Source organism: Mus caroli, unplaced genomic scaffold, assembly GCF_978045245.1.
Source record: "Mus caroli unplaced genomic scaffold, Mus_caroli_1 scaffold_6, whole genome shotgun sequence".
Taxonomy (NCBI): Eukaryota; Metazoa; Chordata; class Mammalia; order Rodentia; family Muridae; genus Mus; species Mus caroli.
In genome coordinates, this window is record NW_028227261.1 from 32,648,327 (window position 1) to 32,718,766 (window position 70,440).

Genomic DNA, 70,440 nt, shown 5'->3' on the forward strand with positions numbered 1-70,440 from the left:
CCATGTGGGTGCTGGAGATTGAATCAGGGTCCTGGGGGAGAGCTCTGATTCATCCTCTCTCCAGCTTTTCCCCCTGCCCCGTTTTAATGACCGAGTCCCAATTTGAGGTGCCCATATACTTAGAGGTGTGAGATCATCCATTGGAATATGATCAACCTACCAGGGCCCACACCTTAAAGCTGACTCTTCTCCCACAGGAGTCACCCACTGTTGATAGCTTCTTAGCTAGGGATAGAGGCTTGGGCACCTCTCTCTCCTACATGCTGCAAAGATGACTGGCTTGATCTTAGGCCAGTCTTTTGTAAGCAGCTACAGCTGCTGGGCTCCTGAATACAGCAGCCCTGTCCATGTGGAGAAGGCACTGCTCACCTCATTCCTCCCCGACCCCTGGCTCTGGCCATCTGAAATGGCCCCTAAGTCTTAGGGTGGTGGTCATGGTAAACATGTCGCCTTTGTGGCTCAGCATCCTTAGCTTTTTTTTTTTTTTTTTTTTTTTTTTCGAGACAGGGTTTCTCTGTGTAGCCCTGGCTGTCCTGGAACTCACTTTGTAGACCAGGCTGGCCTTGACCTCAGAAATCCACCTGCCTCTGCCTCCCAAGTGCTGGGATTAAAGGCGTGCACTACCATGCCCAGCCATCCTTAGCTTTTTAAATATATATATATATATCCTTTCTTCAGACTTTTTCTTTTCTGTTTTGTCTGCAAGTGTCTGTACCATGGTACCAGTGGAAGCCAGAGAGAGAGCTGGAGTCACAGTTGTCGGCCAGCATGTCGGGGCTGGGAATGCAACCTGTGTCTCCTGCCAGCGTAGCCATTGCTCCAGCCCCTCTTTAATATAACATGGTGGAGAACGTGGATTGACTTTCAGATGTAGCGGCTTTGAATGTCAGGAATAAATTTCTTGGCCATCTTGTTTCTTTTTGTGCATTGCTGAATTCAGTGGACACCTCTCTATACATGCTTCTCTTCCTCCTTTTCCTGGGTTGTACTTTCTAACACTTACTTGCGTTCAGTGCTTAGCACGCCCGGGCACAGGTGTGAAGGACTGGCCAATTTGCAGGGGTCAATTGGTTCCTTCTACCAGCTGGGTTCTGTCGATTACACGCCTCCGGCTTCATTCACAGTGAGTGCTTTACCTGCCAATCCGTCGCACCTGACCTCCTTGGCAGTTTTCCTTATTTTAAATATTTATTAACTTTCATGTGTATGGGTGTTTTGCCTACATATATGTCTGTACACATGCTCCTCTGGGACTGAGTTAGAGGTTTTGAATTTTTTTTTCAAGATTTATTTGTTGATTTTATGTATGTATATACACTGTCTTCAGACACACCAGATGAGGGCATCGGATCCCATTAAGATGGTTGTGAGCCACCTTGTGGTTGCTGGGAATTGAACTTAGGACCTCTGGAAGAAGTCAGTGTTCTGAACTGCTGAGCCCGAGGTTTTAAGTTTTTACAGTTTGATTCTCAGCAGCAGGGCAGAAAACTGAAAACCACAGATGGCGCCTTTGAGAGGTAGGTTAGAAGTTAAAGAGAACTGGCTGCTCTTCCAGGGGACTCAGGTTCAATTCTCAGGACCCACACAGTGACTCACAATTTTGTGTCACTACAGGGCAGGGGACCCGACTCCCTCTCTAGCCTCCCAGGGTGCCAGGGATACATGAGATGCAGACAGATATGCAGGCAAAACACCCAAACACCCAAAATTAACCTTTTTAATTAAAAAGAACACGGAAAGAGGGTTCATCAGTTAAAAATGCTTGTGCTTCTTACAGAGGAACTGCATTAAATTGCCAGCCACCCACATGCTGGTTCACGAAGTGTCTCTAACCAGTGTGTCCAGCATCGTAGTCTGGTCTCACAGGTACCAGGCTTACACAGGATATACAGATACACCTGGGGATAAAACACACACATACGTGTTGTGTGACTTCCACTGGTTTGTGCCTCAGCTCTCTCATTTGCAAAAGTCAAATCCTGCTTAGCTGGGCATAGGGAGTTGTGGTATAAGGAGTACATGTTTAAAGCACTTCGAATTTTATTTTCTTAGAAAGTGCTTGTGATGGTTTCTATACGTTTGACCCAGAGAATGGCACTATTAGGAGGTGTGGCCTTGTTGGAATAGGTGTGTCACTGTGAGCATGGACTTAAGACCCTCATCCTCGCTGCCTGGAAATCAGTCTTCCACTAGCAGCCTTCAGATGAAGATGTAGAACTCTCAGCTCTGCCTGCACCATGCCTGTGTAGATGCAGCCATGCTCCCACCTTGATGATTATGGACTGAACCTCTGAACCTGTAAGCCAGCCCCAATTAAATGTTGTTTTTATAAGACTTGCCTTGGTCATGGTGTCTGTTCATAGCAGTAAAACCCGAACTAAGACAGAAGTTGTTACTGGGAGTGGGGTATTGCTGTGATAGGCCTGACCATGCTTTTATTTGGAAGAATGTGGATTTGGGGACTTGGGATTGGGAAAGCAGTGGAATGCTTTAAATGGGGCTTAATGGGCCATCCTAGTAGGAATATGGAAGACTTTGTTACTGAGAGTGATTTGAATTATTTGGACCTGGTCCAAGAGGTTTCAGTGGAGAATTTCAATATGGGGCCTAGAGCCTGCTTTTTGTGGTATTTAAGAATGTGGCAGCCGGGCATGGTGGCGCATGCCTTTAATCCCAGCAGAGGCAGGTGGATTTCTGAGTTCGAGGCCAGCCAGGTCTACAAAGTGAGTTCCAGGACAGAGAAACCCTGTCTCGAAAAACCAAAAAAAAAAAAAAAAAAAAAGAATGTAGCTACTTTTTGCCCTTGTCTGAAGAGTCTGCCTGAGGCTGAGGTGAAGAGATTCAGATTAGTCGCATTGACAAAGGAAGTCTCATAAAAGCCCAGCAGAGACTTTGCTCTCTGGCTAAGCCTCATGAAGAGGGAGAGATGGCTCAGCGGTTAAGAGCACTGATTGCTCTTCCAAAGGTCCTGGGTTCAATTCCCAGCAACCACATGGTGGCTCACAGCCATCTGTAATAAGATCTGCTGCCCCCTTCTGGTGTGTCTGAAGACAACTACAGTGTACTCACATAAATAAAATAAAGTAGATTTTTTTTTCTCATGAAGAGCATTTTCGATAAGCCTAGCAAGCTTAGAAAGGAAAAACATAAAATATGTGGTTTGAGTATTAAAGGGGCACTAGGAAGTGAAATAGAACTGAATTCTGTGTTGAAGGATATTAAATTGAATTCAAGGGAGTAGTGCCCTTGGGGCAAGATTCATCCAGCAAAATTTAGATCCAGGCACCAGAGTACAAGCCTTAATCCCAGGAGGTAAAGACAAGCAAATATCTGAGTTCAAGACCAGCCAGCCTAGAACAGAGCAAGTTCTAGGTGAAGAAAATTGGAATCCAAGATTGGTGGACAACACCTTTAATCCCAGTGTTTAGGAGCCAGGCATGCAGATCTCTGAGTTCAAAGTCAGTCTACAGAGCAAGTTCCAGGACAGCTAAAGTGTCTATAACCAGTGTAGTGAAGGAGTTGGAAAACAGAAAGCTGGTGATAATGTACTAGAACAAGGGGGCCATGTTCAGCCTCAGCAGAACTTGGCAGCTTTGGCCACATGGCTCTGGCTTTAGAGTCCAGAATAAAAAGTGTTACTGGGACAATTGATACTGGTTAGTGGTGATTAAGAAGCGATCAGCATCGGTGAGGTGAAATCTTCTGGGAAGTGTTTTCTGAGAGCACAAAGAAACTATGTTCCAGAGATAGCCACCTCATGCTGTAGCTGTACTGGGTAATTTTTAAGAGTCACCCAGGTGGTACTGGTTTTGTAGACACATGAAGAGGTCATCAAGAACAACTGAGCCTTGGCACTGTGAGAAACCATGGTAGGCCATTAGTGAAGGTGAAGCCTCAATTGCAGTTGATAGCCTAGGACCGAATGGGTCATGCAAAGGATTTGAGACTTGGCACCATGAAGAGAGCCTATGAAAAAGGCTATTGGTGAAGCCTAGTAGCAGTGGAAGACCCCAGCGTATTGGATATGCCAGTACCATGGGATGATCACCAAGAACAGCAAAGGCAGTGACATCAACCTCAGCTTAGAGTGCTACAGAGGACAGAGCTGGAGAAGTGACGCCAGCCCTTTGGAGGAGTCCAGATGATCATGGGTGGATCCCAGACATTGAAACAAGAAGCTGTAATATTGAAGTTGCCTTGGAGACCCCAAGATGTTCAAGATGCCAGAGCCGTGGATTATCTACTGAGGAAAGCTGCTAACAGAGAGTGGAACCAGTCCAGGAGAAAGCAGTTTGTTGCAATCAACAAAGATGAAAAAGGAGTTGGAGATCTGAAGACTGCTTTGACATCAGATCTTTTACATCATGGAGATGCAGAGTTTGGAGTTTGTCCAGCTGGTTTCCTGTCTTGCTTTGGGGATTACAGTTAAGTGATTGAATGAATTTCAGAAGAGACTCTAAACTTTGAACTTTTAACACTGTTGAGACTGCTATGAGGTCTTTTGTAAGTTGGACTAAATGTACTTTTTTATTACGCTATGCCTAGATATGGCCTCCATAGACTCATGTGTTTGAACAGGCCTATGGGGGCCAGGGAGTGGAATGTGATGGTTTTTATATGCTTGGCCCAGGGAGTGGCACTATTAGGAGGTGTGTCTTTGTTAGAGTAGGTGTGTCACTGTGGGCATGGGCCTAAGACCCTCATCCTAGCTGCCTGGAAATCAGTCTTCCACTAGCAGCCATTGGATGAAGATGTAGAACTCTCAGCTCCTCCTGCACCAAGCCTGCCTAGATGCTGCCATGCTCCCTCCCACCTTGATGATAATGGACTGAATCTCTAAACCTGTAAGACAGCCCCAATTAAATGCTGTCCTTGTAAGAGTTTCCTTGGAGCCGGAGAGATGGCTCAGTGGTTAAGAGCACTGACTGCTCTTCTGGAGTTCCTGAGTTCAAATCCCAGCAACCACATGGTGGCTCACATCCATCTGTAATGAGATTTGATGCCCTCTTCTGGTGCGTCTGAAGACAGCGACAGTGTACTTACATAAATAAATGTCTTTTAAAAAAAAGTGGCCTTGGTGATGGTGTCGTTCACAGCAGTAAAGCAAGCACTGTACTGTTACCTTATTGTACTATCTATCTATCTATATCTATCTATCTATATCTATTTTTTTTTTTTTTGGTTTTTCTTTTTTTTTTTTTTTTGGTTTTTCGAGACAGGGTTTCTCTGTGTAGCCCTGGCTGTCCTGGAACTCACTCTGTAGACCAGGCTGGCCTCGAACTCAGAAATCCGCCTGCCTCTGCCTCCCGAGTGCTGGGATTAAAGGCGTGCGCCACCAACGCCCGGCTTTTTTTGGTTTTTCAAGAGAGGGTTTCTCTGTGTATCCCTGGCTGTCCTGAAACCCAGGCTGAACTGAAGAAATCAGAACTCAGAACTCTGCCTGCCTCTGCCTTCCAAGTGCTGTGATTAAAGGTGTGCGCCACCACTGTCCGGCTGTACTACTATATTATTGAGACAAGGGTTTGCCTGAGCCTGTCTTTGTCCCACCCACTAAGATTTCTGACTCTCATGACTCAAGTCTTTTGCCTCCTCCACTCTGTCATGCTCTGCAGGTGACTGTGTGACCTCATTGCCACTCAGCACTATGGGACTTCAGAGCATAGTCTATAATATAGCCTCTGCAACCCCACTGCTTCCTCAATTGTCCCAACTGGTCCAGGGCCCTCTCCTACAGTTCAAAGTCCATCTCTGCTCCTCAGAGGTCACCCATCATTCCTGGAACATCTGCAGAGTGTGGCTGTGTCCTGACTCACAGGGATAAAACAAATACTGTGCTGTGTTCAACTGAGAGTCACTCTAGCTTTTCAGTAAGTGGCCTCAACTCTCACTTTCTTTTTTTTTTTTTTTTTTTTTTTTTTTGGTTTTTTTCGAGACAGGGTTTCTCTTTATAGCTCTGGTTGTCCTGGAGCTCACTTTGTAGACCAGGCTGGCCTCGAACTCAGAAATCCGCCTGCCTCTGCCTCCCGAGTGCTGGGATTAAAAGCGTGCGCCACCACGCCCGACTGTTAACTCTCACTTTCTAAACTATATTTTTTTTGAAATTTTTATTTCAGACAGGGTCTTTACTCTGTAGCCCTGGCTAGCTTTAAACTCCTTGTGTAGACCAAACTGCTCTCCTCAGTCACAAATTGGCCTGCCTCTGCCACTCGAGTACTACTAATAAAGACATGAGTAGGACACCCAGCTGTCTTCCCGCCATTTTCTTCTACAAGTCTTCAGTGCTAGAAACTGCACGTAAGCCAGGCAAGCACTCTACTGCTAAACTATCAGCCATTTTCAATCACCCTTGCACAAGGGAGGGGCTGTTCAATGGGCTCAGGACAAAATCAAACTTTCTAAGGACCGGCCATAGAAAAAGGTGGCATTGCCAGGCGTGGTGGCGCACACCTTTAATCCCAGCACTTGGGAGGCAGAGGCAGGAGAATTTCTGAGTTCGAGGCCAGCCAGGGCTACACAGAGAAACCCTGTCTGGAAAAACCAAAAAATAAATTAATTAAAAAATAAAAAGGTGGCATATAGTCAGGACTGCTGGGGGAGAATGTTTCCAGGACCCTCAGATGGAGGTGGAGGCCTTAGCCCAGGAGACATGGAGTTGGATACTCCCTGGGAAGCAAGGGGCGAACCCCAACAGACTGGCAGTGTATCCCTAGCAGCTGCAGATGGAATCCCGGGGCAGGCAGAAAGACCCCTGGGGCATGAGAGTAGACTTCAAAAGCAAGTAGGGTGTACTGGAGCCTGGGAGTGAATCCCTGCTGATGAGAGGGGGTACACATCTGGGGCTGGTGGGTAGACTCCTGCATTTGATGGGGGGGATCTCTGGTACTGCGAGGTGGACCTGGGAGTGACAGCATTTGGGGAGGCTCGGGGGGTAAGAGAAGATGCAGAAAGGGCAGGAAAAGGCTACTGGACAGGGTGGGATGGGGGTTTGAGAACAAGGCAACCAGTAGTTCATAAACAGTGGGGAGTGCTTGACATGGGTGGAGAAGGATGGAGCGTCTCCACCTGTAGGTCAAACTGGAAAACAAACTGCTTAGTCTTGAAGTCTGCAGTGGGTTTAGGACTTGTTTTCAGCCTTGCCAATCTCCTGGCCAAACTGTGGTCTCTTAGGGCTTGGCTCTATGGTCTGCCGTCCTTTCTCTGCTCCTAGGTGAACATGAAGCAGTTGTGGGACATGTTCTCTGTGGTCTCAGGATAGCTGACCCAGAACAGCAAACTCTGCTGATCCATTTCCACATCCCTTTGCCTAATCACATTGTAGCCCTATTGGTCAATCTTTCTAAATATCACCTCCACCTAGGGTTCAAACCTCCTTGACAACCGGCAGGACCAAGTTGGTCAGTATTCTTCCTTGGGTATGGGCCAGGTAGCTGTCATTGTGCAGCAGCAAGCAGTGCTGGCATTCATAGGATCCCAGGTGTTTGGGCATAAAGTGCAGGACCTGGTTAACGATGATGGTTTTTAGGGCCAACTACTCTGGGTGCTCAGATTGATGCTGGAAGACCACAGTGAAGACCTGAGGATGTTAGGGGACAGGCAGAAACTTGCTGAGACAGGACAACCAGTAGTTTGAGTATAGACTGGACCACAAGATGAATTCCAGACCGATCTCCCTACAGTACGGTTTCAGATACCACTATCTCAGCTCATTTTCCTCTTGTCCACACAGCCCCCAAACACAATACAAGTATCTGGGATGGCCATCAGCATTTGCATCCAGTGAGCTATCTGTGATGTCAGAATAGGAAACAACGGAGGTGAGAGGACCAGGGAGGACTTTCACACAATTTATCTTGCGTGCCCACCCAGATGTGGAGGTCTGAGGACAGCTTGTGGGAGTTGATTTGTCCTTACACCATGAGGGTTTTGGGGGATCAAATGCAGGTCACTGGGGCTGATGACAAGCACCTCTACTAGCTGAGCCATCTCTTTGGCCCACATCTGCAGAACTTGGGAGCACAAGAAGTTGGTGTGGATGCTCAGCGGCAGAGAGCTGTTTCACACACAGCTGTACGTCAGGTGGAGAAAGACAGTTAAGACCTTGCAAATAGTTAAGATGAACAAGTCTCTAAGAAAAGACATCTTGCATGACTTAACATGAAGCTCTTAACCTGGGATGCCAGCACTCCACTAAGGCAAATGTTTGCTATCAGAACAATTGGGACATTTCCGTTGAGATTAAAGTTTTCCTAGGTAGACCAGGCTGTCTCACATTTCACACGCCCTAACATCTGCACCAATCCTCTTGCAGAATTCAGCCTCTCCAATCTCATGGTTATAGGCATGAGTCGCCACTTCTGGTTCCTGGAACCTCTTTACAAAAAAATGTAGGTAAAGTGGTCACCTTGCACAGTGCTCATTGAGAAAGCAAATCCACAAACTATCCCTGGGAAAGAAGGCACTGAAGTAGGGTAGCAGGTTATTGTGGATTCTCGGGCAGAAAATGGTGTCTGAATTGAGAAAAATATCCAAGATACACTGTGCTTTTCTTCCTAACACATTCCTGAGCTGACCCTGCACACCATAGGGACTGTGTCTCTTCCTAACACGTTCCTGAGCTGACCTTCCTGCGTTAGCCAGCCTCTAGCCCTGAGAACAAGTGAGACCTTGACTGTACAAACAAGACAGTCTACTCCACAGCATCCTAAATCCCAGCCCAGGAGGAAGTTAAGAGCAGCCCAGGACGAGTGCCATCATCTCTACCCGGGGACAGAGTGGTCACCAAATGCAGAGCACTGACACAAATCCTTCCCTGACAGCTCATGCCCCACGCCCTCCTTGCTGAGATAAGCCATTTCTGTCCTCAGTACTTCAGGCCTCTCCCTATAATTCTCTACACACACACACACTACTTTTACCTCAAAACAGTTTACAAAGATCCCGTTAGAAGCAAACACACCTATGAACAAGACATTTATGTGAGAAAAGTAATACCCTCTAAAATGAGGCTATATTTACAAATTTTATTTTTTTAATCTCAAAAATACATATAAATGAAAACCTGCTCTCCAAATGCAGACAGGCCTTTGCCTATCATGTGGTATTATTTATATCACAAAACACTGACATATGAAACCCAGCACATAGCTCTGAAGCACACAGACTGTCAGTAAGGAGTATCTTTCTACTCACAGACCCCAGGTGAGAAGTTCAGACACTAGGCTGTCTCTTACTTTCCACCCGTGGGAGGAAAATATGAACACATGGTCAAAGATGAAGTGGAAGTGTGGAAGCTACACAACCTCCTTTAGACACATACACACGTCCCTAGGCCACAGCAAGGCCCCTCCTACAAAGTCAGTGTGGTGTGTTTCTCAAAGGGAGAAGAGAGGTAACATTTGAATAAAAATTCAAAGCTAAAGAAAAAGACCAGATATCAAACTATGATGTCTGCTTCATGAAGAAATCAGGAATCCTCAGGGTGCAGATCTACAGCCCAGTGCACGGTATGACAGCAGCTCCTGTTGGTAGAAGCCACGACCTCCCTACACAGTCTTGTCACACAGACATCGCACAGTGTCTGTTTATCGAAGACAGCCAATAGAGAAGTCACATGGTAAACTGTCACCCCCAAAACGAAGTGCAAAATCAACTTCTATGACTCAAGAGCTGAATCGGGTCAAAGCTTTGGTATAGGCTGGAGGCTGTTTTGGTAACAACCAAAGCTGACTAAGATTCTCTACTCTAGGATTTGTCCCCAAAACAAAACTCCTGGTCCACAAAGCTCAACAGCTATATAAATAGGAAACTGTACAAAGAGAAGAAGCCACCATCCCCTTTCCAAGGGCAGTCTGCTATGCAGCAGTTCTGAAGGTGCCCACCACAGCCACACGCTTTGACCAGGCTCGACACGCTGTAATTGGTGAGACTGTTCAGAAAACAAGGGCCCACAGGCAGGCAGCTGCTGTGCCAAGTTCAAGAAAACATGAAGTGACAGTTCTCATACTGCAACATAGGCTGGGCAGCAACAGAGAAAAGACTTAAGGCAAGAAGAGGCGCTGGAGTGACCAGCACAGCGTCCGGTAGGGAAGGTTTCTAACAGTGGAGGCTGCCTCTCAGCTGCTAGCTGTCAGATACCATTTCTTCCTCTTCGTCATCTTCATCTTCCTTCCTGTCAAGTTCAGAGGTGTCTGAAGACTCATGAAGCAAGACATATTCTCTGCTACTGAACCCAAATTTAAGTACGTCTTTTTCTTTCAGTTCATAGTATCTCTGTGGCTCAATACGCTTGTTGTTCAAGAATGTTCCATTGCCTGAGCCAAGGTCGATAATGTAGGGCTTCACCCTCCGACCAACTGTGCCGTCAGCACGGGTGTACTCCACAAGCCTAGGAGAGACCAAGGAGAGAAGCATGTGAGTGTCCTACTTGAGACCACCTGTCTTCTTTTCTAAAGCTCTATGCTACAGATCTAGATGGCAATGTCGTGGCTTGAAGAGGATTCAAATGAAAATTCTGGAATGTCACGGGGAAGTACTGCCCTGATGGGGAAATTCAGAGCACTTTACATAACCTAGGAGAAAGGTAGGCTGAGGCTGAGGCTGGGAATGGAGGGCCGTAAGGCCCCAGTGCAGAACTCAAGGCTTCTTGCTATGGTTACACATAGACTTTCTCCAATGTTGTATTTTATGTATTTTAGCACCAGCCCAAATGAGGGAAAAACAGAATTAAGACTTGAGAGCCAAGGACTAGATGTGGACAGTTGTGCTCTGAAGATGGCTTACTGCACAGGGCCTGGGTGAGCCGTGGTTTCTCACCTGTTGAAGGAGGATGGTACCACTGGCCCTGCTTTCCTCACGGGGTAAGTACCAAACGGTAAAGATGTATTCCCAAGCAGCAGGTTCAGCTAGCGTATATCTGGCATTCTGACTCTGGCTTTTATTTCTATTTGATCCTCATAAAGCCCTAGGGGCAGGTGGAAACAGGTCAAGACCATGGCAGGAATCTTTTCTTTTTCTTCCTTTCATCTATCTATCTATCTATCTATCTATCTATCTATCTATCTATCTATCTATCTATCTATTTATAGGTGGGGCCATGGTATATAACCTACACCTAGAGGATATACTACCAATCCTGCTTAGCCTCCCGAGAGCCCGGATTACAGGCCTGTGCCACCATGCAGTGGGAGAACTAATATCTGGATTTCTGACACCAAGTTCAGCCCCTCATACAAATGTTCAAAGATCACAGGTTGTTAAGACGTACAGTACTCCTTCAGTCCGGCTCATTAGATACAAGGGATAATGGGCTCAGTAGCATTTCCACACAGACAGCCAGCCTTAGGAATATTAAGTGAGACACTCACCCATCTCCCTTGCCAGTTCTCCCTCTGGTCTACCTACCGGTACTGGAAGACTGCATGTTGCTTTGAGCAAGAGGGATGATCGATGGGAATGTCTGCGATGCGTCGATGTCTACCCAGAAGGTATGCACTCTGCCGATGGATGTACATGACTGGAAGTACCTCATCATTTTTAAAGGGGTAGAGGCGCCACCGTTTTTTGGGGATCCGGGCTTCTGGGGGCTCACTGTATTTAATAACCACGCCCCGGAAGGTATTGGTGTCCTCAAGAAGTGCCCCAGAAAGTTCAAAGCTTGGTTTCTCTTTAACGGGCACCTCTTTGTTTCTGTTCCCAGCAGGGCGAGGGATCACCTCCTGAGCCTCACTGCCAGCACTTTCATTCTGCTGGCGGTGCTCCCGGCGCCTGGCATTATGAAAGTCCCTCTCTTCTTCCTGGGCCTGCAGGTTCTGGCTGTCTCTATCCCGATCCTGTCCACTGACGGGCCTCTCATCAGAGCTCCTCCCTTGGCGGGAATGGCCCCGGTGCCGATCTCGCTCACTGTTCCGAGCTCTCCTGTGCTCCTGTTCTGATGGTTCCCGGTGCTGCCGATCCTCTCGTCCTCTCCGAGGGTGGTCCTCACGTTCCTGAAATTCAGATGGGATTCAGTAAAGGAAAGATGGCACCCACTCTGTGAACAAGCTGCAGGAGCTGGAGAGATGGCTCAGCAATTAAAAGCACTGACTGCTGTTCCAGATGACCCATGTTTAGTTCTCAGCACCCACAAAGCTGTTCACAGCCATCTACAACTACAGTTCCAAAAGGATCCAACGCCCTCTTATGGCAAATGCGGGCACTACAGCTATGTGGTGTACAGACAGGCATGCAGGCAAAACACCCACATAGGCAAAATAGTTTCAAACAACAACACATCTGTGACCTGGATTCTGGTACTCAGAACAAATTCCTATCCACACAAGGCTATCAGTGTGGTTCTTTCCCCTGAAGGGCCAGTTAGACTCCATATCCCACACTCTTCCTCAAGTCCACATCCAGATCCCTCAAAACAAGGAGACAAACCTCTCAGTCACCTGCAGGCAAACTCACAGGGCAGCAGGTGTAGAAAACAGAACAGTCGCATTTAAGATATGTAAAGGGAAAAGTTAACTTCCTCATAGGCCAAAAGGAAATTGAAATAATTTCAAAAGCTTCAGTCCAGCAATTACAGAGATGATTCAAACATCTATGGATAAACCTAAGAAGCATGAACGCCTCAAGAAACCTACAGGAAGGTACTACTTAGCAGTTCCTAAACTTCTGACAAAATGGACACACATACTGAAAATCAACCTGGCAGAAAACAGCAATACATAGCCGGGCGTGGTGGCGCACGCCTTTAATCCCAGCACTCGGGAGGCAGAGGCAGGCGGATTTCTGAGTTCGAGGCCAGCCTGGTCTACAAAGTGAGTTCCAGGACAGCCAGGACTATACAGAGAAACCCTGTCTCGAAAAAACCAAAAAAAAAAAAAAAAAAGAAAACAGCAATACAGAGTCAATAGATCAGTGGCACACACCGTTTGTTAATCCCAGCACTCAGGAGGCAGAGGCAGAGGCTAGCCTGGTGTACAAAGAGTTCTAGAGCAGCCGAGGCTACACAGAGAAACCTGTTTGGAAAGAACAACAACAGACCAATGAGAGACCAGTTGTACTGCGATAGCTCCAAGGGCAAAGCATGGCAGCAGCAGTTTCCAGAAGAAACCTACACTTAACCAACCCTGAAGACATTTCTTCTAATAACCAGAGCACCAATGCTAAAGGAAATGGGAATCTTCTCAGATTAGCAATTCCTGTCAGGAGAGGAAGGACTGCACACCTCTAATCCCAGCCTCAATAGTCAGAGGTAGGTGGATCTCTAGGGGTTAGAGAGAGAGTGAGAACAAGAACCTGTCTCCAAAGGAACAGACAGACAGACAGACAGACACACACACACACTGCTGGTGAAGTTCAGTTGATGGTATACCTTTAATATCAGCACTCAGAAGGCTGAGGCAGGAGAATCATTAAGAGTTCTAGGCCTGCCCGTGCTACCAAGCAAGTTTCAGGCCAACCAGGGGCTAATTAGCAGGAGATACCCCGTCTCAACTACAAAAATATGAAATCATGCAATTTTTCCCAGTTTATTAAGCAAGTCATCAGGGTTCAGACATTTTGTAGCATGTGTCAGAATCTTCTTCCTTTTAAGGCTAATATTGCATTAATATGCATACATATGTAATGGTAATGGGACTAGGATTCAGGGCTGGAAATACTCAACTTCTAAATTTATCCCTAGCTCTTTCTACTTTTGAGACAGTTTCTCAGTTAATTGTTTAAAACCAGTATTGAACTTGTGATCCTCCTGCCTCAGTGTAGAATTACATGCACGCACCACGACACCTGCCTCTTTCGAGATGTCACTAGGGAATCTAGAAGGTAACTCAGCAGTTAGAGCACTTTCTGTTCTTCCAGAGGAGCTGGCTCAGTTCCTAGCTCCCATGAGGTGGCTTGCAGCCAGCCTTAACTCAAGTTCTGGAGACTCTGGTACTCTTTTCTGGACCCTGTGGGCACCAGACATACACATACATGCAGGGGCGGCGGGGAAAGCACTCATAAATATGCAGAAAAAATATTTTTAAAAGATTTTTATCACACACACACACTCTCTCGAACATTTACATAGAGATGGAGACAAAAGAACTAGAACAGCTAAAAGGAAAAAAAGAAAAAAAGAGGAGGGTGGTGTGGAGAGATGGATCAACAGTTGAGAGCATTGGCTACTTTTTCCAGAGGACCTGGGTTCAATTCCTAGCACCCACACGGCAGCTCATATGCAGCAAAGAGGGCATTCAGTTTGAGACTTACTATGGAAGTGTGGTAATCGAGTCTGCATGGTATTGGCAGGATAGACATATAACTGACTGAGTTTTAATGTGGGAGTAAAAATAATCCAATGGAGACAGCCAATGTCCTTTGAAAAACTGGTAATAGCTGGGCGTGGTGGCACACGCCTTTAATCCCAGCACTCGGGAGCAGAGGCAGGCGGATTTCTGAGTTCGAGTCCAGCCTGGTCTACAAAGTAAGTTCCAGGACAGCCAGGGCTACACAGAAAAACCCTGTCTCAGAAAAAAAGAAAAAAGAAAAAAAGAAAAAAAAGAAAAAGAAAAAGAAAAACTGGTCCTACAGCACATGGGCACTCACAGGCCCAACATGACCCATCTATGCTGGTTTCAACAGCACCAAGAACAATCTTCTAACCTAAAGACCCTGGGCTTAAATTAAATGTGCATCCAGAAACAAGAGAAAGCAAGAAGCGGCCAGCCAGGAGGTAAGGAAGGATAAAGGCGGAGAAGCACCAGACATCATGAGGCATCCTGATGGTGGTGAAACGTCTGTGTCCTGACGACGACACTGTCCAGCTGTGCAAGAAGTTGCCATTGAGAGAAACATGGATATGTACATCTTTCCGTATTACTTCTGACAAGAATTATCAGAATCAAATCAACAATTGTCTCCAAACGTTAAAATTTCAGGAAAAACAGCCCCAGATACATATCCCATTTTTAGAAAAGCCCACTGCAGTGACAAGGAAGCATGTCCACACGTGGCTGCCAACCTCTTGGGGTTCAGCAACAGCTCTGGGCTGGAGCTTTCCGCCCGTGGTCCCTGCCTGCCCGCTCACTCACTCACTCACTCACCTGCTTCACTCTGACCATGGAGTAGTGGGGACTCCGACTTCTCTTGGTCCGTGGAGACTTGCTTCTTCTCCCAGACGACTTGCTTTTCTTCTTGGCTGGGGACCTTTACAGAGAATGGTACACAGGATTTTTACCTCAAAGTTCCTTCCCGAAAGTAAGTTAGCTTCCAGTATCAGGCTCACCTACTAAACACAACACATCTGTGAGATCAGTAGCCACAGCAGGCCTTCACTTTCCATAAACATTTCTCCCAACCACATACACAATTGCCTGCTAAGCCTTCTCACCTAGACAACCTCATTCTCCAAGCCCGAAGCCTCAGAAGCCTTTCTTCTCCGGATGTGTCACCCTACTAATTGGCACTACTATCCAGGAAGCCAATCCAGCCTGTTTTTTTCCTAACACAACTCCCTTCTCCAACAACCAAAATCAATCCCTTGGCAGGTCTCAGGGCCCTGCCCTGTCCTCCATCCCACATCCTTCCTACCAGCCTACAAATGCTGCTCCATCTCTCAATTCCAGATATGCTGGCTGTTTTGGTTTTTTTTGTTTTGTTTTGTTTTTGTTGCTGTTGTTGTTGCTGCTGTTGTTCAACTTCTAAAACAGAATTCCAACTCAGGTTCTATGTATATATTTTTCTGTCATAATTGTGCACTCGCTGTGTTTATGTGTATACACTCAGGAACCTCCTGTCTCCGCATCTCCACTGCTGGGTTACAAGCATGCCCGACCACACTGGGTTGGTCCTTCCTGGAGTCTTTGTTAAAAGACCTTTGTTTTTGTTTGTTTTTTGTTTTGTTTTTTTCCCGAGACAGGATTTCTCTTTATAGCCCTGGCTGTCCTGGAACTCACTTTGTAGACCAGGCTGGACTCGAACTCAGAAATCCGCCTGCCTCTGCCTCCCGAGTGCTGGGATTAAAGGCGTGCAGCACCACCGCACGGCGTTAAAAGACTCTTGACTCAAGAGAATGGATCAATCCTACCAGCCAGGTCTCCGTTAAGGAGCACCTCTGTACAAGCCCTCTCTTTTTTCTACCCAGCCTCTCGCTACCACATTGCCGTTTTAATCTGTCTTTAATACTGACTGACTGAAATTATCTCTTTGTTGTTTTCCTTCTCCAAGTTAGAGCCTGCTCAACTTCGCCAAGGAAAAAGCATCTCTCTTCTTTGCCTTGTGGCCCAGTACCTCTATTGATCTTTAACCCACCCTACCGCACTCAGTAAATCAATGCTACATGGAGGCATTGGCGAATGAGTGCTGCCAAGAAGTCGCCAAGACCCAACGTGTCTTTGTAGGCAGACGAGGGGAGAAGCCACTCGCACCGTCCACTCGCGGGCAGGCGGGGGAATCTCATTTCAACTCAACAGGTGCACTGCACTCCGGAGCCGCTCGCACCACCGGCCCCCGCGCCATCCCGTCCTCCGCCCAATCACCGGCTCGCTTACCGGGCTCGGCTCCCGCGGTGACCCGAGTGGCCAGGCTCGGCAGCGGGCGGGGACAGGCTAGCGGCTGGAGCGTCGGGCCGGCGGTGCGCGACGGGTTCGGGGCTCAGACGCTCCTGTTTCACCACCACGGTCGTCAGAGCGTCGCCTGACCGGTGTCGCCGCCGACCGCTCCGCTCCCGCTCGCTTTTGCCCGCCTTCATCCTGCGGCCCGACCGAGAGTCACTTGCAGGGTCCGTTGAGCCACTTGAGCCGTAGGAAGTGACGGACAGCTTTGCACTTCCGCTTCCGGGCAGCGCGTTATCCCAGAAGCCCTCACGGTGTCGCCCCCCCCCCCGTGGGCGGGGCCCCAGGTGTTTGAGTTCAGACGCTGGGGACGCTGGCGCGAGTGGCCATGGGGTCCCCGCTGCTGGAAGGTGTGACTGGAGTACTGAAAAGGCATGGCCAACCCCCGGGAGGCTGAGGCAGGAGGATCACAGTAATTTCGAGGCCAGCCTTGGCAATTTAGTGAAACTGTCTCAAAATCTGAAAAAGTTGTAGCTCGGATAGAGCTCAAAGCTCTGAATTCATCCTCAGCACCGCCAAATAGAAATCAGAGTTAAAAAGGGAGGGAAGGCTGAGATTGTAGCTTAGTCACAGAGCGAGCGTTTGCCTCGCGTGTACGAAGCCCTGGATTAGTCCCCAGAACCTTAATATATATGACAATTTCCCCCCCACCGGAGTCAGGTTTTCAGTGTACCCTGGCTGTTCTAGAAGTCACTCTGTAACCAGGCTGACCTTGAACTCTGCCTCCCAAATGCTGTCATTAAGGTGTGTGGTACCATCGCCCAGCTTTTTTTTTTTTTTTTTTGAAAAAAGAAAAAACCTTCTATGGGAAAGCTAACCCAGCTCTGTTCCTTGCGCGTTATTAGTAGTTACGAAACACAGACACTCAACAATGTGAAACTCTTTTTTGTTTCTTGAAATAGTGTCTCTGTACAGCCTTAGCTGTCCTGGAATCCACAAAGATCCGCCAGCCTCTGGCTTCCAAATGCCAACCGTCGCCAAATACTCTATAGAGTCACTAGATGACTTCCGTTTTAAGCAAAGGTGGTCTGTTCATTTCATCACAAACCGAAACAGACCTAACGCTAGGGCTCCAGTCTTCTTTACTAAGAAACTTAGTGCTTGTGGAGAAAGCACAGTAGAACAAAACTTGCACGCGGCCGGCACCGCCTTCCTCAGAGGCCCCGCCCCGTCCATGGGGCTAGGAGAGGAGGGGTTTCCATGGTGATCGCAAACAAGACTCCACAGGGGCCGCTAAGGAGTTGTTACCCCTACTGCCACCATGATACCCCCAGCAGACTCTCTGCTCAAATATGACACCCCGGTGTTGGTGAGCCGGAATACAGAGAAACGGAGCCCCACGGTATGAACAGGGGTCTCAGGGGACGCGAGATCCTACAAACTCCCATGGGGAAAAGATATCCCAGCTTTGAGAATCTCTGGAATTTCAGGGGACAGATTGCTGGGGCTGACAGCCAAGGGAATTGGGACAGGGATGGAGGTTGGGAGAAGAGAACAAGAAGTCTAGCTATGACCTTAGAGGACAAATTTAAGATGAGAAAAGTCACATGGAAAAGATGGGGCTTGTGGTAGTCAAGTCCAAGAAGAGGTCTGGTAGTGACTTACCTTCGTCTAGAGAGTCAGAATAGAGGCCTGACCACTCATTCTAGAAACACCAGTTCAAACACAGAGTCAGAGCCAGATATCCCCCTCGTGGGATATCTCCAACTCATATTTCCTTTAAGATCACAGATGAGGGAAATAGGCTGGAAATGGGGACGGCTGTACAAGAGACCTAGGAAAATCTGGAGGTAGTAGACTGATCAACCTGTCTCTTCTTAGGCTCGGCCACTGAAAGTCAACATCCAGCAGCCTGGACCCTCTAGTACAAGCCCACAGCCACCCAAGGCCAAGCTGCCCTCAACTTCCTGTGTCCCAGATCCTACCAAACAGGCAGAAGAAATCTTAAATGCCATCCTGCCTCCAAGGTAGAGAGAGAGGTGGTGGTGGGGAGCCCACAGTGACTAGGGGAAGGTCTAAGCTCTTGGTCAAGAACATAGGTGTCTCCCTGTGCCCTACCTTGGGTTTCCTCTCAGCTTTCTGGAGTTCATGGGGTCTCAGTATAGTTGTATGCTTGCAGCCAGGCAGGTACCCTCTAAATCCATGCCCTCCACATTCTGAACACTCTCGTGACTTTAGATGTCTGCTTTAACATATGGGTCTTCTAGACCACATATTCTGCCCACAAGTCTGTCATTGCAGAATTCAGCTGTTCCTCCAGCACAGAATTCACTATGGGCAGCCATTGCAAACACAGCACTTTCAGAACTTCCATACTCCCAACACACACAAATGCTTCCTAGTGGCTTGCATGAGGTTTATGGTGTTCTATGTCGCCACCATAAGCCAGTGTGGGGAATTCCCATTGCATCTTCTATTCGAATCAAGCAGCATGACTACACATCTGTCCTCAACACGCTAGGCAGGTATGACCTGGAACAGAGGGTTGTAGTCTTGTGGAGAACAGAGACTGTCCATCTACCCAATGTTAAGGTAGGTGTCCTGTGGAGGCTGCAGAGTGGGCGTGGCTTGGGAAAGAGTAGGAAGTGGGGGTGGCATGATGGTGATGCTGCCCATGCTCACCCCCTGCTCCTGCTCAGGCAGAGTTCCAAGGGCCCTCTGCTCAGATTCGGTGACTTGTATCTATGTCACAGGGAGTGGGTGGAAGACACACAGCTATGGATCCAGCAGGTGTCCAGCACACCCAGCACCAGAATGGATGTGGTGCATCTCCAGGAGCAGCTGGACCTGAAGCTGCAGCAGAGGCAGGCCAGGGAGACAGGCATCTGCCCTGTGCGCAGGGAACTCTACTCCCAGTGTTTTGGTGAGTAGCCTTGGTGGAGTGAGCACCACACACTCTCTGCCTCCTTCTAGCACAAAACCAAACTCTGGTTACCCCAAGCCAACCACCCCCACCCCTTCAGAAATCATCACAACTTACAAGAATCGATTTTCTCCTTCTGCCAGATGGATGCTAGGGAGTGGCTCAGGCCATCAGGCTTGGTGGCAAGTGCTTTTACCCACTGAGCCATCTCATTGCTCCCTCCCTTTGATAGGTTTTTGGAGTAAGGTAAGAACTCTATTTTAGCCTGATATGGTGGTATATGCCTTTAATACAGGCCCTCGGGAGGTAGAGACAGGGAGAGGTAGATCTCTCTGGCTCGAGGTCAGTCTGATTTACATAGTGATTTCCAGGCTAGCCAAGGCTACCTCTAAAAAAAAGACTTTTAACTTTGAGTCTTTGTTTTTTTTTTGGTTTTTGGCTTTTTTGTTTTTTTGGTTTTTGTTTTTTTTTTTGGTTTTTCGAGACAGGGTTTCTCTGTGTAGCCCTGGCTGTCCTGGAACTCACTTTGTAGACCAGGCTGGCCTCGAACTCAGAAATCCGCCTGCCTCTGCCTCCAGAGTGCTGGGATTAAAGGCGTGCGCCACCACTGCCCGGCTCTTTTTTTTTTATCCAAAGATTTCCATAATAAGTCTATGCTAATACTTTTTAAAGACAGGGTCTCAATATCTAGTCCTGGCTGGCCTGGCCTCACAGAGATCTGCCTGCCTCTGCTTCCTGAGTACTAGGTACATGGGTGGCGCATGCCTTTAATCCCAGCACTTGGGAGGCAGAGGCAGGCGGATTTCTGAGTTCGAGGCCAGCCTGATCTACACAGTGAATTCCAGCACAGCCAGGGCTACACAAAGAAACCCTGTCTCGAAAAACCAAAAAAAAAAAAAAAAAAAAAAAAAGGTGTGTGTCATTACTCCTGGTATTACATTTTTAAATATCCTTTATTTATTTATTTATTTAATGTATATGAATATGCTATAGCTGTCTTCAGACATACCAGAAGAGGGCATCAGATAACATTACAGATGGTTGTGAGCCACCATGTGGTTGCTGGGAATTGAACTCAAGACCTCCAGAAGAGCAGCCAGCTCTTTTTTTTTTTTTTTTTTTTTTTTATTTATTATATGTAAGTACACTGTAGCTGTCTTCAGATGCACCAGAAGAGGGCGTCAGATCTTAGTACAGATGGTTGTGAGCCACCATGTGGTTGCTGGGATTTGAACTCTGGACCTTCGGAAAAGCAGTCGGGTGCTCTTACCCACTGAGCCATCTCGCCAGCCCCCGAGCAGCCAGCTCTTAATCGCTGAGCCATCTCTCCAGGCTTGGCATTATTTTTTTAACTTATTTTTCAATGTCAAATGAACATCCCTGGAAACTTATACACACAACTAACATAATATGGACTGAGCAAGAAATCTATAAATTCATACACACACACACACACACACACGCACACACACACACACACACACACACACACACACGAACTAACACATGTAGCCAGTTCTTTGCTACTTTGTGGGTTCTTTTTCTTCCTCCCTTCTCCCCACCCTTCCACTCTTTCAACCCCCTAACACTAGATAGGAGAGGAAGAAAGATAGAAAGGAAAGGGGGTGACATTATCATTAGAGTACTTCTTGCTGAGTAGAGGCATGGAGTTCCTTAGAGCAAGTAGGATCTTCTCACAGGATATCTAGTTTCCTCTTCTCGTTGTTTCTTTTTTGTGCACAACTACTGAATAACAACCAACAACAAACAACCAACAACCCACCTTCACCCCCGAATCTTGGGGCCCTAGCATGTATGAAAAGTTCCCAGAATTCCAAATGTCACACGGTCACAGAAACTACCTGCAGCTGACAAACCCTCGCCTCTGCTAGAGCACGAGGCAAATCATAGTCAGCTGCTGTGAACAACTCGAAGCAACCCCATACCCCACACCTGGAATTAGATCAAAAATATCTTCTTATAAAATTTCTGTGGTTTTTTTTTTAAGAAACCAAAATCTTTACTAAACACACACACAGACCACCACCACCACCACCAACAACAACAACAGAGTCTATGAATTTGAAACACTGGGGGGAGGTGTACATGGGAGACGTTGGAGGAAGAAAAATGATATAATTTTTATAAACCTCAAAAATAAAATATATTTTAACACCATTTTTTTTTTTGAGACAGGGTTTCTCTGTGTAGCCCTGGCTGTCCTGGAACTCACTCTGTAGACCAGGCTGGCCTGGAACTCAGAAATCTGCCTGCCTCTGCCTCCCGAGTGCTGGGATTAAAGGCATGCATCACCACTACCCAGCCATTTATTTTATTCTTAATGTGTGTGTGTGTGTGTGTGTGTGTGTGTGTGTGTATGCACACATGCTCTGTGTATGCAGATGCTCATGGAGGACAGAAGAGGGCATTGGATACCCTAGAGGTGGAGTTACAGGCAATTGTGAACTACCATAGACATGGATGCTAGGAACCAAAGTCTGGTCCCTCTGGAAAACTAGCCAGTGCTCTTAAACATGGAGCTGGCTCTCCAGTCCAATGTGCTAATATTTTAATCAGAAAATTAAGAATGACCTCTATGTCTATCCAATAATACTCAGTCCACACTCCAGAAAAATGCTGCTGTGGTTGGTAGTTGGACGGCATGAGAATTGAAGATGTGCCCACTGCGTACCGATGTCTGCCCTAATGCTATGGGCTCCCAACTGCAAACTCTCCCAATCTCTCAGGCAGCTTCAGATCCAGCAAGGTGGCTTTAGCCTGCTCAGTATGAGTGTGGTTTGCCCTCCAGTTTGAAGACTTATAAAGGGGGAGAAGCAAGTTCTTGACCCTGCTGTTCTTAGTCCCAAACATGCCAACAGCAGCCCCCACCCCCAACCTCCCAAACAGGGATGCCAAAAAAAAAAAAAAAAACCAAAAAAAAGCCGGGCGTGGTGGCGCACGCCTTTAATCCCAGCACTCGGGAGGCAGAGGCAGGCGGATTTCTGAGTTCGAGGCCAGCCTGGTCTACAGAGTGAGTGCCAGGACAGCCAGGGCTACACAGAGAAACCCTGTCTTGAAAAAACCAAAAAAAAAAAAAAAAAAAAAAAAAAAAAAAAAAACCAAACAGGGATGCTCAGTGTAGCCCTGGCTGTCCTGGAACTCACTCTGTAGACCAGGCTGGCCTCGAACTCAGAGATCCGTCTGCCTCTGCCTCCCGAGTGCTGGGATTAAAGGCGTGCGCCGCCACTCCCCGACTTAACAGCAGTACTATTAAACACCACCATTTGAGAATACCAGTTCGTCCTCTATCTACTTTGTGCCTGAACATGGAAGCAAGGGGACCAATTTACCACAAACAAACCTGAGGTTCTTGTCTCCCTCTCCATGCCAAGCTCACTTCATGACGTGCTTCTTCTAAGAGGAGTGGTTGTGTGGCCTGTTCTCTGGGTCACGGAAAGCACCGTCTCATAGTGCCTTCCTGTAAACCATATATTTGGTTTTGGTGTGTGCTGTCTGCTTGAACATGTGTGCACGAGTGTGGAGACCAGAAGTCAATGTCAAGCCTCTTTCTCTATCATTCTCTATTTCTTCTTCTGAGACACACACACACACACAAAGAAAAAAACAAAAACAAAAAACAAAAACCTTATACGCGTGGGTGTTTTTTACCTGTGTATGACATCTGTGCAGTTTTGAGGAGACCCAAAATGCATATTGAATACTGAGGAGCTGAAGTTACAGCCGGTTGTTAGCTGCCAACCATGGATTTTCTGGAAAAGCAGCCACTAATCTTTACTGCTGAGTCATCTCTCCAGCCCCTCTACCTTATTTTTTGAGACCCGGTCTTTCACTGAACCTGGAGCTCACTGATTTAGCAAGACTAGCTGATGAGCAAGCTCTAGGGAACTTTGTCTCCACCTCCCCAGGGCTAGGGTTACATCCGCGTGCCACTGCGCCTGCCTTTTTACATGGGTGTAGGGTGTCCTACCTTCACCAGCTGTCATTGCCACAGACCCACGCCTCTGAGAACATGTCCCAAGTCCTTCCCAAGCAAAGGTGACTTGCTACAGACAAAGTGCATGCCCTCTCACCAATGACTTTTATCCCCCTGTGTGCATATTGGAAGATGAACTGATCCGGGAGGTCACCATCAATTGCGCAGAGAGAGGGCTGCTGTTGCTGCGTGTCCGGGACGAGATCCACATGACCATCGCTGCCTACCAGACTCTGTATGAGAGCAGCGTGGCATTTGGCATGAGGAAGGCACTGCAGGCCGAACAGGGGAAGTCAGACATGGAGAGGAAAGTGAGTGGGGTGACGGTGTTCCCATGGCTCCCAGATGCTTCTGTAAATCTCAAGGCCTGCAGTTGTCATTGTAACCCTGAATTCTGGCCCTGAGGTGTCCTCCACACTAATACTGCAAGGCCCCAGTGAGGAGTGGTCTTGTCTAAGGACACTCCATGTCAGTCACTGACTTCCCACTGGGTGGCAGTGCACACCCTGGCATTGCCTTAGGTCGGACTGTCCTGTCCCAAGTTACCTCACCCAGGCTCTTACAATGCTCATCCACTTGGGGATGTCCCAGGATGATGGCCATTCTATCTTCAGATTACAGAATTGGAGACGGAAAAGAGGGACTTGGAGAGGCAAGTGAACGAACAGAAGGCGAAATGCGAGGCCACCGAGAAGCGGGAGAGCGAGAGGCGGCAGGTGGAGGAGAAGAAGCACAACGAGGAGATCCAGTTCCTGAAACGGACCAATCAGCAACTGAAGGTAAAAGGGGCCCAGGGCCAGGCTCCCGCCTACGGGGCCAGACCTAGAGTGCTTCCCACCGGTGACTTGTTTGAAGTAGTGGAGATTCAATGTCGTGGAGAACATTTGGCAGATGTTATCCCCCTAAACTCTATCTCCAGCCCTCCTTTTGCCTTTTCTTGTTTAGATTTTTGGAGATAGGGTCTCATGTAGCTTACATTCTTACTTCTTAGCCTCTGGGATTACAGCCAAGTGCCATCATGCCCCCCCACCCCCACCCCCACCCCCCTTCACTTTTCTTTTAAAGAGTTTTTAGGCTTTTTTTTTTTTTTAATCTATACAAATGTTTTGCCTGCTGCTCACACGCTGTGCTTGTTGTATCCCCTGGAACTGCTGGATGGTTGTAAGCTACCTCATGAGTGCTAGGAAACAAACCCAGATCTTCTGCAAGAGCCATGAGGTACTCTTACCTGCTCAGCCATCTTTCCAGCCCTCCTTTTAGTTTTCAGTTGAAAACAGGACCCAAGTGTCCCTGACTTTCCTTGAACTCGCTCTAACTCAGGGAGGCCTTGAACTTGAAATTCTGCTGCCATTCCTGTAGTGGTGATTACAAGTCTGTGCCCGTGGCTTTTAAATGTTGGCCCACTTGTACTGCCAAGGAGTAAGGGAGGCTGACCAGGGTAGGGTGTGGCTCCTTTTCTACATTCTTTATGCCTTTAGTTGTGAAGGAAGCCTATTCTCAATAAAAAGTACCTCAGCCTGCCTCTCCACTGTGATGCCATCTCATGCCTGCCAATCTATTTTCCTCTGGGGAAAAAGATATCATAACCAGAGAGGATGCGACAGTGTCTGTCCCCTCAAGCTGGTCATGGGAGTCTTCCTCCATGGACCAGGTGTTCTCGGCAGGCTCCAACAGGAACGTTATCCGCCACCCCTCCCCCGAACCCTTGCATCTTGATGCACTGTGGCGGCAGAGAAGGCTTTTGAGAGGAAGTGTGTGTGGGAAGCTCCCTAGGTGAATGCCAGAGGAACCCAGCTATAGGTGGTTTTCCTCAGCCCAACTGAGGTACTGGGAGAGGACCAGATGGGAAAGAGGGGATTACAGGCTGCAGAGGCTGAGCCCCAGACAAGTACCACTGCTTATCACAGGGCAACTCCCCATGCCCCTTTGAGACAGGGTTTCTCTGTGTAGCCCTGGCTGTCCTGGAACTGTAGACCAGGCTGACCCTGAACTCAAAAGATCCATCTGCCTCTGCCTCCCAACTGATAGGATGAAAAGCTACAGGACAATGCTTATAAACAATTATAGGCCACCACAGATAGGCTGAGCAGAAGCTACAGGGCTTGTGCCCTACAGTGCAGCTTACCAAGGCTTGTTGAGGGTTGAGCATCACTTTCTAAATATGGTACCTCCCTCTTCCCTTCCTCACTCGAAGCCAAAGTTCTTGAGCTCGAGATAAGGAAGGTTTTGCATGAGCCATTAGCAGAGGAGGAGAGATTCTGATAGTTGCTGGAGAGTCTATCAGAAGCAAAGCTAGAGGCTTCCCCAGGCAATGTAACCCGTTGATCCACTCAGCAGACTCCAAAGCTGGTTTCTTCATTCCAACAAGAGTAAAGCTGAATACCTTAGCATCCTTTAACATCCAAGGGCAGCCCTGGAATCCCCAGGGCAAAGGATTCTTTTTTTTTTTTTTAAAGATTTATTTATTTATTATATGTAAGTACACTGTAGCTGTCTTCAGACATTCCAGAAGAGGGCGCCAGATCTCGTTGCGGATGGTTGTGAGCCACCATGTGGTTGCTGGGATTTGAACTCTGGACCTTCGGAAGAGCAGTCGGGTGCTCTTACCCACTGAGCCATCTCACCAGCCCGCAAAGGATTCTTTACAAGCAAGTTCTTTTATGGGCTCAAAGCTGCACTACAAAGAAAACAGTGTTTTCAGTTGCCAGGATAGACCTTAAGGGTCTTGTCCACATATCACCATGTAAATCACTGTGCTGGCTGCTAGAGGAAGTAAGTAAATAACCCCCCCAGTGTCCTAGCTTTCTCTACTGCTGGTAGCAATTTCCTCTAATTGAATGTCAAGTTGTCACAGTGGCTGATAATTTGCTGTTTTCTAAGACTTCTGGTTCCAGCAGAGCTCCATGTACTAACCCAGAGAGCCAAATGTTTAACTTAGTGGACATACTCAGGCTTGAAGTAGGAGCTATGGAAAACCACTATTTCAACAACTTTTATTCCATTTTCCTTTCTGGGCTATAATACACTGAGCTATTATATTATGGAAACCAGATCAGCTCTGGTTTCGGATCATGTAACAAAACCATGCCAAGCCTGAATCCAGCTAATGTAGAAAATGTGGAGCTGGGTCAGAAGAGGGGATGCTCGAAGCCTGTGGGCTAGGCCTCCTAGGCTTAGCTACATGTTAAGGTGCAAGATGCAAACGTTAATGGAGTTTTGTTCTTGTGTTTCAGGCCCAACTGGAAGGCATTATCGCACCAAAGAAGTGATCATTTCCACATGGGTCTCAGCAGGCCTCTTGCCCCATAAGCCCATTGTAATAAAAGCCAGTTTCCAGAGCGAACAAGCCATCCCCTCCCCGGTCACCACTCATGTCATTGTTACAACTGTTGTCCCAGAGTCATGAAACACCTAAGCCAGGCTCCTGGCTAGGCAATGGAAGGTGGGAGAACCCTGTGTCCATGTGCAGCTCAAATTGGCCTGGGGCTTTGTCATCTCACTAACTTAGGGAGCAAGTGTTTCCCCCAGAGACCACCTTTGCATCAAGTTCAGTTTCCAGCTCGCCTTGTAGCCTGGGCTTCTCTGGCCCACCCTTCCATGCCACCTCTCTAACGTAAGCTTCTGCACCTCGTCTCGGAGCTTGGTTTTGGACGACAGTGTCTCAGTCCCACCCGCTGAGTCAGCACCACCCTGTCCTTAGTGCTCCCAGCTCCACGAGGAGCTCCACAACAGCAGAGTCAAAGCCATGCTCACTGAGAGGTACAAAAGTCCCAGTGTCTTGAGAGCTGTCTGCGCCCAGGTCCTCCCCACACCATTTGAATACCTTCTGCTGGATAGCAAAGCCTGACTCCACTCTCTCTAGATAGCAATAAATGAATAGCTAAGGAGGTACCTACATTTCACATGTAGATGAATTATGGACTGAAGGCAAATTTGTAGATCCTGAAGACTGCAGCTCTGACCTCCATCTCAGTCTAAGCTTAACTGCAAGGCCTATGAGCCCCAACGGCTGTTCCCAGTTACTGTATCCCAATACTCCGATCTTATTCTACAAGTCAAATCTTGGACCCTCACCCAGTATCCTGAGGAACTAGGCCTCCATTAGCACAACCTGTCGGTGAAACCATGTTCCCGTCGTGCCACAGGCTCCGTGGGCAGTGCAGGAAAGCATCAGTCCCTAGGAGCACTGGTGCCTCCAAACCTTGCCTGCTGTCTCTGAAGTACCTGTGCTTTATAACCTTGTAGACGCCTAGCCCAGGGCTACTCAGCAGTGTAAGAGGAACACGCATGTCTGTAGACACACACAAGAGGCTCACATGCTGGAGGAACTAAGGGCCAGGCCAAGTGTTTAAAAAACTCTGGGGCTGAGGACTTCCTGTTGCCACAGAACTAGGGTGCGTCCTCACCACTAAGCTTCCCAAGTGTGCTGTGCCTTACAGATGCCAACTGGGCACAAGAAAGTGAACACAGTTCCTAATGGCATATTTTTGTATAATTTAATAAACAGCTTTCTAGCAGTTACTGCTTCTGTCTGAACTTGTTGCGTCTGTGTTTCTGTCCCTCTGAGTCGCTCGTCTTCTTTTTGTTCCTGTTCCTGTTTTTCACGTTGTGTGTCTCGTAGTAGCGCACACCAACTTTTTTGGATTGCTGCTGCCGTGCTGCTCTTCTCCGCTGCAAACACACAACACAAAGGAAACCAGTCACACACTGACAGTCACCCCTGCCCTGCCTGTGCGGCTCCCACAGCCATGGAAGCAGAGCTGGGGGAGTGTCCACCTCAGACCTGAAGAGCAGCAGCAGACCCTCCCTGGCCTGGCCCTCATCCCTCTCCCCGGCGGGGCTGCTTCAGCCCTGTTCAGCTCCTTTCCAAAGCTGTCCCTCCCAGCTCTGCTCTACTTCAGCTCCTGAAGCCACAGAAACTCTTCCAGTTCTTCAGGCCAACAGGACACAGTGTGAAGGTGATAACCTAGAACGCCTGAGACCTAAGACTTAGACTCAAGGACCTTCATTCTGTGGCCACTTCCTGACCCGAGTTAATTGGCTTCCATTAGATCCCTAACACATGAGGTTCCTAGGATTCCCAGCTCCAAATTCTGGTTTCAGAAAGAACAGGTCCTGGGAACTGCAACTTGTGGCTGGGTATGATAGCTTACACCTGCAATCCCACCACTCGAGGTACTAAGAGATAGGAGACTGCCTGAGTCTGACGATAACCAGGGCCTGCATACCAAGACCCTGCCTCAAAAACAAAGACTAAGGGGCTGGTGAGATGGCTCAGTGGGTAAGAGCACCCGACTGCTCTTCCGAAGGTCCAGAGTTCAAATCCCAGCAACCACATGGCGGCTCACAACCATCCGCAATGAGATCTGGCGCCCTCTTCTGGAGTGTCTGAAGACAGCTACAGTGTACTTACATATAATAAAAAAAAAAAAAAAAGGTTAAAAAAAAAAACAAAAAAACAAAGACTAAATAGACAAAAGTGGCTTAGAAACTCCATTCCCGGGACCCACCAACAAGCTGTCCTTTGAGCTCCAGGTGCTCACCATGTCATGAAATGCCTGAGCACACACACATACAAAGCTAATGAAAAACAAACAAACAAATCTCAAAATGGACTTCTACTGCTCTTTTGATTTCTCCCCCCCACCCCCCATACAGGGTCTCACTATGCAGCCCTGGCTGTCCAGGACTCGTTCACTGTGTAAACCAGGCAGCCTCAAGTTCACAGACTCTGCCTGCCTCTACCTCCCTGACTAGACCTAAGAGAAGAGCATGGTGGGCATGCACCAGTACACTACCTTTTGTGCCCACATCTCATTAAAAGAGGCAGAATACTTACTTCCTTACACGTCAGCATCCTCTTAGTCTTATTTGAAGGTTCTTCTTCCATCTGTGCATCCCACTTCCTTGCCTTTTTGGTGGGTGCTTTATGATACACAAAACAGAGAAGATTAACAATACAAACAGCATTTCAAAATCTGGAAGACTACTGTAGGAACAAGCCCTGTGTAAGGAGGCAGGAGATGCAGGGTTACAAGCAGTCATGGTCATTGTGGGGTTCAACTTGCATCATGTAGAAACTATCATGTAGAAACTTTATGAAGTATCTGTAGTGATTTAAATGAAAACAGCCACCATAAGCTCAGAATGTTTGAACACTTGGTCCCCAATTGATGGAACTGCTTGGAAAGGAGATGTGTCCTAGAGCTGGGCTCTTGAGGCTAAAAATCCCCAGTCCACTGCTGCTTGTTTGGTCATGTACTACATAAAGAGCAATAGAAAAGTAACCAAGACAGACCTCCTGTCTGACTCTGAAGCTATTCATGTGCACCTTTGTCAAGCAGTCCTCCTAAACCATCAACTGTATCTTTAAAAAAAATGTAAAAACTCTCAAGTGGAGAGCTCAATTTGCATGGTAAGCAGAATGTGGAACCAGATGCTAAATACCTGCCTGTATGGAGGAAATTATCCCAAAGCTACAAATCACATTTAAATGGTTCAAAGAATTGATCTCACCTGCATCACTGACTTCTGCAGATGTTTTCTTCTCTTCTTTGTATTTTGCAAAAACCTTTTCACTTAAGTCCTTGGATATTCTGAAAAATAAAAGCAAAGTCACAGCTGCTCTGAAAAGGCCAATCTGGAGAGGTGTGACACTCGGAAAGAAAAGGAAATTCCACCACGTTTGTGGTAACTGCTGGGTGATGCAGCCAATGCCCAGCTGTTACAGAACACTAGGTTACCAAGCTCCATGTACTTCAGGTGTCGAAAGGTGAACAATGCACAGACTTTTCTTTAAAGCAGCCATTCCTAACTCCGTGCTCAGACTGGGACTGGAGCTGGGTGGTGGAGCACTTGCACAGGCCCTAGCTTCTGTCCTAAGTACCTTAAAACCCTAATACCAGGCTGGTGAGACGGCTCAGTGGTTAAGAGCACTGACTGCTCTTCCAGAGGTCCTGAGTTCAATTCCTGGCAACTACATGGTGGCTCACAACCATCTGTAATGGGATCTGATGCCCTCTTCTGGGGTGTCTGAAGACAGCAACAGTGTACTCATCATATATATAAAAATAAATAAAATTTTTTAAAAACAAACCAAACCCTAATGGCAAAGCCAGTGCTCATGGCAAGTGAGAACAGAACAAGTAAGCTAATTAGTAAGGAGGAGAGAGTATTACCTGACGGCAGAGAACTTTTTAGCTTTGGCTTTATTTAGAAACCTCTGGTACTTGGCAATCTTCTCATCCAGGGCTCTGAGCACGGCTTTGGTGTCATTTCCCACTGGCTCCTCCTGAGTGTCTGGGGAACACTCTTCCTCAGCATCCTCTCCTGGCTGTTCCTGCTCCTGTTCTTCCTCTTCCGCAGAGCTTTCCAGATCTTCCAAGTCTGATATCTCCACAGGCACCAGGTCATCCGCAGAAAACTGAGGCCCCACGTTGATTTTGCCAAAGTTCTGGCGAACTCGTGCGAGGATCTGTTGCATCATCTCTGAGTTTCTATCCTGAGAACAGTCTACTTCTGGCTCCTTTTCAGTGATAGAGTCTGACCTTTCAACTTCTGTTTCTATGGTCTCTTCTTCTGGGTTGTTCCGTGTTGTTTCTGTGGGAACTTCCAATGGTGAGGATGGTGGAAGCTAATGAGGACCAAAAGATGTAGGAGAAGGGGAAAATGGAATCAAAAAAGGAGAACCCCGCTTCAACTGCTACTGGCTCTCAGATAAGCAGTCCTCCTTTCGGGTCTAAGCCAATGGAACTCTCCCCAGCAGCCAGCGCTATAGAGGATCTTTTGATCCTTCATAAAGGACAGAGCTGTGGTTTAGGAGGACGGGGACTGACCCAATGAAACCAAGACAGTGGTGTCCTCCACTTTGGGTATCAGCAAAAAGGGGGCAGAGGAGGCACATTAAAAAAATAGAAGACACAAATCCAAGAAATTGGAAGCGAGTCTAACGGAGGACCAGGAAGTATAAGGAGAGATGTGGTGAGGCCAGAGTTCAGAGTCTAGAAACACTGAGATGACTGGCCTATTTTAGGTATCCATGCAAACTCAGCATGTGCCAAGCTTTCGACATTTCACATATGGACCATTTTATCCCTGTGACCCAAACTCACGTAATGACTCTCCAAAGTGGAGAGTGGCTGAGTAAACTGCTAAACAAATCCAGAGTCCATAAAATGCAGGAAACTGAATAAAAGTTTATATATTTTTGAGTTGGCAAATTGGCTCAGCATGTAAAGGCACTTGTTGCCCAATCTGACAACCTGAGTTCAACCCCCAGAATTCACATGGTGAAAGGCAAGAACCAACTTCCCAAAGTTGTTCTCAGATTCTCACGTGTGTGTACCATGGTACATGTTTGTGTGTACACAAGCATACGCACACGGGCATACACATACTAATTTTAAGTTTGTATGTTTTGTAGTGATTTCTAGATTTCTTTTTTCTTTGAAGATAGGGTTTCTCTGTGTAGCATTGGCTGTCCCAGATTTCGCTCTATAGACCAGGCTGGCTTCAAACTCAGAAATCTACCTGACTCTGCCTTCCAAGTGCTGGGATTAAAGATATGAGCCATCACCACTAGCGATTTCTAGTTTTCTGATCTTCAAGAAATTACTACTTCATCAACAAGAAAAGGAGAATGAACCAAAAAAAAAAAAAAGATAAAAAGGAGAAACCCTGAATAAGGCTAACTGTGCTTAAGAGTTAGATCTCTGTGGAGGTACCGGGTCCTCAGAAGCCTTCCCCAGGGCTGGCGAGATGGCTTAGTGGGTAAGAGCACTGACTGCTCTTCCAAAGGTCCTGAGTTCAAATCCCAGCAACCACATGGTGGCTCACAACCACCCATAATGAGATTTGACACCCTCTTCTGCTGTGTCTGAAGACAGCTACAGTGTACTTATTTATAACAATAAATAAATCTTTAACCAAAAAAAAAAGAAGAAGAAGAAGCCTTCCCCAACTTCCACTCACAAGTCCTCCTCTGACTCCTTCAACCCCTTATCCTGGTGGACTGCTCACAGTACCCTCAATTCCATGAACTCAGATATATACAAGCATAATAAACATACGTTCTTGGCACTGAGGGCCTAAATCCTCTGGACACTCCTGAGGGATGTGTTGTCTTCCCATATACATAAGGAATAATGTGCTGTAGGTGGGGAACCTAGTTGACTTCAGATAGGATCTGCTCACTTGAAAGATTCAGGCAACACTCAGTTTCACCTCCAACCTTTGGGGAAAGAAGAGGGGCCAGAAACTAGCTGAATCATCTATAGCCACTGATTCACCTACATAAAGAAACACTTCTCAGCCGGGCAGTGGTGGGGCACACCTTTAATCCCTGCACTTGGGAGGCAGAGGCAGGCAGATTTCTGAGTTCAAGGCCAGCCTGGTCTACAAAGTGAGCTCCAGGACAGCCAGGGCTACACAGAGAAACCCAGTCCCGAAAAAACAAAAAAAGAAAAAAGAAACACTTTTCTAGGATGGTGAAGATCCTGATAAGCCTACCCAGTGCCAGAATGGAAGTAGCTGTCTGATTCTTCCTCCCAGCCCCATGCTCCCAGAAATAAGACTCAGACTCAAAATATATTTACAAATACTTTGGTCATATAATTAGGCTCTTCTCTGACAAGATCAAAACTTCAAATAACTCCAATCTACATTTTGTCATATGGCTGGTATGCTCAGATACCATGCATCTGTCTCCTGACATCTTCCTGGGTGAATCTCCCATGCCAGGCACTATCCCAGAATCCTTTTGCCTACAGGATGCCCCACCTGCTATTACGTGCCAAAGTGATAGGCCATATCCACACAGACAGAAGATATTTCCTCTGCAGCTGTCTGTTCTCTACCTTGCCTAGGCAGGGCTTCCATTGAGCTGCCTGACCGTGCCTTTGTGATGACCTGGTAATCACAGATCACAGTACTTTGCTGAGTTTCTCTTCTAGCCAATCACATCCCAGAGCCTTGACTTTGTAGCGGAGTGTAACTGTAATGCTAAGGGAAGCAGGCTGTGAGGCTCAAGTCCATGATTTGTGGGGTCTCCACTACTTTCAGAAGTTAAAATCAGAATTTCACTAGAGTCAGAGACCTGTAGAAGTAGAGTGGACATCCACTACACATATCTGACATCCACTACACACAGGTACTTGCACTTACACACCCGACCGACCTCCACACCCCACTAGAATCTAAGTATATCAGGGTAGGGACCTGCCTGCTTTTCATGGTGGCCCCTCTGCCCCAGAGGGCTAGGAGCTCCACTCTGGTTGCTAAATGAATGGATTAATGAGTGAATGAATGATACCACTCACAGAGCAGAGAGACAGGGGAACTGCTGTACTTGGTTGGTTGTGGTTTTGAGAGAAGGGGGAAGAAAGCCAGATAATGTCAATCTCAGGAACACTAAGACTTTTTTTTCCCCTAAGACAAAGTTTCTCTGTGTGGCCTTGGCTGGTGTGCCTCGGCTTTAGGTGTGTGCCCCACTGCCACCTGACAGCATGCTAAGTTTCTAATGCTGGAGAAAGATACCCAAATGGAGCCATCTTGCTTTAGTTAAGAGGTATTTCCAGGAGAAGACCAGAGCTATAAGGATCCCAATGATGGAATACAGAAACAAAACCCAAAGCCATCACTTCCAGAGACCCGCTGAATTCTGAAAAGGACCCTAGAAACAGGTAAGTCATGTGTAAAGACTGAGACTTTGGCCAAGCCACCATCAGGGTAAAAGCTATGGGGCAGTAGGCAGCTTCCTGTCTGTGTCCCAGCTCAGTCCCTAAGCCCAACACCTCCTGACCAGAATGTTATCAACTCCGCTCTGCCTGAGCTCCCAGTTCTCTTTAAAGCAAGGATTCCTATTTACCAGTCTGTTCTCTGTGGCTGTGGTTGGTCTGAAAAAAGGTTTCTTCATGAATGAACTTTGGCAACACCTCTGCTCCCACAGAAGACAGAAATTTAACAAATATTAATTTCTTCTCCTCCTCCTTGCCCCACAACTGGTACCTACTCTCACAGTTCTGCCTTCCTCTGCTCATTTGTCTCTAATGCTCTTCAGCAAGTCTATGCAATGGATGACACACATGTACCAAAAATGAAGACGTTCCACAAAGGAAACAACCCTGAGTCACACCACACTGGGGTCACTTGAGCCCATTTTCCAGGACCTGTGCTCAGTGCTCACCCTCTTCTTACCTGGGAATCGGTCGGTAGCTCTGCGTTGGGCGGCTTGACAAAGAAAGGGATTCGGCCTCTCTGCCAGTCATTGAGAACCATCTTGCTCACAGTCAGCAGGTCAGGCTCTCCACCCTAAAAAGACAGGACAGGTTCCCAGTTAAACCCACAGAGCAAAAGCTCTTCTGGATGAGTGAGGGCCACTTTAGTCACTCTGCTCCTTAACATCCAGCTGACACAGTTCCCACTGCTCTCACAATGGCAGGTCCGTGCATCCCAGTGCCAACCCCCAAGGCGCTGGCTCACCTTCAGTAACTTCCCAGTGCGGAGAGCTAACTTCTCAAGAAAGTCCTCCGCACTCTCCCAGGACTCAATCTTGTATGTCTTGCTGATATACTCTGGCTTTGCTCGTTCAAGGACAGCACCAATGTGGTCTTGAGGAGCTTTAATTTTTTCAACTTGAACCTAGAGAATTATAGAAATGCTGTGTTCAATTCTTTTGCATAGACAGGAAAATTCAGTGATTTGTAATAAAGTGAAATGGATTTCCGTATCACAAGGTGACTAGGGCTTTGCTGTGTCTGTGATAGTTTGGCAGGAGCAAGGAACACCCCTGAAAGCTCACCACAGCCAGAGCCCAGAGCTCAACTCTAATCCTGCTTTACCACAGGCTGTGTGCGGCCTCCACAGTCAGTTTGAACTTGGAATGCTCTGTGTCACTCACTGGCAGGAACGGTTAAGATGCCTGCTACTCCCAGAACCCAGAACACAAAAAGCAATCCAAGAATTTCAGAAGGACGGGGGAAATATGCAGAGGACTTATGCTAGAAGCATGGTTATGGTTAGGGGGAATCATTTAAGTTTTCAGTCATATTCAGAAACAAGGGAGGAAATGACTGGGTTCCAAGATGACTCAATCCATAAACCCATGAGATGAATTATCACTAAGCATAAACAAGCCCCGCTTCCCTTCGGATCCCATGTGGTTACTGCACACTGCTGTGGGATGACACTGACCAGATATGCCCACAGCCCCTCAACCTCCTGAGGTAGGCTGAGTGGAAAGGAGGCTGCTCTGTTCAGCATCATGTTTCTGCATCTGCTTAGACAGGCTGACCCCAGGCTGCCTTCTCAACAAGGAATGGCAAAGGCTCTTAGGGATCCCCACAAAGGAAAACAGGATTGTTAAGGACAAATACCCACCACTCCTTTGAGCACAATGTCAGTCTCTGAGTCCTCAGATGGGTAAACCACACCAGGGCAGTCAATCAGGAATATACGACGCATCAAGGTAATATACTGCCAGACCTGCAGACAGAAAATTCTAAGTTTGTCAAAGTCAAATACTGGGAGCTAAACTTCACTGATCTGTGACATTGTCATATTAAGCTAGAAAGGAGAGAAGGGAAGGCCAAAGAAAAGCAACCTGCTGAATAATCAGGCCATAGTCTATCCTTTACTTAAGCCAAGTACGACAACCTCCAAGCACAAACTAGAGTTCCATCACTGAGAGTCCAAGAATAAGGCAGAGGCAGGATTTCTAGTTGGTATTGTGCAAAGCCACCACAGTGAACCTGTTCAAGTCTTGAAAACATTCAGAAACCCAGAGATGCCAGCTTCTTTGTCACAAGGCAGAACAATGCTGTTCCCAAAACTCTTTGTGATGGCTGCTGCTTCTAAATAATAGAAGCTATCTAAAGACCACGTTTTCACCGGGTGTCTTTCCATTTTTGTTTTTGTTTTGGTTTTTTTTTTCGAGACAGGGTTTCTCTGTATAGCCCTGGCTGTCCTGGAACTCACTTTGTAGACCAGGCTGGCCTCGAACTCAGAAATCCACCTGCCTCTGCCTCCTGAGTAGTGGGATTAAAGGCCTGCGCCACCACGCCCAGCACGTTTTCTTTCCTTCTTAACCCAGACACCAAATATTCTTGGGTTGGTTTTATTAAAGCAAAAGGCTGGAGTTAAGAGATACGGGGGTGGTTCTGTGGTTTACAGTACTTGCTGTTCTTGTAGAGGACCCAGGTTCAGTTCCCAGCATCCACAACAGTCAATGGCAGCTCACAACAGTCAATATTTCTAGTTCTAGGGGATCTGGTGTCTGTTTCTGACCTCAGTTAGCAACAGATACATACACAGTGAACATATATGCAGGCCAAACAATTATACATGTAAAATAAAAATGAACAATCTTTAAAAATAAAAAAAAAAGAGTACAGGGGCAATTTACAAAGGACTTAAATGTAGGCCATAATCAAATCACACCCCAGTCAACTATTAGCATACAGGGTGCACCAATCCTGAGAGGGGGACAGGGACCAGGTACCATGTCCACTGCAGAACACTTGCCTAGCATGTGTGTGGCCTGGGTTTGATCCCCAGTACTGTTAAAGAAAGGAAGGGGACAGGAGGAAGGGAAGAAGAGAGGGGAGATCTCCGTATCTTAAACAGTCAAGTCTTCATAGAAATAAAACATAGAGTAGGGGGCTGGTGAGATGGCTCAGTGGGTAAGAGCACCCGACTGCTCCTCCAAAGGTCCAGAGTTCAAATCCCAGCAACCACATGGTGGCTCACAACCATCCGCAACGAGACCTGGCGCCCTCTTCTGGAGTGTCTGAAGACAGCTACAGTGTACTTACATATAATAAATAAATAAATCTTAAAAAAAAAAAAACAACATAGAGTAGAACTCATACACACCTTTGTTTCTCCAGCAATGGGGGCCACATTGCAAACTTTCTTTGATCGTAATGTATTAATCACAGAGCTCTTGCCTACATTTGGATAGCCAATGAACCCAACACTGATTTGTTTCTTGTCTGTGTGCAACTGTGGAAAAAAAAAGAGGAAAGAAAAGAGTATCTATCATATATACTCGGCCATAGTTCCCTTTGGTCAGTCAGACTGTGTTATTTGGCTAATGGAAGGACTACTATAGCACAGAGCATTTAACACATCCTCAACACAAGCCTGCCTCACAGTCCAGGAGATGCAGTGTATTTTCATGTCAGGAGTGAGCCGTGACCTCAGGCACCCACGTAAAGCATCTCTGCTCTAGGTTAACAGCATGTAGATCAGGAAGAGGCAGCTTGTCCATCTCCTCATCACAGTGTATCACCAGCCACAGTAGAGACATCTTTAGGGAAGGAGCCTAAGAGGTGCCCACTGGAGACATGTGTGTCTGAACATGGCTGGAGCACAGCAAAAGGCAAGTGTTCAAGTCCCAACCAAGTCTAAACACAAGGCAGTGAGACCATTCCTCTACACCCTGCTCCCCAAGTGCTCCCAGAGCTAACTCTAGAAACTGGAAGAGTCTCTTCTGGAGACAACGACAAACCCAAAGAAAATGCCTGTGTCCCTAATTAACACTACCCCCTTCAGTGAGATCCACCACTGCTAGCAGGCCCCACACCAAAAAGACACCAAGAGTCTATCAGAGTTGTGGGTACTTTTGCTTTCAATTTGATATCAGTTCTCTGTTGCCCAGGGCAGTTTCAATCTCTTGAGCTAAAGTGATTTGGGGGAGAGGAGTCTTGTCTCTGAAACAAACCCCTGTACCAGAGAGGAGCACGAGAGCACCTGAGTACACTGCTCTCAACGGCACTTCAGTCAGAAGACTGTGAACGCCAAGTGACACTCGGCCTGACACTGTTGTCCATAGTACAGAGAAGCAGAGTGAGTGAGAGATGTGTGTGGGGAAGATGGACGCAAGTAACCTCACGGCACCCAGCATCAGGAGGCTACAGGAGCCTGAGGCAGGATGGCTGTTGCAAATTCAACGCCAGCCCCAGCTACACAGTGACTATGGAGCTACCCTGCATCACAGTTCCATCTGTTCTCAAAACACAAAATGAAACCCTTTTCCATAAAACAATGAGTTCAAGAGGGGAAGAGAGAGAGCGTGCGTGAGAGCCACACGCACTAAGTCATAGCTTAGTACTGACAAGTGCTTAAAAGCATGTTTAAAGGCTCTGGGTTCAATGTCTAAATTAAAAAAAAAAAAAAAAAAAAAGGCCGGGGGTGGTGGCCCACACCTTTAATCTCAGCACTTGGGAGGCAGAGGCAGGCGGATCTCTGAGTTCGAGGCCAGCCTGGTCTACAGAGTGAGTTCCAGGACAGCCAGGGCTACACAAAGAAACCGTGTCTCGAAAAACCAAAAAAAAAAAAAAAAAAAAAGAGAGAAAAAAAATAGAACCCCCCCCCCCAAACTAACCCTAAAATTTTAAAGCAGGAAACATTTAATAAGTATGTAAAAATACGGGAAAGAGTTGGGGGAATCAAGAAATAAATCATCAGTTTGTACCAACAGCACACAGTATTGAAATAACAGAAGTGATGGCCAAGAGTCAAAAGTACTGCTTCTGGGAAAGGAGGAAGGGTGTGACGGGAAGTGTGACTTTGTTAGAGCCAGGCAGAAGAGAAGACTCTGGGACATTCAGAATGTCCCTGAAGTGATGGGCTGGGCAGCTATCCTGTGACAAAGGCTGAATGAACCACCTGGTGCTAGTGATATGGCAGAACAGGTAATGTGATGAGAAAATGCTTCAGACCCTTCCTGATCCAGAGCGCCTGCGGGTTTTTATACCTCTAGAAAACACTGAGAAGTGAACAAAACAATTGTTGTGAGACAGATTTCATTATGTAGCCCATTCCGGCTTAAACTTTTGGTCCTCCTGCCTCTACCTCCGAGGTACTGACCCAATGTTAGCAACTTCGGACACGCACGCCAGCCCCTGAGTGGTGGTAAGCTCAGCTACAGCACGCTAGCAGAAGCAGCCTCCCTACCTTCCCAAACTGCCGCAGAAGCTGAATGAATGCTCCCTTCCCAAAGGCATTGGTGAGGCTCGCATGGAAAGCCAGCGTTGGGTAGTCCTGGGAGAGCACAGCAACCCATCGTTTCTAAGGGGAGGAGAAAACACGCTGGTAAATTATAGCTGTTTGTTTACATGTTCAGAAGAATCAGAGGTGGAATTACTGCATGGCTTCAAATACAGCACTGCCCTAGGGAAACAGCAGCTATAATTCTTTGAGATGCTTTTTCAAGTATGACAGTTAGTGCTTTGTCTTTTGTTTAACAACTGACTGCAAAACAATGTTCCAAAAACTGTCCCAACTACTAAATGCAATTAATGGAACACAATGGGGAAGTAGTCAGTGACTGGCAACTGCCTCCACTGGGGGGACACAAAAGCCTGCAGCTGCCCCCGCCAGAAGACGGAAGGTGGCTCTGCCCAGCGCCAGTGCATGTGCTAGCTCTCTGTCAGTAAGGTCAGTAAGGGCAACCCCCAGAGGGTGACACTTCAATGGCCTGTTGTTTAGAATCTATGTACTGATGTGCTAGTGAATGGCTTGCCCTGCTGGCCTCCACAGTGGGTTTAGGGTCACGAGCTGAACTTACGGTTGCCCAAGTTGGAACAAGGTCACACTTATTGAGTACAAAAATGAGATGTTTCCAGGGTTTTTCCTTTTTCAAGTAAGCTTCGATGTGGGGGGAACGAGTGCCCATCGGATCTCTAGCGTCAAGGACTTGAACGACAACATCTGATGAGTCTATCACCTGCAAATCCAAAGAGGCAGAAACAGTTGGCTACAGTGCATACAAAATTTAGGGGACATTTATGGGAGCCCAAAGGGATAAAATCCTATTTGGAAGCAACTGCAAACAGTCTGCAAGGGGAGTAAACAGCATCCATTCTCAATGTCCACTCATCAGAATTCAAAAGCTGTTCAAGAATTTTCAAAACTTGTCAAATTTCAAATAGGAAAGCTGGCTTAGATCAAGCCCATCTGATTCACAAGTACCAGGTATTGTGTATGGGTTTGTGTAGTTTACAGAAAATTAAATTTGCCTAGTTTACTCTTATGGTCCTAGTCTCCTATTATGGTTAATCACATGGAGTGCTTGGAGCTTTTTATATTATCCCCTCAGCCCCCAGACAGTCAGTTCAAAAGCACTGGGTCAGCACTCAGGAGTACACACAAAGCCTTTCTTTCCTTCCCCACAGAGTTAGGCAGGCTGGCTAAGGTATTAACCCTTCCTAGACCGAGATAGTTAGCCTAAGTAACTACTTACAATCCCCCCACACCTCCCTTTGGGTTTTTGAGACAGGTTTCTCTGTGTTATAGCCCTGACTGTCCTGCAACTCACAAAGATCTGCCTGTCTCTGTCTCCTGAGTGCTGCATTAAAGGCATGCACCACCATGCCTGGCAATAACTTACACCTCCTTAGGCAGCACTAACCATGCGGGGTACATCCTAAGGGGCAGTGTACAGAGGACTGACAGGCAATAGAACACAAATGCTCTTCCTTTCCAGCACAGCAGTAGTGTGCACATCACAGCTCCTTCATGGAGGAAAAGAGAATGAGGGAAGCAGTAAAGCATTACTTCACCCAAGGGCTTCAGTCGGGCAGCCACTGTGCCTGCTCCTCAGTGAGCACCACGAGCCTTACCTTGTAGAGTTCTCCCCATATTCTTTTTGACTGCCCTTTTTTATATATCTCTTCTTGAGCTTCATTTCTAAGTGAGAAAGGAGCAGAAATGAGCAACTGAAGCACTATCAAGAAGAAAAGGCAATGGTGGTGGTTCACGCCTGTAACCTCAGCTCAAGAGCTGGTAGACAGAGCTCTGTGACTTAGCAGCCTGGTCTACACAGTTAAGTTCCAGGCCTACAAGGACTACACAATAAGACTCTGTCTCAAAAATGAAAACAGCCGGGCGTGATGGCACACGCCTTTAATCCCAGCACTTGGGAGGCAGAGGCAGGTGGATTTCTGAGTTTGAGACCAGCCTGGTCTACAGAGTGAGTTCCAGGACAGCCAGGGCTACACAGAACAACCCTGTCTCGAAAAACCAAAAACCAAACCAAAACAAAAAAAAAAAACCCAAAACATATCAAAGGGAAGGATATTCAGGTGACTCTGCAAAGTCACTGAAGCAAAGCTCCAACAGCAGATCAAGCTGATGTGGTACATGTGCACAATGGAGGGCCTTAAAGGGAAGGACACTGCCGGGTGTGTCAGTGCACGCCTTTAGTTCCTGATCTAAGGAAGCAGAGGCAGAGAGCTCTGTGAGTCTCAGGCCAACCAGGGTTACACACAGTGAGACCCTGGATCAAAAACAAAAGGGGTTGGCAAGTAGGGAGCTGAGCATGGCTCACCAGTTAAGAGGGCTTACTGCTCCTCCAGAGGACCCGAGTTCCAGGCTAGCCAGAGCCAAATAGCAAGACCCTATTTCACAAAAGAGAGGCAGGGCAGGGGAACCCCTTTCGGCAATTTGTAATCTTTACTTTATGGATCCCCACAAGAATGAAGAAAACTAACGATCTTTTCTCTCCCAAACAAATATAAAGTGAAAATAAAAACAACTCATCACACAAAGTATGCATAGATATGAAAACATATGCATATGAAAACACCGCAAAGAAACTCATTACTCTGTGCGCTAACTTAAAAATAAACAAAGGGCTGGCAAGACGGCTTAGTGAGTAACACACTTGTTCCAACCTGACAACCTAAGTCAGGTCCCCAGGACCCACGTGGGAGGAGAAGGGAATCAACTCCTCTGACCACTCATCTACCACAAATATGCATACACAAAATAAAACACGAATTTGAACAAGCAAACCAACCCCATGACCTTTATGCAGGTTCATCACTTTTCATATTATCATTGGAGGTTCAGAAAAAGATCAACTATAAACTGAAGTGGTCTAGAGACCCAGGAAGACAAAGTGTCAATTTCCAATTTAGGAATAACAGTGCACACCACTGACATAAGGAAGAAAACATAATTCCTTTTTCTTGGTAACCAAGAGGGGTGTGTGGTGATGAAGCCTTGCAGAAGTATTTTTGGTCTGGCCTCTAGTGCATTGATGCCTCTAGTCTGAGGGAAGAAGAAACTAGCTGTGTGTGCAATCCTATACCCACAGCATAAGGGAAACATTCTGTAGCACAGCAGCAAAGATGAGAGCCTCAAACGTACCTTACACCAGTGTCCTCCATCACCAAATCACGGTCCTTGCCCTGGTCATAGCTCTCAGTAGACATTTCAGCGTTTTCTAGAAGGGACTGCATATCACTTGCAAACAAGTTTGGCCGCTTTCTCTGTGACTTTGGGCCAAATGTACTTTCAAAGCTTTCAGTATCAAGAATGTGGACTTTTGCGTTCTAAAGACAAAGGAGAAGTGCAGGTAAGACTCAGGAAAGAAAAACACTGAGCCAAAGTAAACTAAAAAGCTCAAACCACACCAAAACCCACAAGAGCACAGACTCAATGAAGTTTCAAATCTGTAATGCGTGTTTATATTGCACAAGGGCTTCTTCTATTCTGAAAGGCTGTGAGCTTCCCTGCAGTATGTAAAGGTAACACAGACACCGAGTAAGAACAGCCATGTGAGACTTGCCAAACTCTGCTTTCCTTCACCCATCATAGACTCCAGTCACATATAATCAATGCTACAATGATGAAAATTAACTGATCTTTTCTGACCCTTTTTTGGAGCTTTCAAACAAGTGCATAAAATTCGCCAAATTCACAGGTTTTGTCAAGGACAATCAGTCAAAATGTGTGTGTGTTTTTTTCTTTTTTAAACCAACTGTAAATGCCAACTTTTTCTTGGAAATTAATTTCTCTCATGGCTAAAAGGAATTGCTTGTTTTATAAGATGCATTTTAGTTTCAGATAACATTTTCCCTAATTTAGGTAACATTTTTATTAAATGCACATGGAAACACTTCAGATGAAAAACATCTAGCAAAAGTCCAAAATAATAGGTTAGATGTGATAAAAGGAACCTGATCCTAACTAGAACTTGATGCGCTGTGAAGGAGTTACAGGCATAGGAATTCTTGAAGCAGGATAAAAGTCAAAGTGGAGTTAGGATCTACCACGTAACAGAATGTTAAAGGCTGCAGAGACTCTCCTTTAAAACAAACACAACACACACACCTTCCTCCCTTAGCACAGGGCCCTGGGTAAACCCCGGCTGGGGAGCTCATGAGTGATGGATCAGCCCCATGGCTTCCAAACATCACTGATCCTCCTGAGGGGGCCTCACTGACCTGGACTCCCTGAGCTTGTGGCTTATATTCTCTTGCTAGCTTCTAACTGAGGGAACGTCTGTCCACAAGGAAAACTGCATTTTCTGTGGCAATGGGTTCTGAAGTCAGTGAGTAAAAATTAAGTATGACTGGGCTGTAGAGATGGCTCAGTGGGTAAATCCCAGCTTAATCCCTGGAAGCCATGTAAAAAAAAAAAAAAACAAAAACAAAAAACAAAAAAACTACACAAACAGATGCAGTGGTGTTAGTCTGTATCCCAGCAGATGGTGGTGGAGACAAGTAACACACAACCATATCAATTATACAAACAGTGTGAGCAAATATTATCCTCAGAAATCTTATAACTGGGCTGGAGAGATAGCTCAACAATCAAGGACACATTTTGCTCTTCCAGAGGACCCGAGTTCAATTTCCACACTCACATCACTTGATCACTTGTCTCACCACTGCCTGTAACACATCTAAACCAGGGGATCTGATACCTCTAGCTTCCAAGGGCACTCGAACGCACTCACACACTCACTCACACACACACACACACACGCACACGCACACAAATTAAAAATCAAACCTTGAGCCGGGCATGGTGTCCCATGCCTTTAATCCCAGCACTTGGGAGGCAGAGGCAGGCGGATTTCTGAGTTCGAGGCCAGCTTGGTCTACAGAGTGAGTTCCACAGGACAGCCAGGTCTACACAGAGAAACCCTGTCTCGAAAAAACCAAAAAAAAAAAAAAAAAAGTCAAACCTTAAAAAAATCTTATAACCTATGGTTTTGAACTAATCAGCTTACTTACTGTAATACTGCACAATTAAAGTGCACATGCAAAGTTATACTATTTTTACTCCATTCCTACAGAAACACATCTAACACACAGAACTGAACGTATGAAAGTTAGAATAGATCTGATTTGACTCCCCTGTGTAGAAGCATTTTAGAACTAGAGTCCATACCATGCTACAGCCACTGGATTAAAATAGAAAGGGTTTCCAAAGCCAAGGCAGAAAGCCCACCAATTATTCTGAGTATTTTCCTCCATCAAAATACAAGCTGACTCCTGAAACTGAAGGTTCCTTCATTTCACACATCAGATATCTGCAACGAACAACTGGAGCAAGCAACAAAGCAATAAATCCACAATAGAACCTCTGTTCTTCCCAGAAATGGATTCAATAGTTGGTTAGAAGATGGCTTTAGGGAGAAGAGACAAAGAGAACAAGGGAAATGAGCAACTTGTCTGTGGTTCATGAATTACACTCATCTGTTTTCCTGAAAGGAAACAGTCACTCACTAATAGGTGCCATTCTTCAAGTCCATCATAAAACACAACATAATTGACAAAACCTGAGGCAATAGGCAGCTTGGCTTTTGATTCTGTTCTGTAAGTAAACACTTCTCTTTGAACTGCTTAATCCTTGTATGCATGTCAATGTTTCCCTCCCCTCCTCACACTGGCACTCAAGCATGTGCACTGGCTGGGTTTCTGGGAATTATTATTCAATGCAAGTTTAAAATGTGCAGGCAAACATTAAGCCACTTCTTTGTTCCGTGTGAACTCCTTCTGCTCGGGCCAGAGTCAGCCCTTACTGTACTATACAACTCCAACAACCAACAATCGCAAGAGTACCCTTCCCTGTACCTGAAAAAAACCTCCAAGGAGTTCACAAAACACTGAAGGACTCCTTCCATCTCAGCCTTCATTCTACATCTCTCCGAGATGACGAACTAGCACTGACAATCCCAGGCTCTTCCTAGCCAGTCTGCCAACTTAGTTAAGTTCTAGGCCAGTGAGAGAACCTGTCTCAGAAAAGAAAAAAAAAGAAAGAAAGAAAAGGTAGATAGTCCTGAAGAATGACAGTCGAGGTTGTCCTCTGGCCTCCACTTGTACATGTGAAGACACGAATGCATGGACATGCACAGGCATGCGTGTGCGCACATGCACACACGCGCACGCGCGCACACACACACACACACACACACACACACACCACGCTGTGTTGCACGCTTACTAGACCAAGCGTTCCAGGTGCTTCAGCTGTATCCAAACATGAAAAGAGGCAAGTGCATTCTCTTTTATGGCAAGGAAGTTAAGGTTCATGGAGAACCATAACTAAGCAAAAAGGAGGGATGAGTGAAGACAGAAATTCAGGCCTCCCTGCAAAGCCTCGTTTGGATCCACACAGTACTGCACCTCCTGGGCCAAACTCAATTCACAGTAAGGGTGACAAAGGAGAACACCTAAAGCTCATAAAACCCTCAGTGCTGCTTACAAAAGCCAAAGCCAAACTAAAGCCGCTATCTATCTGCCCAGAGTTGGCCCTAAAAACCACAGCACTGACGTGGCACTTTGTCTTACATGAGGCTGGATTCGATCGTGCAGAAGAGACATCGGTAATTTGCTTTGTTTCATGACAACTTTGTATGGATCCTTCATAACTTTATCCATTTCCTCTTGAAATTTTTGTAATGATGCCTGCTTGATCACACGAGTATTTCCTGTTTCACAGATAGAGAACATGCCAGTTAATACAGAGATTGGTTTTGCCTCTGCGTGCACTCTCTGACAGGGGAAGAAGGCAAGTCTCCATTCTCAAGCCCCCAGAGCCTACACATTCATCACTCCTTAGAAAAGTTGGCAAACTTGAGAAAAGCGGGGAAACATGCCTCTCGCACTCACACACTGGGAATTCGCCCACCACTAAGACACATAATGGGTTTCAACAGTTTTCAGAGCCCAACTTCCTGACTGGATGAAAGCAAAAATTAAACATCACTGAATGGAACTGAGATTTGACAAATGTTCCTGCCAGTCCTGGCAAAGAAACCTGGAGCCAATCACAGCTGACCAGTTCACACAGAGAAAGAACCCCAAACCTCAGAGTTAAGAGGGCTTGAAGGGACCGGTAAAGTATCCAGGACACATCCAATAAGGCAACAGCGCTGAGAACGCCAGGCCTTTGATGCTGAACATAGCATTCAAGTCAACAACAGCAGATGCAGACACAAGGGTCAAGTGCCCAACACTCACTACTTGCCAGGGACTATGCTAAGCAGTTACATGGTCTTCTTTTTACATTTATTTGTGGCGGGGCACCATAGTACCTGGGTGGAGATCAGAGGACAGCCTGCAGGGGTTGTTATCCCCTTTCTGCCTTCTATTCTGTAGGGTCCAGAGACAGAACCTAGGTTGTGAGGCTTTCGGGTAAATATCTTCACCATCGAGCCTCCATACCAATTCTCGGTTTTTTGTTTGTTGGTTGGTTTTTTTTTTTTTTTTTTTTTTTTTTGAAACAGAATTTCAAGTCATCCAGGCTAGCCTTAAACTTCTGATTCTCCTACCTCCAACTCTCATGTGTTAGGATTATAGGATTGCCTCCACCACAACCATCTTGAGATACTGCCATTCTTATTTCAATTTTAGAAATTAAGAAATTAAAGGACAGAGACTTAATAACTTGCCTCTAGCCACATATACAACTTGATTCTAAATACCCAGCTCCATGGTAAATAATCCCTCCACAGTCTTCTCTGACACACAGACACATCGACATTTATCTCCTTTTCCAGACCCTAGCACTTTGCACATACAGACAAGCACTTTCCCCCCACCTCCCCCCGTTCTGTCCTTGAACAGAATTTTGATTCTCTTTCTGTTTCAGTTCTCAGGGGCAGCCCATCAAAAGGCATTAGATACAGTGACAGGCAGGGGCCACTTGCACTTAGCACAGAGGTCAGATGCCAAACAGTGACTATCTAAACATTACAGCAGAAAGCAGTGTTCCCAAAGAAGACCCAGACTCCTGAGACTGGACAGACTCTTTCCACTCCTGCAACAACTAATAAGGACATCCATCTGCCACTAGGTAAAGGGACCAGAGCATCCGCAAGGCCACTTCGTATATAGCCATCTCCCCAGCCAACTAGAAACAAAGAGATGAACAGCCCATGGTTGGTAGATGTTTCCATGAGCAGGGACCTAACGGCCTCTGTGCTCACGTGGGCTCACGTCCAACTAAGAATGAGCTAAAATGAGCTAGCTCTCTTCCAAAGGCACGGTGTCCATGCAGGAACTCTTCAGTGCCTTTTCCTAAGCAGTGGCAGGCTCATGAACCAGAACCTTCTTGTGGATGTTTCAACATCTGAGTCTTTTCCACTCAACATCACAGGAGGATACTTACCAAACCATTTAATATTCGGCTCCACTCGGGCCACTGTGCCAGAAGCCACAGTTGACTGATACTGCAGTGGCTTAATCACTTTACCACGACTGTTCCTAAGTTGAGGAAATAACAGATTTGGGTTGAGGACAGAAGCGAGGCAGCAAGAGCACAGTCTGGCTCACAGACATGCTTTCCATCAAAAGGACTTTGGGGGGATTTAAAATGATCATGAAATACAGACTTCAGTAAACAAAAAGTCCTTCTACATTTGAAACAGATTGTCCAAAAGCCGTTTAACCTCTTGCAACAGAGCACGTAATGATTTCTGCTAGATGAGTAACAATGCTGATGTTTAAAAATCCATTTACTGTTTGTTTTCTTTAAAAAAAAAAAAATCACATACTTGAGTTTTTTTGGTAATTATTTAAAGGCTGGTTTAAATGAATTTTAAGTAGAGGATGATTTATCCTGGAACTCAAAATTCTAAAACAAACTGCAAAGCGGGCGACTGAGGCAGGCTAGGTTACTGACTGTGTCTTACACACAGCTTTCAAAAGAAATGAATCTAATTACCAAACAAATTAAGACCAGCTAGCAAAATGCCACTCTCAGCAAGTCCCTGGAGTGGAGGCTGCCTCAGCAGAATGCCGGGCTGGGATGAGCATCCTAGTGCCACAACGCTGTGATCTGTGTTTGCCCTAACAGCCAAGTTTCCTGGCAGTTTTCGTAAGTAGTCTTACACACTTTGTACTTGTGGCTGATGGGTATTTAGCTGGGATCTGACACTACACTGCTGGAAATCAGTGTATGAAGAACAGGATGGCCACTTGCCAGGAAGTGTTAGGAAACAATCACCGTTTCGCCATCTACTACCCATGACTTTAACCATATTAACTATATCCTCACAGCAACACTCCTAGGAGATGGTGGGAACGAGCCTTAACAGGTCTCAGTTTTAAATCCAGGGCATGAGGGAAAGGGAAGGCTGGCTGTACCCAATGCTCACCTGCGCTCCTTTTGCCTGTACATATTCAGGCGTCGAATTGTGCCCCGATCCCTCATGTTTTGGCCTCCAGCTCCCTGTACTCGATCTAGAAATGAATAATAAGCCTTTTGATATCCAGTAACTGTTAAATATAGTCATTGTTTAAAATGTGCCAACCAAGTGCTTACCCAACTAGCCAAGCTAACCTTACCCAAGAATGTCTACTCTCTCCATATGCTGCTCTAATAAATGACTATGAGCAATGTGCTATGCCAAAGCTGAGTTCCACCTCTGAACTTCCAATAGAACTGTATCTGACAGCAGGGTATTACCTCACCAGTCTTGTTTCTGGCATCAGCACCATGTTCCCACTACCGATTTCAAGCCACACAACAGTCACATAAAGAGCTATGTTATGCCCTATATGGCTATTAACCGGCAGAGTCACAATGTTAACACAGGCATTTGATACATTCTGTGCTCTCAACTACAAAGGACACTGATCTAGGTCTCAGTTTAACAAAGAAATAGAATGGAATAAAAAACACAAAAAACCAAATACAATAACAAAAAGAAGCAAAAAATAGGCGCTGGTTAAGAGCACTGATTGTTTTTACAAAGGAGCTGGGTTCGATTCCCAGTACTCATGTGACAGTTGACAATTAATTGTAACTCAGTTCCAGGGAATCTAACATCCTTTTCTTGCTTCTGTAGACACCAGGTACATACAGTGGTGCACATATATACATGCATGTAAACACAAATACATATAAAATAAATTTTTTGAATCTTAAAAAATAGTTGCAAAATTGGCAAAACTGAATAAAAAAGAGTTTGGGGGGGTGGGGTGGCCGCGGGACGAGGAACTACACAGAGTGAATCTTTAAAAAAACATCCTGGAGTTAGCATGCACTCTCCAGACCATCTGTCCTTTTTACTGTGAGGTTTGAGGCAGGGTCTCACTATGTAGCCCCAGCTGGTCTTAAACTCATATAGATTAGCCTGCCTCTTATGTCTTGACATGAGGAATTAAATTAGTGTACTACAGACCCCACCCTATCCCCCTCATATTTCTCCACCTCTCTCTCCTTTTTGGTTTTTCAAGACAAGGTTTCTCTGTGTAGTCCTGGCTGTTCTAGAACTCACTTTGTAGAGCAGGCTGACTTCAATATCAAGAGATCTACCTGCCTCTGGCTCCTGGGTGCTGCGATAAAAGGTATGTGCCATCATGCACAGCTCTGATTCTTTTTTTTTTTTTTTTTTTTGGTAGACAGGGTTTTTCTGTGTAGCCCTGGCTGACCTCCAACTCAGAAGTCCTCCTGCCTCTGCCTCCCAAGTGCTGGGATTAAAGGTGTGCACCACCACTGCCTGGCTTCTGAACCCTTAAATAAGGACTTCAAGGACCATCCTGAGCAGCAGCATAAAGAGCCCCACATGACAACTGTAGAGCACGCTTGGGCACATTCATCTAGACAACTCGTAACTCAAGATTTTGACATATAGGAATGTTATTCTTCTCATTTAACTTGTCTTGCTCCAGAATGAAGACAGTATCTGTGGTAAAAGGGACTTTGGAATATCAAACATTAAGGTTCTCATTCAGTCTTTATACAAACTGAATTTTTAGACTTCTGGTGCTTTTATTTCTCTAAAAAAAAAGGGAATATGTGTGCATCACCATGTCTGGCTGCCATTTAATTTTTAATCCTTAGTCATAATCTACATTGGTTACATAAAATCAATATCCATCTTTAAAAAGTCTGTGTAACCACCACTATGCCCACAATAGCGATGAAGTTAAATGGGCAGAATGCTTGCCTAGCACTCCAGAGCCCTGGGTGTGATCCCTAGTGCTGCACAAACCAGCCACTGTGGCACAGCTACTAATTCCAGCACTAGAAGCAAGGATTAGAAGTTAGAAAACAGGGGCTAGAGAGATGGCTCAGTGATTAAGAGCACTGACTGCTCTTCCAGACGTCCTGAGTTCAATTCCCAACAACCACATGGTGGCTTGCAATCATCTGTAATGGGATCCGATGTCCTCTTTTGGTGTGTCTGAAGACAGCTACAGTGTACTCATATATATAAAATAAATCTTAAAAAAAAAAAAAAAGCTAGAAGATATCCTTGGCCAAATGGTGAGTCAGAGGCAACACACTGAGACCCTATCTAAAAATAAATTAAAGGACTAGGCCAGAGAGATGGTTTAACAGTTAAGAGAACTTGCTATTTTTGCAGAGGACCTGGGTTTAGTTCCCAGCACCTACAAGGTGGCTCACAACCATCTATAGGAGCAAACAGAGTGTACATATTATGTAGGCGAAATTCAAATATAAAGTAAGTAAATATTTTTTAAAAGGAAATATTTTTAGTCTTTTTTTGTTTGGTTTTTCAAGATAGGGTTTCTCCGTGTAGCCCTGGCTGTCCTGGAACTCCCTCTGTATACCAGGCTGGCCTCAAACTCACCGAGATCCACCTGTCACTACCTCCCAGGTACTGGGATTAAAGGTGTGAGCCACCACCTGTCTTAACTTTCAAGAGATGATGATGGGTTCTAAAAGTTGGGTTAAATTTCACACAAATCATGGCTTATAGGACTGATTCCCACAGCTTCTGAGGTTAGAAGCAGCATATCTAGAAACCCTCTTTACGAATTCATAACTAATTCTCTTGTCCTAAATTTTTAATAATTTTATTTATTTATACTTCATATGTACATATGTATGTACCATATCCTGCCCACATGTCTGTGCACCAAAGTGTGTCAGTGAAGGCCAGAAGGGGGTGGCAGATCTCTTGGAACTGTAGTTACAGATAGATAGTCGTCTGTATCATGGGTGCTGGGAATCACAGCAGGTTCCCTCCAAGAGCAGCCAGCGCTCTTAACCCCTGAGCCATCTCTCCAGCCCCTCCCATTCTAAATTTTAAGAGAGAACCCAAAATCAAACTAAACCCCTGGAGGGCTCTGAGAAGTCTGCCCACACACATCTGGCTATGTATCCTTTTCCTGAGTCCCTCTTCCTATCAACCCTCAAGGTTTCCGTGTACATTTTTTGGCTGTTGATAATCCCTGCTTAGAAACATCCAAGTGTATCTTCCAAATGCATGGTATCATGTGACTCAATACAGTTATGAAAGATCGCAAAATAACGCAGCAACTTTCCTGCATGTTCTCCTTTAGTACTGCTACATACACAGTGTGCTTGAGGGCCTTTTAAACATTATACGGATATATGTGGATAGCTGCCTTGAAAGCCAGAGGTATCAGATTCCCCTTGGAGTTGAACTTCCAGGTAGTTGAGAGCTGATTGAACTAGAATTGAACTCTGGTCCTCCGGCAACAGCAGTGTGAGTGAGCTCTTATTCTCCCCATGTTCTCTCCAGTCTCTGAGTGCTTTCATCATTTTTTTTTTTAAATCTAACTAAAACCCTAATTATGCAAATTACAAGGAGATACTGAAGTCAGCTATCCTTGCAGCCTTACGGAGACGAGAGTATACCTAATTTTTCTCCCACCAGTTTGAGACAGTCTCACTATGTAGATCAGGCTGGCCTCGAATTCACAAGAGATCTGTCTGTTCTGCCGTCCCAGTGTTGGGAACTACAGGGATGCGTCACCAAGCCCCTCTATGCCTAACCCATATTTAAACACAGTTTTAGTAGCTAAATCAAAGTGGGAGGGACTCCTCGAAAGCTGTTTTGTTCGCCCTGCAGATGGGAATTTCTTGTATCTCAAAACCACCTCTACTGATATCACTATATTTACCTGAAGTGTTGCCTAGGCCTGGTCTGATTCCACGGTCAAAGCTAAGGTGGCACGAATGCTATGGTTAAGGGTAAAATGCCACCTGGGCCAACCTACTCCACTCTGTGTCTTCAGAGTCTGTACCCTGTAGTCCAGATAGCCACTAACTCGTGATCCCCCTGCCTCAGCTTCCTAAGTGCTGGGATGACAGGCATGTGCCAGGGCTCCAGGACCCTAGTCCACTTTTAACTTGCCTTTCTCTACATCTCCTCCTGAGAGGCCTCGGGGCTGCCAGAGGCTGGCGTGACTCATCCCCCAACTTTAGAGCAGGTGCCTAGACCTCGGGTCCGCCGGCCCAGGCCCGGCCCGGGCCTTCTTCCGTCCCCAACGGCTCCCGCGGTCTGATCCCGCCCGGTCCGCCGTACCTGGGTTGGTGCTGGCCGCCGAGCGGTTGATGGTGCTCCGTCCTTTGTACTTGGGCTTCACCATCCTGACGACAGTACCGAAACCGCTCTGCTACTTGCGAGGTAAACCACTTCAGAACTTCCCAGCCGGGAAAGCGTCCTATGTGAAGCACGTTGGACCCTGAACACGCGCGACGTCACTTCCGTTCGCGCTACGCGACTTCCTGAGAGCGCGCGGTGCTTGCCTAAGGCTGACCCGGCTCCGCCTCTGTCCTGCTCCCGCCTCCCCCGGGTCTAGCAACCGTCAAGCGTCCCTTCCATAGCAACGTCCAGGGCACCGGGCAGTCCTGGGTTCTTAGTGAGAAAGAGAAAGAGAAAAAGAGAGAAGCGAAGCCTGTTCTCGGGCCAGTGCATGAACTGATGGGAATTTGCCCTCTGAACCTTTCTAAAAGTGTTCCAGCAAGAGTGGGCAAATACCAGAACAGGTCATACCTGCCTTTAAATTTTAGGCTGGAGTAGAGCAGTTTTTAGTAACAACAGACTTTGGATTCAAGCCTCATCTTGAAAGAAAGAGAGAGAGAGAGAGAGAGAGAGATTGATTTTAAATTCTCCAATGGTTTATTATCGCAAAGAGAGACAGATTCAAACTCCTTCCAATCTCTACAAAACTTGTGATCTGGCTCTGTTCCTCTGACCTCTCTCCCTCTTCTGACATTTATACTGAATGTTGCTCTGTCTGATCACACATTCCCTGAATCGGCATCGCTGGTTCTTTCTGGTCAGTTCCTGCTCAAATATCATCTATCCATAGGATTGCAAACACTAGCAAATTCGTCAGCATGGTGACGCACACCTATAATACCAATGCTCAAAAGGCAGAGGAAGGAGTTCCAGGCCTGTCCACATTATATAGCAAGACTTGTCACCAAGAAGGTGGAGGAGTAGGAGTAGGATCAGGAGGAGGGGGAGGATCAGGAGGAGGGGGAGGGGGCAGGGGAGGGGGAGGAGAACATCAAGAAAAAAAATACAGGACAGTGAAATTTGAATTTCAGGTTAAAAATAAATAAACACACTTTCTAGCTTATATTCCAATCATGGTTTAGGATAACTTAAAGAATCTAAGGAAACATGATATACTTGAGAGGCTAAGGCAGGAGGATTGTCACAAGTTCAAATCCAGCTTGAGCTACATAGAGAGACCCTACACCAAAAGATTGTTTTTCACTGTTCACTTGTTTTTAAATGGAACTACATGCTCTTGATCTATCTGGCAGCAGCTCCTTTGGCAGAAGTATTTGCTGAGTTACTGATTTAAGTCAGCCACTCTCTTCCTGTTATTCCATTCCACCTCACTTCACGGCACAGACCACTACCAGAAATGACTCTGTTCACAAGAGCATTGGCTGCTTTCCTGGGTCTAGACCATAAGCTTAGGAAAATGGAAATCAGGTACGTTATTCACCTCCGTCCCCAGAACGTAACAAAGCTGAGTGTGTTGGCATGAGCCTCTAACCTCAGCATTTGAGGATAGACTATCTGCCGTGAGTTCAAGGCTAGTCTAGCCTTGGCTATATAGGGAGATACAAGCCAAACTGTAGAAAAAGACATTACCTTTTTGTTTGTTTGTTTGTTTGCTTGCTTTTTGAGATAGGGTTCCTCTTTGTAGCCCTAGCTGCCCTGGAACTCACTCTGTAGTCCATGCTGGCCTCCAGAGTGCTGGGATTAAAGTGTGTGCCACCTCCATTGTGGCAGTGTGCCACCACAGCCCTCTGAGACATTATCTTGAGAGAGAGAGAGAGAGAGAGAGAGAGAGAGAGAGAGAGAGAGAGACTGTCACAAAGGTGCAGTTAAGTATGTAAGGTCCCTGGGCTTAAAAATTAAAAACACTTTGAACAGGCATCTGACATAAAATAAGGCCTTACTAAATCTTTCTTGTATGAATAAGGACAGAGGTGGGGGTGGGGGAGTACCTCTTGTCTAAAGAGCCTCATGAGACCCAGGGAATTCTGTTTTCCAGATTTCAACCAAGTGTCTTTTCTGTTGGGACTTGAGTTGACAGGAGTGCCTATCTGTGTGCCTTCGAGAAGGACCAGAAAAGTGCTGGTTGGGTAAGATCCATAAGAAGTGTGGGGCCATTAGATCTGAGTTCATTTTGTAAAAAGAAAACCTGTGGTGAAGCACTCCAGTTGAAAGAGGTACAGCTGAGCGTTTCTCTGAGTCTAAAACAAACAAACCCCGAAATATTCTTTCTAGAGCAAAAGCAGACTGTGTCCCAGAGGAGAGATGGGAGTCTCTTTCCCTTCTTAAACTTTGCTTTTCTTGCCTCAAGGGCAAGTGTCAGGAGACTCAACTCTGCTAGGAAGGCTCTACCCCTCATATGTGCCTAAGGGGACTCAAAGAACCAATCAAAAGTGCACATTCAGTGAGGAGCTAAAGATGGTCCCTCCTTGCAATCCTCCATCCCTTTGATCCCCAAATGAGGGTACAAGAGCCTCCTCCCAGAAAGAAGATTAGATTAATGTGTTTCTGATGCTTCAACTTGGTGCAAACCAGAATAAACACGAATGGCAAAAATCAGCTCATGAGCTCATGCAGGCTTTGATCAGAGACATAATTTCATTATGAAATTTTGAATCAGGCTGTTATGAAGTCTTGCCAAAGAGTTTTATTTTCCCAGAGGATATGGTGGGTTGTTTCTCTCCTACTCACCTACCCTGCTTATGTTCACTGTACAAATTTCCCATCTACTTTTACAGCCTGACCTATCAACCCTTCAAACAGCATTTGCTGAGCCTGACAACCATCCTCTGTCCTACCAGCAGATGAAGTGCCTGAAAGAGGCCAGTTACACTCATGTTACCCTTGCGCTTCATCTATCCCACTTCCCACAGTTATAATACAGTGACTATATTTCACTCATTTTTTTTTCTCCTTAATGCCAGGCAACTAGAGGAGACAAGACACCCGCAGGAACACAGTTCTCCATACATTCTGCCATACTCATAGACCATATACAACAGAGAAGGATTTAACGACCTGAAAGCTTGCAGGGTGGTTCCTCCAGTTTATGGTACATGAACACATTGCAGACTCAGTCCATAGCGTGCAGAAGCAATGCTTGCTCTCTCTCTCTCTCTCTCTCTCTCTCTCTCTCTCTCTCTCTCTCTCTCTGCAGACCTGGATTAGCACATCATCCTCTGCAATCCTCTGGCTTGTAGCCACGGGTCTCGATGGATGGGGAGAATCCCTCAGAGACCATGCCTCTTTTCTGAAACAAGCCTTGGCTGTATGCTGCTGTTCTCACAGGCAGCAGAGAAGCCTGGCCTCACTTTCATCTTGTCATTGATGTCCGGTGGGTAAAAGCAGATGCTTCTAAGGAAGACATTTTTCAGAGTGGTCTGAGGACCACTGGCATCAAAATCACTGGGGGGGGGGGGTTTAAAAATGCAGCCTCTTAAACCTCTCCCCAGCTCCCACTTGATTAAAGGTAGGGGCTCAAATGTAAAAAATAACCTACCTTTTTTGTTTGTTTATTTTTTCCACACAGGGTTTTTCTGTGTAGACTTGGCTGTCCTGGGACTCACTCTGTAGACCAGGCTGGCCTTGAACTTAGAAATCCAACTGCATCTGCCTCCCGAGTGCTGGGATTAAAGGCGTGTGCCACCACGCCCGGCTAATAACCTACCTTTTAATGATCTATTTTCCCCTCCAGCACTAGGGTCAAACTGGGGCCGTCAGCATGCTAGGCAAGTGTCTACCACTGAGCTACACAGCCATGTCCCACTACCCCGAATGATACCAGGGATTGCACATAGCATAGGGCCTTATCCATGCTTGTTAAACACTCTACTACTTTATTATTATTTATTTATTTATTTATTATATGTAAGTACACTGTAGCTGTCTTCAGACACACCAGAAGAGGGCATTGGATCTCATTACAGATGGCTGTGAGCCACCATGTGGTTGCTGGGATTTGAACTCAGGAACTCCGGAAGAGCAGTCAGTGCTCTTAACCACTGAGCCATCTCTCCAGCCCTAAACACTCTACTACTAAAGCAATATTTCTAGCTACCCTAGTGACTCTTGTATATTGGGATGTTTTCCTCTTTTTGTTGTTATTGTTTTGTTGATACTGGATCTCATCTAGCCTAGGCATGGAGCTAAGGATGACCCGAACTACTACTACTACTACTTCTTCTTCTTCTTCTTCTTCTTCTTCTTCTTCTTCTTCTTCTTCTTCTTCTTCTTCTTCTTCTTCTTCTTCCTTTCTTCTTCAGATTTATTTATCTTATATATGTGAATACACTGTTGCTCTCTTCAGGCACACCAGAAGAGGGCATCGGATCCCATTACAGATGGTTGTGAGACACCATGTGGTTGCTGGGAATTGAATTCAGGACCTTTGGAAGAGAAGTCAGTGCTCTTAACCACTGAGCCATATCTCTCCAGTCTGACCCAGAGTTTCTGGTTCTCATGCCTCTACCGTGCCCACCCCCGATGCTTTGGGATTAGAGGCATACTATGTACCATGCCTGGTTTATGCCATGCTGGGGATCAAAACCAGGACTTGGGACTGCCAGTCAAGCACTCTGTCGACAGACTCACATCTGCAACCCCTGCACAGAAGTTTTAGCTCTGAAAAGCAAACCCTCCCCTGAAAGTTACCTTGTGGCTCCCTGATAACCTGACCAGAAGCCAGCCCAGCAAGACCGGGTTTCTTCTTTAGCAGTCTTGCATCCTGTCGTTTTCTCCAGCAAAGCTGAGGTGGAAAGGCTGGAGTGGGTGCTAGTGTCCTCTGAAAATCTGTCTTGGCTCTGCCCCAAGGGTCTGTGTTTACTCTACAGCCCAGAATCCTTATCCATTGGCAATGCTCCACTGTAAGGCCATTAGCTCTTAATTAGTGCCAGCTTGTCGGCTTGTACCTCACAATTGAGCTGCCACAGAGACTCCTCGCTCAGTCCCTTTAGGTCTCTCGATGACAGCAGCTGCTGGGGGAAGTTGCACCCTCAGATGAGCCAGGTGCTGCAGGTCTAGAATCCCAGAAGTCAGAAGGCTGAAGCAGGAAGATTGCTGTGAATTCATAGCCAGCCAGAAGATAAGAAAGGAACCTTATTTTCAAGCAAGCAAGCAAACAAATGGAGAGAGAACTGGAGACGTAGCTCAGAGAGTAGTGTCTGCTGAGCATGTGCAAAGCCCCAGCGTCCACTCCCAACGGTACAGAAAACCCAACAAGGTACTCATTGCCTGTGATCTCACACTCGAGAGAAGCAAAAGTTCAAGGTAATTCTTAGCTACAAGTCCAGCTGGAGGCTAGCCTGGCATACAGAAGACTCTGCTCTAACACACAAACAAACAAAGCTGAATCTAGAGCGACTGCCACTGGATGTGAAACAGTCCACGGACCAAAGCTGGAAGTGCTAAGCCAAAAGGAGTCTTCACACTGCCTCACCCATTCGTTGCTTTGTTTTATCTGTAGGAAACAAACACACAAAACTCCATTGTACACACACTGAACAGTTAACCAAGAAGTGTAAGAGCAGGGTGTGTTAAATTAGGGGTTCACTGGTCAAATCATCCTCCGTGTCTTTATTTTTTTTAAAGGTTTAGTTTATTTCTGTGTATGAGTATTTTGCTGCACATAGGTATCCTGTGCATGCAGTTCCCGTGGAGAAGAGAAGAGAGCATCAGGTTCCCTGAAACTGCAGTTGCAGATGGTTGTGAGCTGCCAGATGTGGCTGCTGGGAGCCAATCCCGGCTTCTGCAAGAGCACCAAGTACCCCTCCCGACCCTGCCTCTAGTTCCAATTCAGAGCATCCAGTAAGTTTTTAGATAAGGACACCGCAAGCTGACAGGGTGGCTCCTTAAAGTGACAGAGATACTTCTCTCTTGGCATTGCTCAAATGTCAGGGTTAGAAGGTCTTCAAGAGACACCCAGAGGCCCCACCCACTACCGCTGTGCTGCCGCCCACGGGTCATGTCTGGGTCTGTGGCTCTGTTACAGCAGAGGTTTGTGTTGATGTGCTACCAGCAAAGGCCAAGCAGATGCCGGTGATCTGGGCTGCCACCGGTGTCCTAGAGCAGTGTTGAGCTGACCTTGCCCCTAACCCATACAGCTAGGGAGAGCTAGCCCCTGGTGGCGTGGGTGCAGGAGAGCTGGCAGGCTGACCAACTCAGCTACAACCCAGGCCCAGATCTAAGGCTTTGAGCTGGCCCATCCCATCCACTCCCACCTGTGAGCTGTTGGAGCGTTTGAAGGGAAATGTCCTGCAGAACCAAAGCTGCAAGAGCTCCATGACGCAGGGCAACGGCAGGATATCCAAGAAGAGTCCTGGTGAGGATCCAGTATTGCGAGTGTAGCAGACGCCAGAGGCCTCGAACCAGACCAGTGACTCACTGAAATGAACATTTGCAAGTGAAGGTGTTTAGGCGAAAAAAACTGTGTGACACACTGTGACACACCGAAGCTTCCATGGTGAGATTGTTTGTTTTTATTCTTTATTTTTTTTTATGTGGAGGGAGGTTAAATGAGTTGAGGGCAGATATGGAAGGACTGGGAAATGAGTGGGAATTTGGGGGGGGGGGTTACACGATGTGAAACTCACAAAGAATTAATAAAAAATTATGAAAAAAAAAAGGTCTTCAGAAAGGTCCCTAGATTAAACTTTGGAATAACAAACAGAGATCTTTTGCTCCGTCCTATTGCTGGGTCCCTGTAGTCTCCAGCTGCTTATAAACAACCTGCGACGTGCCCTTCTGAGGTACTGTTAACAGCCTTTCATTTTTGGCCTGGCTTAGATAACTCCAAGACACTGGCTGCATCCTCAGATGTGGGAATTGGAAGTCCAATTCCAAACTGTAGATACTTATTAAGCTTCAAGGAGACTGGAGGCCCATATTAAGTCATCTCTCCAGGGTCAGTGTGTTTCTTATTATATTTGATATCTATCTGTCCAGTGACCCTTTTGATTTTTAAGCTGTTAGACTAAATCTTTGTGTAATTCTCCCCCTCCTCTGCCCGCCTCCCCCTTTTTCCTTAGAAAAACACTTTAAAAAAAAATGTTCACCAGGTCCCTTGGCTTGTCTCCAGAAGAATTCTGTCACACTGAAGAGTCTGAGAAATCAACCCTTAAAACCCTCGTGTCCCCGGGGAACTCTCTCAGATGGCCAGTCTTACCCTTAGGGCAGTGTCTCCCTAAGAAGATACTAAGGTTTTCCGTGGCCTCCTCCATCCTTCTTGCTCACATGTCTGGTCTGGTCTAGACTGGAGGCAAAACCTTAAGTGTGAAGCAGAAATTTATGTTGATGTGTAGAAGAAAAGTCAAGGCAACTAACTTCTCAAGCAGCCAATGAAAAAGTGGCCCAGTCCTTATTTGCGCAAGTTTTCAAGTACTTCCATATATATGCACTGTGTGGGATGGGGTGGGATGTATGTCTGTGTAGGGGTGGGTGCCAATGTACACCGCCGCACAAGCATCTGACTGACATTAGGGATTTTTCTTGATCATTTTCTGTCAGGTCTCAGGAACCCAGGGCAAATGGCTAATTGAGGTGCCAGCTCTTCCGGCATCCCTCAGTACCTGTGGCTCCCCCCCCTACACTTCCCACCCCACCCGTTACCATAAACCTTCTTCTTCCTGGGGCCCTGTTACCATTTCCCTGCCTGGAGCCTGATCCCTATTTAACTCAGTTATTTTGGCTACACCTGGCTCTGGCCTCTTAGCCTGGGTCTCCCTCACCACCACTGCCACCCGCCAACACCCACTCCCCACCCCCCAGCTTCATGGTTTGGTTTGGACTGCCAGCCATGTTCAGCCTGGAATCTTCTGCATGCTTTTTCTCTTACATCTACCATAAGAATCTTCTCCACGATTTAGGAGTAGGCACCTCCTCCTCTTCCTCCTCCTCTTCCTCCTCTTCCTCCTCCTCCTCTTCCTCCTCCTCCCCTTCTTCTTCCTCCTCCTCCTCTTCCTCCTCCCCGTGCATCTTATTTCCTACATTATCTACCTTACATATTGAGTCAGGGTCTCTCCACTGAACCCAGAGCTCACCAAAATGATGCAGCTAGCCAGCTTGTTCAAGAGGTCTCATCTCCACCTTCTAAGTGCTGGAATTATTAAAGGATACCATGTCTGCCTGGCTTTTAAGAGGGTTCTGGGGCTCTGAACCCTGAGGCCCTTGCTATTGCAATGAAGGCTTTATCTCTCTGGAGTCATTTCCTTCCCCAGCCTTTGTGTAAAAAACTTTTTTAAAGATAGGGTTACACTTATGTAGCTCTGGCTGTCCTAGAATTTCTATGTAGATCAGGCTGGCCTTGAACTCACAGAGATCCATCTGCCTTTGCCTCCCAAGTGCTGGAATTAAAGGCTGCTCCAATATTCCCAGCCCTTGTATAACCTTTAAGAGTCCTGATTAGAATATGACCGGTCTTTCATCTTTAGAAAAAAAACAAAACTGTCCTCCTAACACATCCTACAAACGAGGGTAGAGGAACTTTCTAGTCACTTTTAATAAATGTGAAGGGTTGAGAGCTGTCTGTGACCCTAGGGTGCCTCTCCACTCTGTCCCAAGAGTCTCCCCTCCCACACCATCGGTGCCCATTAAAACAAAAGAAGAAGAACCAAGTCAGTTAGCCTATTTCCCAGCACAGGAGTAGGCAGACTTACAACCCACTGGCCAAATCCCACCCACTGCCTATTTTTATATGGCCCTAAAGCTAAGAATGGATTTTAGTTTCTTAAATGGTTGAAAAAGTCAAAACAAAAATAACGTTTTATGACGCATGAAAGTGATATGAAATTCAAATTTCAGGGTTCATAAATAAAGTTTTACTGGAACAGAGCCACTCCATTTGTTTACATATGGCCTTTGGCTGCTCTGGCACTACAAGGGGGAGAGGAATTGCCGCAACAGACAACATATGGTCCACAGAGCCTAGAAATATTTTTACTCCTTGGCCCTTTACAGGATCACTTGCCCACATCCCTATCCAAGGACACACTGATGTGCATTCTCTGAGCTGACTAGGCATGGCACGGACAGAAGATGCAGATGCTATTGTTCTTTGAGAGCGGTCGCCATTCCAATATGGAATACCTCCTGACCCCCACCCCCCACCCCCACCCCACATCCTTCCCGATCCCTGCAGGCTCTGGAAATTCAAACCAGGAACCCCCTGTACATCTGAGTGTAGCTGATGCTTTAGTGGGCCAGCAGAGGGCTCTTTGCAGAGGTTTAGTTTTCATAGGGAGAGGCAGAGAGGCTGTCTAGAGGCCAAATAGGGTCTATGAAGTATGTAAGCTCTCCCCACACCCCAACACGTCCCAGGGTTTCCCACTTCTGATCTCAGAAAAGAAGAGGACTTCAAGAAGCAACTTAAAAAATCCTGGATTCTCCGAGACTGACTTTGGTGACGCTGAGTCAAAGCATTCAGGGAAAGACTGGCTTATCTAACCTGGTCCTGGTACACGGGGTCTTCAGGCCAACGTAGCTTCTGGGACACATACTGCCAGCTACAGCCATGGTGAGCCCATCTTGAGCAATCACGAGCCACGGATACAGATGGGCTTGAGTGGAGAGGTGGAGGCTGATAGAAGGATCTGTGAACGGTGGGCATTGTTTATGAGGACACATAATTCAACCCATGGAAGCCCTCTTCCTGTGAATGAGTAAGACTCTGAACAAGTTGGATACTGACACATGCATATGGGGGAAACAGGCTTCGCAAACACATTTCACTATCTTCAGCCAGACAATAGCAGGGCCAAGCTAACTGAGCTCCGATCCCAACCTTCCCACTTACTGCTGTGTCCTTTGGTTACATCCTTTCCACCCACCGTGCCTCAGTTTACTCATCTATAAAACAGGGATAATGATGGTAGTCCAGTTCACAGGCTGAGCTGAGGGTCAAGTGAAGCATTGCATGGCCAAGGGTGAGCAGGTGTAAGCATCATATAAATGGTAACTGGACTTAAGTTTCCAGTTGCATGGATATCCTCAGGAGAGCTGGGCAGGGAAGGCAAGCAGTGAATACCTCAAGCACTTCTCTTTCTGTCTCTGTCTCTGTCTCTCTCTGTCTCTCTCTCTCTCTCCTTCCCTCCCTCCCTCCCTCCCTCCCTCTCTCTCTCTCTCTCTCCTCTCCCCCTTCCTCTCTCTCTCTCTCTCCCTCCCTCTCTCTCTCTTCCTCTCTCTCTTCCTCCCTATCTCTGTTTCTCTGTTTCTTTCTTTCTTTCTCTCTTTCTTTCTTCCTTTCTTTCCTTCATGACTAATGATAATTTTATTTTCTAACAAGTAATTCTTTTATTGCTTCAATACTTTCCTCTCAGACAACACAAATTTTAGAACTGGATCACATGGCCCTTTCTCTTCTTGTTTCTTCCCAACTTAAAACATTCACACTTGTTAAGGGCTGCAACCTCTCAGATCTGCAGTCAAGCTTGACACACTCAGCCTGGGCATTGTCATCTTGTGGTTTGGGTTTTCTTTTAGAAAATTGGCCTTGTTTGACCACGACAGCCATTCTGCTTCCAATGATAGAGCCACTTCCTTGGGTATGCAAGGACTCCCTAATCCTTGCTCTTCTTACACTAGGTCATGCTCTGAGGCTGATGCTTGCCACATATCTTACATAAAGTCCTTTGGGTTTTAGGTACGTTGACTATCTTTCCAGTGAAGGTGTCCATGCCATGAAAAATGAGAGCAGGTATCTGAGATTGCCACCCCAAGCCAATCTCACCAGACGGAAGGGGCTCAAGCACTGATATCAGGAGGGGACATTCAACTAGAGAGTGTGATAAGTTGAAAATGGAAGAACAGTCCACAGCAATGCAGAGGGCAGGAGTGCTCTACACAGGATGACAATTTGTTCTGTGTTAAGAAGCAGTGGACTGGCTACAGATGTGCACGGGGCAGAAACATATTACTGTACAACATATTGACACATGATGGTCCCTGTCTTAATTTGCTTTCTGTTGCTATGACCAAAACCAGCTTGGGAAGGAAAGAGTTTATCTGGCTTCTATGTCCTGTTCCCATCCCGTCAGTGAGGGAAATCAAGGCAGGAACTCAAACAGGGCAGGAATCTGGAGGCCAGAACTGAAGCAAAGGCTATGGTGGAATGTGGCCTATTGCCCTTGTCTCCATGGCTTGCTCAGCCTACTTTCTTATATACCCCCGGACAACCTGCCCAGGGGTGGCATCACCCACAGTGGACCGGACCCTCCCTTGTCAGCCATTAATCAAGAGAATGCCCCCACAGACCTACCTGTAGGCCAGTCTGATGGAGACATATTCTCAACTGGAGTTCCTGTTCTCAGATAACTCTAGCTTGTGTCAGTCAAGTTGACAAAACAAAACAAAACAACCCAACAGTACTGGGCACCAATGAATAATGAGAAGAGAAGATGGGACAGGAGACGGGAGCAGCAAACAGCACCCCTGGAGAGTTGGGGTGTTGGGGCCCAGTTTTCCAATGGTGTTCAGTACTCACCCTACCTCCCCCCCCCTTACTCCTAGACGAAAGAGGAGTCAGAAGCATCCGCAATTATCATCTCCAGTGACAGGTGATAAAAGGAAAGAACAAACCAAAATGGTTCTGTCCCAGACAGGTAGTTCAGTCAATAAAGTACTTGCCTTGCAAACATAAGGACCCAAGTTCAATCCCCAGAACCTACGTGAAAAATCTGGGTGTGGTAGCACATGCTTGTGACACCAGCCCTGGGAAGGTGGGGACACATGAGTACCTAGGGGCTCACTGGCCAGCCAGCCTAGCTTAATTAGCAAGTGGCACGCCAATGAGGTCTTGTCTTCAAAAACAAGCAGATGGCTCCTGAGCAATGACATCCAAGGCTGACCTTCACCTTCCACACACACGTTCACACATGTGTGTGAACGCCTGTATGTACTACATACACAAGAGGAAAAAAAAAAAAGCAAATGGAACCTTCTCATTAATGATCTCTTTTCCATCTATCCACTATTTAGTCGGTGATAGCAGAAGGCAGATGTCATCGGTTGAATATCCAGAGGACAAATGGGCAAAGTAAGTCATCACCATAACCTGAAGAACTTTCAAGAGCACACTTTAGGGGCTGGTGAGATGGCTCAGTGGGTAAGAGCACCCGACTGCTCTTCCGAAGGTCCAGAGTTCAAATCCCAGCAACCACATGGTGGCTCACAACCACCCACAACGAGATCTGGCACCCTCTTCTGGAGAGTCTGAAGACAGCTACAGTGTACTTACATATAATAAATAAATAAATCTTTAAAAAAAAAAAAGAAAAAAAGAGCACACTTTAAAAATGACATAAAGCAGACTAAGGCTTGTGGTGCACAGGACACTTACGGCTCTCCAGAAGAGCAGAGAAGCCCAACTCAGCCGGCATGGAGAGGGTGCAGAAGGATCAGAGGACGAAGCACGTTTGAGAAAAGAGAACGAACTGGTGGAAACAGGAGAAGGGCAAGCCATGGGAATAGGCGAGAATGTGTTTGTGAGAGAGCGAGACTCGATGTCTGTGGACACTTTGTTGGTTTGGTGGCAGGGAAAGAATTGTAAATATGCGTGGTAGGCAAATACCTCTTACAATAAAATATCTTGGGAGAATGAATGCGAGGGCAGGGGAGAAATCAAGCACAGTGTATCGGCAACGGGCCTGCCCTTGGGAGAGAGGCCAAGTGGATATTCAAGGCAGCCGTTGCCAGAGTCTCCGAGCCTCGAGGGCATAGCGGAGGTCTGGGCCAGATTTGTTCTGTGTATTTCAACCTGGCACAAGCAGTTTTTATCAGGCAGGGAGGCGTGGACACCCTCCTCTACTAGGAACACAGCTCTTAAGCTGTTGGAGTGAGTTGGGCTCCTACTCCAGAGCCCACGGAGAGCAAGTGGCTCCAGCTTCAGCTGTTTCCAGTGTCCCCACTGGGGACTTCTGAGCGCTACAGTGAGCCCGGCCACTTGAGTCCTGATCAGTCCAGTGCCCTTCAGGAAGAGCAGTCAGAAGCAGGCCATGCCACAGTCAGGAATCCGAATCCTCATGTAGGGCCCTCAGAGACAAGTCTAGTGAATAAAGATGTCAGGGTCCAAGCCGGGACATAGCTGGGTCAGTGAAATGCTTACCTTGCAAGGATGAGGACTGGAAGTGGGCCATCAGAACCCATATAAAATTCTGGGCATGGTGGCATGCGCTTGTAATAACCAACACTGGGGAGGCTGAGAGAGGCAGATCTCTGGAGCCTTCTGGGTAGCTTAGCTTATTTAGTGAGCTTCAGGCCAGGGAAGAAACTGAAAACTCAGGGTAATTAGCTCCTGAGGATTGAAACCAAGGTTGTTTTCTAGTCTACACACACACACACACACACACACACACACACACACACACACACACACACTCACACACACACACACACCCCTACATGTACATCTGCACACACATGCTCCTGGCATGTACACAAACGTCAGATTTTGTAACAATCTCGAAGATGCTCTGCCCTTGGCCTTGATGTCACATCACCCTCTGTCGCAACACTCAAGATGGCATGGTGGCACAGCATTGCCCCTGCCCACATGTCTATCCTGGGGTGCACCTCACCCCCCAGGCAGGTCTGAGGACAGTTGGGCCACCACTCACTGACCCATCACTTTAGCCTTCTTCTTTTCCTCTGCCTCGCGCCAGCCCCCAGTCCTTAGGAGAACACTTCGAATGGTCTCTGGGAATGTGACACCCTCATCATCACCACTTTTGCCAAGTCTGCCTTCCAGGGCTGGTATCAGAAAGTGATTCTGCTGTCTCGTGGGCCACACCACCTCCACTGCCAGACTTAGATCTGCCGTGGCCGCCTCAGTACTACCCATCCCATTTTCTGTCCCCCGTTTCTGCTCAGCCTCCTCCTGTCTCCATACCCTGGGGCTGCTGGCTTACTCTTTTTGGAGATGAACTCATTGTTGACTTTAACTCACTTCGATGTTTCCCAGGGAAGCATGCTGGCAGGAGGCCCACCCAGCTCCTTGAAGAAGACAGCCAGGCTAGGGCCAAGACTGGAAGCCAGAGGCAATGGAACCGCCAAATGCTTCCCATTTTATGGACAGGCCTGGCTCAACCTGAAGACATTCCAAATACTCAGTCAACAGCCATGGTCCATATGAGATTGAGAGGGAGCCACTAGAAACCAACCAAACTCAGCTGGAGGAAGAAGCTGCCCTTGTCAGTGGACCAGGTTCAATGGGATGCGGAAAATGTACCACACCATCAATAATCAATAATCAAAGGCTGGCAGCTGCCTGGGAGCTGGCTCTTGCCCTCTTTCCCACACAGGAGTGGACCCAGCCAGGAATCCATCTCACCCACCTCCCTGCACCAAGCCCCGAGGAGGGCAGGCGAGGGAGGAACCATTTTTCACATACTTTCTCTTTCAGAACGTAGCAGCCCTGTTTCGCAATTTCCTACTTAAGTTCTGGAAAGCTGTAGGGCATTAACCCAAGCTACCTTCTCCAGCCATGGGCCAGAGTCCCTATGGTCAGGCACCAACCTGGTAGGCAATGCCTGCTGGAGGTCATGATGCTAACTCTCCTGCATCCCACCAATGCAGAACTCATTCCAGACAGAACAGGTCACTGACTCCACAGTGAGGGGCTCTACCACACCCCTGCAAATGTTTATTCTTCCCTCTGTTGGTTCTTTCTTTGGAAGAGCCAGGAGGTAGGCCGCAGCAAAGCAGGTGCACCCAGCCCTGGTGTACACCTCAGCATCCTTCAAGACTGACTGCCTCTCAGCATCCCTCAAGGTGATCTGTCTTCAGATCACCTCCTCCTTAGAATAGGGCTTTTGTTCTTGTCACCTCCACCTACAACAGAGCATGCTCCTGCTCTTTCCAATGAATTTATTTCATCTTGCCAGATAGAACCTGTTCTTGAAGCCCATTTCCCCATTCTCTACCACCATGAAGGTTTCCACTGCACATCAGACCCATAGCCGGAGGGTCCTGAGGCAAAAAGCCAACACCTCGGGGCCTGGCCCTGGGTTAAGGATGTGGAGCAGGGCCTTAGTGCTGGCCCTGGCTCTGAATTCTCTCCCAGTCCTCTTAGACCAAACCTAACAAACCAGAAGAGAGGGGGGAAATCCCCACTTAAAAAAAATCCAGAAAACGCATAACCTCATCACCCCAAACAATGGGATGGGAAAATATACCAGAGCTGGAGGTGGGAAAGACAGCCAGAAATGTGTCAGTCTAGGTTAAGTGCGTGACCCCATAGAGGAGAGCTAACATTTTCCAAACTATGCAGGCAAATAAAGACATAGAACTATGTGTTTTCACCATCTAACCCTGGAGCAGGGAGAGGCATCTTGACACAGATATATGGCCTCCTCCCGCACTTGCTTTATGCCTTCCAAAGCACCAAGTACCTCTTCAGGACCACCCGTGGTTGTAGGCTCCTCTAGGATTCCAGCCACAAGTGGGTGTTTTAGGACTGTGAGCAGATAACCCATTCCTCACTTTTAAACCCACATCACCATCCAGCTCGGAGACACAAGAACAGGCCTAGGGCTCATTGTATTCACAATGTGTTAGGGTGGCATTCAGGCATTCACAAGATGCCAGGACAAGAATGACCCCTGACCAGTCAACCTGCAGATGAGGAAGCCTCTGCATACTCAAGACTTCCTGGAGCCAGAGACTCCCTCCCCAAGTTGCTCAGATCCCAGAGGTGGCTTCTAGAAGTGAGGGGATGGAGGAGGTGTTAAAGAGAAGCTGAGCCCAGAGCATCAGCAGGGTGATGCAGGCATTTAGGAGACCCTCTTATTCTGGGTCTTGCTTGGCTGTGGTTTTAAAGGAGAGCTTATGTCAGTGTGGTGGATGTGCTTGAACTCCCCAGGGGCATCCTGTTACAAGGTGGATTTGAATTCTCCGCACATACGTGTGGTCTGAGACTCTGTGCTTTTCACAAGTTCCTGGGTGAGGCCATGATTGCAGGCTAATGGCCACGCTTGGAATCACTGAGGGATCTGGGAGATGGAATGATGCCTGTTAGACACAGCCAAGTCATATTGAGATTAAGGATTGATTTAGGAGAGAGGTAGACCAGGGAAAACTGTCACATAACGAGTAGAGACTAGGATGGGGGCACAGAAAGACAGGGTAACAACAAGAACTACCACCACCACCACAACCACAACAACAACCATCACCACCACCACAACAATAACAACAACAAAAAACAACCACCACAGCAATACCACAACCACAACAAAAACAACCACCACAACAACCACGACCACAAAAAGGACCTAAGAGACAGGAAAGAGAAACAGTGAGACAAACACATCAGTGGAAAACTGACCAGTAAGGAAAGATTGCCAAGGACGGGGAAAGGACACAAGACACACAAAGGGAGAAATTCTAGCCTGCCGTGGACAGCCTGGCACCAGCCATACCAACCCAGGTTCCCAATCGCGACCAGCAGGAAAGAGATGGCAGGTCTGGGTGAAGCAGGACCTGCAGGGAAGCGGGAGCACAGACCTGGAGCACAGACCTGGGTCGTAGCTTCCTTGTTTGCCGGCTTCTTCATATCTAGATTTCCCTCTGCCGGTTCCAGAATACATCTCTCTCCTAAGCCTATTACATCTCCCCATATCCAGTGCATCACCAAACACTTTATTCTCCAAATGCCTTTGACTTTGCACCTCTGTCTGTCTGTCTCTCTCTCTCTGTGTCTGTCTCTCTCTCTCTCCTTTTACAGAAGGTTTTAAATATGTTCTAGTTTTTTCCATTAAAAAAAAAATCCGGGATGGGGTAGTGCACACCTTTAATCCCAGCACTCAGAAGGCAGAGGCAGGGGGATCTCTGTGAGTTCCAGGTCCTTGTGGTCTGTATGCACAGTGAGTTCCTATATAAGTAAGGCTTATGTAGTGAGAGCCTGTCTCAAAAACGAACAACAAACAAAAAGTCTTTCTGGAGCTACGTCACATTCCTGTGGTATATCCCTCCCCTTTTGCTAGCTGGAGATCCAGAAGAAGGCTAGCAAAAAAGTGGGTTCCTTTCTTCTGCTCTTCCAACAGCCCTGGCTAAGCAGGTCAGCCGTGTTCAAGTCCCTACACATCCCCATCCCTATTTTTCCTTGGTCTCCCTGTAGCTTTGGGTCCTCTCAGCTCTCCCTCTTGTAGGTTCTGGACACTGCTGTCCTTCTGTTTCCTTCTGCCTACCCTTTTCCAGCTCCTTTGTCAAAGGGTCCTCCTCAGCCTGATCTTCAGAGCCACAGAGCCAGGTCCCAAGCCCCTTCTTCACCCTGCAATCCATTTTTACTTCGCTTCTTCCAAACCTACACACAGCCTCAGTGATCTTCTCTAGCCAGAACTGCACAGGACCTGGGTTTTGGTGAGGTAGTATCTGCTTCCACTTCAGACTCAGATGTCTGTTTCTCCTCCCGGCTTTAACACTGCTCTTCCTCACAGGCTTTCCTCTCAGCACACGGCACCATTCGGGTCTGGGTGTT

General features: G+C 46.8%; 3 protein-coding genes and 1 pseudogene across 3 annotated transcripts; 2 read left to right on the forward strand and 2 right to left on the reverse strand.

The window, feature by feature from the left end:
• Positions 1–9,000: 9,000 nt before the first annotated feature.
• On the reverse strand, positions 9,001–16,774 carry Snip1 (Smad nuclear interacting protein 1). Its single transcript, XM_021160231.3, has 4 exons — positions 16,518–16,774; positions 15,072–15,174; positions 11,401–11,984; positions 9,001–10,384 (listed from the first exon to the last, which is right to left on the reverse strand). The coding sequence occupies exons 1-4, from the start codon at positions 16,715–16,717 to the stop codon at positions 10,120–10,122; spliced, it is 1,152 nt and encodes a 383-aa protein (XP_021015890.1). The 5' UTR covers positions 16,718–16,774; the 3' UTR covers positions 9,001–10,119.
• An 874-nt stretch (positions 16,775–17,648) lies between these two features.
• Positions 17,649–27,860, forward strand: Dnali1 (dynein axonemal light intermediate chain 1). The gene is made up of 6 exons (XM_021160193.3): positions 17,649–17,922; positions 18,402–18,547; positions 19,274–19,443; positions 23,570–23,748; positions 24,052–24,216; positions 26,671–27,860. Exons 1-6 carry the CDS (start codon positions 17,842–17,844, stop codon positions 26,704–26,706), a joined length of 777 nt encoding a protein of 258 aa, XP_021015852.1. The 5' UTR covers positions 17,649–17,841; the 3' UTR covers positions 26,707–27,860.
• Positions 22,385–22,651, forward strand: LOC147004213 (signal recognition particle RNA; annotated as a pseudogene).
• A 47-nt stretch (positions 27,861–27,907) lies between the features above and the next one.
• On the reverse strand, positions 27,908–53,157 carry Gnl2 (G protein nucleolar 2). Its single transcript, XM_021160192.3, has 16 exons — positions 52,983–53,157; positions 48,834–48,918; positions 47,846–47,940; positions 46,024–46,163; positions 42,590–42,774; positions 41,059–41,125; positions 40,005–40,163; positions 39,392–39,505; positions 37,307–37,435; positions 35,813–35,917; positions 34,916–35,074; positions 34,631–34,744; positions 30,616–31,070; positions 29,954–30,033; positions 29,277–29,362; positions 27,908–28,108 (listed from the first exon to the last, which is right to left on the reverse strand). Exons 1-16 carry the CDS (start codon positions 53,044–53,046, stop codon positions 27,956–27,958), a joined length of 2,190 nt encoding a protein of 729 aa, XP_021015851.1. The 5' UTR covers positions 53,047–53,157; the 3' UTR covers positions 27,908–27,955.
• Positions 53,158–70,440: the final 17,283 nt, after the last annotated feature.

Coding starts and splice junctions, on each gene's coding strand:
- Snip1 (XM_021160231.3), bottom strand. CDS start 16,717: ATGAAGGCGGGCAAAAGCGAGCGGGAGCGGAGCGGTCGGCGGCGACAC. Junction 15,175..16,517: donor CACCGCGGGAGCCGAGCCCG/GTAAGCGAGCCG, acceptor TTCTCTGTAAAG/GTCCCCAGCCAAGAAGAAAA. Junction 10,385..11,400: donor CATGCAGTCTTCCAGTACCG/GTAGGTAGACCA, acceptor GGTCTCTCCTAG/GCTTGTGGAGTACACCCGTG.
- Gnl2 (XM_021160192.3), bottom strand. CDS start 53,046: ATGGTGAAGCCCAAGTACAAAGGACGGAGCACCATCAACCGCTCGGCG. Junction 42,775..46,023: donor ACGATCGAATCCAGCCTCAT/GTAAGACAAAGT, acceptor CTTTGTCTTTAG/AACGCAAAAGTCCACATTCT. Junction 35,918..37,306: donor CCATTGCTGGAGAAACAAAG/GTGTGTATGAGT, acceptor TTCTGTCTGCAG/GTCTGGCAGTATATTACCTT.
- Dnali1 (XM_021160193.3), top strand. CDS start 17,842: ATGATACCCCCAGCAGACTCTCTGCTCAAATATGACACCCCGGTGTTG. Junction 23,749..24,051: donor AGTCAGACATGGAGAGGAAA/GTGAGTGGGGTG, acceptor TTCTATCTTCAG/ATTACAGAATTGGAGACGGA. Junction 24,217..26,670: donor GGACCAATCAGCAACTGAAG/GTAAAAGGGGCC, acceptor CTTGTGTTTCAG/GCCCAACTGGAAGGCATTAT.